We start from the raw sequence: 72,089 nt of genomic DNA, 5'->3' as shown, positions 1-72,089 counted from the left end.
TCCCAACCTCCTTCACCACTCCCTCAAATTTTTCTCCCGTCACCATCTTAATATCACCCCTTAACACCCCAACTTCTTTCACCACTTCACCCCTCAACACCTCTACTTCTTTCACCACTCCATCTATTTTCCTTCCACTACCCCCTTATGCCTCTCAAGTGTATCTTCGACTCTCTCGAGTTTCTCTACGACTCGATCAAGTTTCTCTTCGACTCTTGATTGTCTTTGCATGATTTCAAATTGGATTTTTTTGATATCAGCCAATTCAGACATCAAAATGTCGAAGTTACTATGTTTTCCCTCACCGTCGTCCCACTCACCGTCATCCCCCAATACAACCATCCCTCCTTTCTTCTCCTCTGCCTCCTCTACATCCTTGCCAATAACCTTCAAAATTAAATTACAATATTAAGACATTGATTATTCTTAATATTATTTAATTACATTATTACCATTTCTTGCTTCTTCCCTCTATCCAACTTCAACTTCACCATCACTCTAACCACCTCTTCCTTCCCCCATGCACGGATGTGTGCCACTCCGGTTCTTTCATAAGCCGGCACTGCCTCACAGCCCGACCAAATTGAACAGTGCAACCTGCATTTATAATAAAATTTTATTTTTATATAAAAACACAAAAAGTGATTCAACTCATTTACCTCTAAGATTGCTATGCACCCTTTGAGGTATCTCTGGCTGCCCTTTTTAAAGGTGATTATTGATTCAATCAATCTCGAATGGATATATTCAGCCCAATTGAATTCACCCTTCAAGCCTTCATCGCAAATGAGCTTCATATATTCCTTGTTCGTTGACGTATCACCCGTTGGACAAAGAAATATCCCGACAAGGTACAATAGAACTCGGGCCTTCAGCTCATCCCCCCAGTAAGATCCACTTTTGATATCCTCTTCAACTTCAGCATATGTCACCTTATGATTCAAACCATATTTGGAGGCAAGTGCTTTCCAGTTCTTACTCCTACAGACTTCTATAACACTTTTGCCTTTGTTTTGTACCCCCAAGACGGCTGCAGCAGTCGATACCCTCAGAGGGAATGAATAATCACCATACTTAGCCATACATTGACTGACGTCAAATTGTGCCATCAAGGATCGACACAATTCCCTCCGAATAGGTCGATCCCTTACTCCGATCAACGATCCAAAACCTATTTCTCCCAGCACATTCAACTGACCCTTCTCCTTAAGGTGTTTAATTAATAAATTCACCCTTTTAATGCTGCATATTGTCGACACTTCCTACATTTTTTAACAATATATAATGTTATAGTTCTTATATATTTTGTATCAACGTATTTACAAGTTTAATGAATACCTTATTTTCATGTGTTTTCCTCCGTTCTTTGTATTCTTTACTATCATTCCTTGACTGTGTGATGTAAGGTTCCTTTTCAGCATCACTCATTGAATTTCATTTGGACCTCACATCTTTTTTCACCTAATATTAAACATAAACGTTTCTTAATCAATACATTAACACTAAATACTAATACTACTCATGTCAATTTCATTTTACATACCGAACCGCTCTGTGTGCCATCTCCCTTCATCCTTTTGCATTCGGCCATACTGTTAACATTTAAAATTTGTAATCAATTTAAAGTTTATCGATACTTTAATCCAATTACCATTTCAACAATAATAACAAAAAGACATTGATACTTACTAGAAGTACATATATCCACCCTTTGGTTGCTTTCGAGTCTCGGCCTCAATTTCAAAGTCATCTGCTCCACCAACAATTTTCCAACCCATTGACTCCATTTTTTCCTTCATATATCAGTTTACGCAAATCAAATTATTTTGTTACATACACTTTATTCAATATACAAATATAGATAACTACTCTTGTGGTAAAACGGTTTTCTTCAAAAGAATTTGAATGGCCACACCAAAATGTGTCGGCACATTTATACAACCTATAATATCATTTTCTACCTATAATATTTAATAAAAGTATCGACATTTATATTTTTCCTTGAATATCTATTTCTACCTGCAATCGGTCTCAAATGCTTCCTTACTCCAAACCCCAAACAACACATAAAAAACCCTATCGCGATTACTGTAATAATAAAAAATTAGGGTTTCGAAAACATACTTTTCGATTCGACTGCAGCAACAAACAAACAAACTTCTCTTTAGAAACGCCTTCTGAAATGCAGCAACAATTACGCTTCGATTTCAAAAACTCGTCCGTTCTATCTTTTTTCAGAGGATATTAGCTATGGCCTTTATATTTTCATCGGATATGTTATTTATATTTAATCGATACAAATACAAAAGTGTTGATACTTTTATGTCAGGTGTTGATACTTTCGAAAGGATAATTACCTATTTCTTTGAAAGTGTCGATAATTTATTACACGTACTTACGAAAGTATCGACACTTTCAATATATCCGGTATCATTTTACCGGTTTTATCATTTTGATACCGGTTTTATCATATTTTTACCTGTTATATCGTTGTGGATCGATATTTTTTTTTAAAGTATCGACACATTATAGGCGCTATAACTGCTTCTCTTTTAAATTCACAAAGTGTCGATCCTTATATAAAGTATCGACACTTTTAATATATCCGGTAACGTTTTACTGGTTTTATCATTTTGTTACCGGTTTTATCATATTTTTACCTGGTATATCGTTTTGGATCGATACATTTTTAAAAGTATCGACACTTTATAGGATTTAAAACTGCTTCTCTTTTAAATTCACGAAGTGTCGATCCTTATATTAAAGTACCGACACTTTAAATGTATCCGGTAGCGCTTGACCGGTTTTATCATTTCTATACCGGTTTTGTCATAGTTTTACCTGTTATATCGTTTTGGATCGACACATTTTTAATTTGGATCGACACGAACCGGTAGCACAATTGTTTAATATTTCTTCATGACTTAGACATACTTTTATAAGTATGGACACTTTTATAAAAATGATATATATATTTTTTAAAGTTATGTAATTTATGTTTCAATTTTTTTAATAGTGTTTCATGTTTTCCACCTACAATATTAATTTAATAATTTAATTTACACAAAATATTATTTGATTGTTTTGATATTTTATAAAATATTATTTAGAATTTAAATTTAACAATATTAACCAAATAATAATAATATGTTTTCAACAGTGAAATAAGTATGGACACTTTTATAAAAATGATATATACTTTTTTGAAAGTTATGTAATTTATGTTTCAATTTTTTAATAGTGTTTCATGTTTTCCACCTACAATATTTAATAATTTCATTTACACAAAAATTATTTGATTGTTTTGATATTTTATAAAATATTATTTAGATTTTAAATTTAACAATATTAACTAAAGATAATAATAAATATATTTTCACAGTGAAATAAATATGGACACTTTTATAAAAAGGATAGATAATTTACAATATAACAGATAAAAATATGACAAAACCAGATTCATTATGACAAAACCGGTAAAATTTACTTGATATGTTAAAAGTATGGACACTTTTATAAAAAGGATAGATACTTACCGATAACCAAAGTTTACCGGTTACCAAATTTTTTAATAGTTTTTCATATTTTCTACCTAAAACATTATTAGTTGTCAACATAATAGGTACCGCTAAACCGAATTTATTAAATACATTTTAATGTATCCGGTAATGCTGTATATTAGCCGTATATTAACCCGCCTTTCCTGAGACATTCTCATAAAGTGATGCATATATACCTTACTCTTAAATAATGTGTGCGCCCTACTAATACACATTTTTATTTATTTTGTCTTATAAATGTTTTACATTTTCATACATTTATATCCATATTATATAATTAAAAATATAAAAGAGATTATTGATAGTTTCATTATATTAATAATTAAATGAAATTAACATCTCATTATCAATAATTCGAATTATATCTATTTTAATTATAAAAAATGCTAGGGAAGTAAAAAAATGTGTTACTTATACCTCGATTGAAACATCTTAATCTCACCTAATCGTAGGGGTGTGCAAAAAAATTCGATCCGACCGATCTGATCCGTTGATCCGATTCGAAAAATCTGATATCCGATCCGTTTTTCAATTTTCGGATAGTTCGGATCGAATATCTGAAATTTTTATTCGAATTATCGAATCGGATACGGATCGGTAAAAAATAATTTTCAGATTATCCGAAAATCCGATTTTTTTTGTATGGCTATTTTAGATAAAGAGCTATTGTGGTTTGGGAGGAGTTGTGGAGCTCTGTCAGTATTTGGAACCATTTGCAGGGTCTTTTCGTATCTATTCTTTAACATGTTGCAGAATTTCGTCTAGCAGTGAGTGTTTCTTCTCCATAAATAATTTATCTTTTTACCAAATCAAGCTAACTTTTCTAATTGAAACCAAACATGAATTTTCCTATTTGTACTCGCCACATAAGATGAAATATTAGATTTTCGACCTAAGGTGTTTGTATTCATTTTTTTTTCCACCAATGTCAATGTTTCGTTATGGTGCAGATATTTTTTTAAATGACCATGGTATTGTTTTTGCTAATATCAAGGGTACAGAGTAATAACAAGATTAGTAGCTCGAGTATGGTGCTTGATGGAGATTTGTTCGAAACCAGAGATAATAAGCATAATAACTGATCCAACTACTGAAACTGCAAAATTAGGTATATTGCTTTCATTTCTAAATCAAATAAGAAAGTCCCATCATATTATCTCCATTGCTCCCTCTCTTGTCCCAATGAAACCATCTTTCGTCATTTAAATTTCTTCTAATATTTTGAGCATTAAATGAGATCCCAATCTCTTTGATGTTGTGTATGATCGACTTACAACTATTTCTATTGTTGTGAGGTATGGAGGCTATATACAACTGTTGATAAGAAATCCATAGGTCATTCATGTCGAGTAAACTTGGGAAGGATTGGCGTGGAGGATTAAAATCGGATTCGGATCCGGATATTTAGATATCCGATCCGAAATTTCGGATATCCGAATTTTTAGATATTCAATTTTTTTCGGATCGGATACGGATCATTACTTTAGGTATCTGAAATTTTTGGATATCCGAAAATTTAGATCGAATAATATCCGATATCCGATAATGTACACCCCTAGTTTAAACTTGGTATTCATGGCTGCCAACATTCTGTATATTCCAAACTTAAACATTAATTTTCCTACTTTCGCTTTCATTACCTCTTCTTTTAGTTAGGGAGGGCAAAAAAACCCGAACCCGACGGAGAAAATCGAAAACCGAATTAAACGGATCGGGTTCGGGGATGATAAACGGGGACGGGAAAAACTCATTTATTTTAAACGGGGACGGGGATGGGGACGGGTTTGGTAATCCCCGCCCCGATTACCCGCCCCGATACCCGACCCCGATAAATATTAAAAATAATTATATATATATATATATATATAATATTAATAAATTTAATTTAAATAAAAAATATATATTTATATATTTAATTTAAATATATATATACACCCGGCCCGATTCCCGGCCCAATACCCGACCCAATACCCGGCCCAATACCCGTTTAAATAACCGTTTATGCTAAACGGGGATACCCGTTTCCCTGCGGTTTTCCCCGATTACCCGACGGGGATCCCCGATTATCCGACGGGGATCCCGTTTAAATTCCCACGGTTTTTTAAACGGGGACGGGTATCGGTTTTTTAAACGGGGACGGGGGGACCAATACCCGGCCCGAACCCGGCCCGTTGCCATCCCTACTTTTAGTTAATTCTTTGTTGCCTATTTTTAGATAGGGTAAACTACAAATGAATCCTCCTATTATAAGACGTAGTTTTATTAAGTCCTCAAATTATTAAAAGTTACAGAATATTCACCCGATTATAGGATATTGTTTTGTTGAGTCCTTCGATTATTAAAAGTTATAAAATGATAACTTTATTATTCATTATGTTCCAAACTCGTCATTTTCCTTTAAAAATTGACGTCAGTCTGAGTTGGATGTTAATATGTTGTATGAGATATGATAGTCGTTTGAGAATTTGGGGTCAGATTTTATCATATCTTAGACAACATATTAACATCCAACTCATATTGTTGTTTATTTTTAACAGAAAATGATGAATTTAGAATATCATGAATAGCTAGGTGATCATTTTATAACTTTTAATAGTCAGATGACTCAACAAAGTAATATTCTATAATCGGGTAATTATTTTGTTACTTTTGATAATCGAGATACTCAACAAAGCATCAGCCTATAGTCGAATGGCCATTTGTGTATTTTACCCTTTTAAATAATATCTATTTCGTGTCTTTAGCATTATGTCCCAAAATTAAAATTTATCTTCCTTTATTTTTCAACACTTCGAATTTTATTTTTCATTATATGATTTTATATTTTTCAATTAAATATTAATAGAATCATCATTAAATGGCACAATTTTTTAGATATCAATCACATGAAAATGCAATATGATATGAAGTAAATATCTATTCGAATGATATTGATAATTTAAAAAAATATTAGTTTAATCATAAAATAAGTGTTTAAATTATTATTTTTTATAAATAATATTTATTTTTTAAAATTTATTCAAGGGTTTGATGTTATAAATATTGTCATTTTAGATCTTTTGATCGTAACCGTTAAAATACTCTGTTAATTCAAGTTCTCGTAATTGTAAAATTTTTATTAAAAGAATTTAAAAGTAAATTATTATATTTAAAATATATTAAATAAAATCTCCAAACCAAACCCCCGTCGCCCCTCCCCTTCCCTGCAATTTTAGCACACTTCCTTTGCAAAGTCAAAGGATTCAAAGGTGATAAAAAGGACAAACAATTCATTTTCTCCGCCTCATTCACTGACTGGTTTAGATCAATTTTCATGAATGTCCCAATTTGTTTTCTTTAAAAACAAAAGCCTTTTCACCTCAATGTAAGCACACGCATAGCCAAACAAAACACTAGAGACTGATCAAAGAAAAGAGTATTCTCAGAAGAATTAAATATCAGAGAAAATGAAAATTTAAGCCCCAAGCAATTTTTTTTAAAACAAAAGAAGAAGAAGAAAGCCATGTCGAATGAAAAAGGGAGAAAAGGGGAAAGAGTGGTTAAATAATAATAAACAATTCGAAATATGATTCCTCTCTGTTCTTTGGAGGGAGAGGGAGGGAGAGGGGAACGAGAGGAAGAGGATTTTTTTAAATATATTTTAAATATAATAATTTATTTATGAGATTTATTTTAATAAAATTTTCATAATTATCAAATACGATATTCATCGATTAACATAGTTTTTTTTACGGTTGTTATAATTCGATCATTTAAAAGGTTAATATTTGTAATGTTGATATTTAGATATATCAAAAAATCTACACATCACTTTAAGTAAAATAATATAGCTCAAATATTTATTTTTTAATTAAACTTAAAGTATTTTAATATTTAAGACTAAATTTAAAATAAAGGTAGGAGGTTTTCTAGGCAAGTAACTATATAATAAACTTAAAACAATCATTTTATATACCTGTCGAAACCGTCTTTCGGTTGGGCCCTGGAATTGGGCTTCGACTTGGATTAAATGGATTGGAGTCGCCACCGACCATTTTAAAATGAATTTAGGTGGGTCGGACACCATCTTACCTGATCTGCGTTGTACCAGAAATGTGTCGGGTTCGGGAGTCGGTTACGATCAAGGAAGGATTAACACCCTTGAACCGCCCTTTCGGTACCAATTAATTTATCGGTTGTCTTTAATTGCGAAAAAAAAATTAAAATTAAACTTTAAAAAACCTGATTCAAATTACTTACCATCGATTGGTTAAAGAAATTCCCCTAAAAAAATAAAAAATATTGTTAGAATGTAAAATAAAAAATATGGAAAAAATATTAATATAATAGTGATAATAAAATAAACAGAATAGATAACAAAAAAATGAATAAATAAAATTTGTTAAAAGAAGAAAAATAATTAAAATTAATAAAATGAATGATGTAAGTTGCATGGTTCCTCCACGTGCATGGGGTTTCCAGCTTTGTATTTTACTATATTTCCCAGCAATTTGCTTTCCAGTTTTGGAACCACATGAACTCAGCAGCTCCACCATAAGAAATGGGTCCCTCATGAAGTGTAATTCTGGTTTATATACTGCTACGGTTCTAACTTTTTGCATTGTCCTTAAATCAACCACCACCACAGACGAACCGGCAGCAACATAAAGCAAGGCTTCGTCACATTTCATGGCCACGGGAGTACCAAGCATGGAAATAATTCCCACACAACAGGAATGACGAATAGTTGATGATGTAGTTGTATCCCAAACTCTCACTTGACACGTTGGAATCCTTTGACATGGTTACCAAAAGAGAAGGTTTGTACCCAGCAACTGACATCAATGAAACAGGTTTCTGATGCCCATAAAATGTAGCCTTTAAAGCTTGTTGACCACGTTTTTCGCTAGAGCGAAGGGACCAGAGACAAATAGTGCCATCTTTCCCACCACTTGCCAATGCTTCGACACCACCGTCACCAAAACATCTTCATCCCGTTGCATCTCACTTCGAACTAGAAAAGTTTCATCAAGCGGAAACAATATCATGCATGTAATTCTTGCATTATGATCTCTCATTCTAACAAAGCGAACCTCCACGCAAAGAGCTTTCAGTTTTCATCATTCTTATGGTAGAACCCTCGGCTGTGCATACGACCCATGGTGTTCCCTTAAGCTCTGCTGCCTCCACCGGTGTAGGGAGTGGAAGACGAAAGACGATGGTCAAAAGTAGAAAAGATAAGCAGCTGCCAGATTTGGAGATGCATCGTGTGGATGCGAAGGGTTTGAGAAAGGCATGACTTTGATGAGTCTTCTGAAGGAGAGGGGTGTATGGGTTGGTTAAGGGCGTTGCCGCCATAGATGTAGATTTTACCAGAGGAGGCTAACAGGTTGAGCAGTGGTGGAAGCTTTCGAATCCATGGTGAGTCAGAGAGAGAAGGCAAGAAGAGGGAGGAGAATGTGGAATCAGAGAGAGAGAGATTCCTTTTATATTTTAATGTGTCCACCCTTGTGTAATCGTGTGGGTATTTCGTGGGTGTAATCTCCCCCCCTTTTCTTTGCACAGGTCCCCCCTGCTCTGTTTCTGCCTCCCCCTATGTACAGTAGCCAAATCCCCATTTTAAATGAAAAAAATATGGGAAATGCGCACTGCTTTTTCGGCATTTGTTGTACGTGGAAGAGAGCCTTTGGAACGTGGGAAGTTAACCACCAAGTGATGTGGTGTTGTTGGGATAGTTGGGATTGAATATGGACCTGCAAAAAAAATAAAAAATATTATTAATAATAATAAATAAATTATATTAATAAAAATATAAAACCCGATCAAAAATGGGTGTCTACAGCTGCCCCTCTTTGCACATTCTTGTGTTAACAAGAATAGGGCAAAGATAAAAAAAAGACAACTAGTTTTTGTCCGGTCTTCTCAAATGTGATTGAGCTTCCTGGAATTGGGCCTTTGTCTTATTCTCGGTTTAAAGATTTCGGCTTGAAAATTCTTCCAGAAAGCAACTTATCGCTGTCATCGAGCTGAATGAAATCGAACTCGTCAGGTCTTTGGTTGGCAAATAGCCCTTCTTGCCTTGAGCTATGTTGCAAATGATGTACCTTGGAGCTGAGCGTAGTCGAACTCAAAGGTCTTTGGTTGGCAGATAACCCTTCTAGCCTTGAGTTATGCTGTAAATGATGTGCCCTCGAAGCTGAGTGTAATCGAACTCGGGGGTCTTTGGCAGATATCCTACTTGAGTTGGATATCCTTCGTCGTGAAGTTGAAATCCAATCTAAAGATGGATGATGCTTGTGTGCACGATTCCCTTCGTCGTGAAGTTGAAACCGCGGGTAAGTAGCATTGTTCCGAGTCCAATATCCTCCATCGTGAAGTTGAAAGTTGTTTATTGACAATCAGCGGTCCCTTCGTCGTGAAGTTGAACTTGCGTTGTCTTGAGTCCAATATCCTTCGCTGTGAAGTTGAAATTGACTCTGAAATTGGGAAATTGTTTATTGACAACCAGCGGTCCCTTCGTCGTGAAGTTGAACTTGCGTTGTCTGGAGTCCAATATCATTCGTTGTGAAGTTGAAATTGGCTCTGAAATTGAGAAGTTGTTTGTTGACAACCAGCGGTCCCTTCGTCGTGAAGTTGAACTTGCGTTGTCTGGAGTCTAATATCTTTCGTTGTGAAGTTGAAATTGGCTCTGAAATTGAGAAGTTGTTTGTTGACAACCAGCGGTCCCTTCGTCATGAAGTTGAACTTGCGTTGTCTAGAGTCCAATATCTTTCGCTGTGAAGTTGAAATTGGCTCTGAAATTGAGATGTTATTTGTTGACAACCAGCGGTCCCTTCGTCGTGAAGTTGAACATGCGTTGTCTGGAGTCCAATATCCTTCGCTGTGAAGTTGAAATTGGCTCTGAAATTGGGAAGTTATTTATTGACAACCAGCGGTCCCTTCGTCGTGAAGTTGAACTTGCGTTGTCTGGAGTCCAATATAGTTCGTTGTGAAGTTGAAATTGGATCTGAAATTGAGAAGTTGTTTGTTGACAACCAGCGGTCCCTTCGTCGTGAAGTTGAAGTTGTGTTGTCTGGAGTCCACTATCCTTCGCTGTGAAGTTGAAATTGGCTCTAGAAGTGGAAAATTGTTTATTGACAACCAGCGGTCCCTTCGTCGTGAAGTTGAACTTGCGTTGTCTGGAGTCCAATATCATTCGTTGTGAAGTTGAAATTGGCTCTGAAATTGAGAAGTTGTTTGTTGCCAACCAGCGGTCCCTTCGTCGTGAAGTTGAACTTGCGTTGTCTGGAGTCTAATATCTTTCGTTGTGAAGTTGAAATTGGCTCTGAAATTGAGAAGTTGTTTGTTGACAACCAGCGGTCCCTTCGTCATGAAGTTGAACTTGCGTTGTCTAGAGTCCAATATCCTTCGCTATGAAGTTGAAATTGGCTCTGAAATTGAGATGTTATTTGTTGACAACCAGCGGTCCCTTCGTCGTGAAGTTGAACATGCGTTGTCTGGAGTCCAATATCCTTCGCTGTGAAGTTGAAATTGGCTCTGAAATTGGGAAGTTATTTATTGACAACCAGCGGTCCCTTCGTCGTGAAGTTGAACTTGCGTTGTCTGGAGTCCAATATAGTTCGTTGTGAAGTTGAAATTGGATCTGAAATTGAGAAGTTGTTTGTTGACAACCAGCGGTCCCTTCGTCGTGAAGTTGAAGTTGTGTTGTCTGGAGTCCACTATCCTTCGCTGTGAAGTTGAAATTGGCTCTAGAAGTGGAAAATTGTTTATTGACAACCAGCGGTCCCTTCGTCGTGAAGTTGAACTTGCGTTGTCTGGAGTCCAATTTTCTTCGCTGCGAAGTTGAAATAGACTCTGAATGAAATTGGAAAGCTGTTTGTTGACAGACAACTTTTCTTGACTTAAGTTGTGCTGTAAATTTCCTTTAAATGAATGATGGCCCCTTTCGCCAAATTTTGTGAGCCGGATATCTTTCTTCGTGGAATTGAAATCTGGCTTGAAAGTGTTAACTGGAAACATACTGCTCATGGTTGAGTTTGTGTCGAACTGGATTTGTTTTGAACTGGTTCTCGAACCTATCTGAAATTGGTTCTAAGATGTCAAGTCGGTTGAGGTGTAGCTTCTTACTGCCGAGTTAATCAACCACCATCCTTCTTTGAAGGCACTTGAGAATCGAGTATCCTTCATCCTGAAGTCAAAACTTGACTCTAAAAGCTACAAAAACGTGTATGCTAAAATGATGAATGTGATGTACCTAAGTATGTTTAAGATGCATTCAATATGGATGAATTATGTGTTATCTTCTGGATGGGGTCTCGTGCTTTGTCTGTCAATCAGGTCCTTGGAATGGATCGTGCCCCATTTGCTTCCCGAGCTTTGGCTTTACAGACCTTTCATATCTGAGACTGTTCTGCTTGAAAATGTTTTTCTCCTTTTTCTTGTTTTAGGAGAGAGACATGATAAAAATGTTGTAAAATATTGTTCGCAATTAAATCAAATTGTAAATGTGAGTTCAAAAAATATCAAAGGAATCAAGAGCTCTTTTAATGCTTTCAGAGTTACAAATCTTAGACAAATGTTCAAATGGATGAGTTGACTTTAGGTTAGCCTCCTTTCTAAGGTTTTGGTAACCCAAAATGTCATTTTTTTTAAATATCGAAATATGCTTTGGCATTTCATTTGGGTGCGGACATAATGACGCAACTAGAATGACCAATTACTAGACATTTTATTTCGGTCCTTTGAAATCTTCCATTTGTTCAAGCTTTGTAGGATCCTCCAACAAAGGCAGTGTAAAAAATATCGGTTTAAAAATGAAATTCTTGAGTGCTCGTGTGTAGTCGACTGTAACAGGTGTTCCTTAACACCCTTAGTCCAACATTACCGAAAATTTCTTGCTTAGATAAATTTGATTTAATTTGTCGTTATCTGGCAAGCTGGATCCATAAAGCCGGGGCATTTAACCAATTGCTTTAGAGGGACCACTTATAATCAGTTTTATCAAGTTCACTGAAGGGTTCATTTCATCACAGAGTCTTCAGCCTGACAAGAGCAGTGGAGCAAACACTGAATTGCCAAGTGTCCGAGCAATGTCATGGTTTGAACGCAATCTACTCATAAGACCAGGGCTTTCAAGTTTCCTCTATAACCAATTGCCTTAGTGGAATAGCTCAGCTTTACGGATTTAATTTCTTAAGATTGTCAAGAATAACCTATTATAGCCTAGGTGTTTGTTGAAAGTCAAAAATTTCATCTTTAGAGTTCAATTTTCAAGCAATTGACCTAAACTAGATTCACCTACTCGACTCTTTAATTTGTAAAGATCATCATCGTCATTGAACATCTTAAATAAAAAACATAGTAATTGTCATATGCAAATGATGCCCCATGTTGTCCGTACTTCATGAAAGGAAAATGTTGTATTGGTTAATTGTAAGAGCAGGGTACGGTGTTTGAGTGTATATTCTGGGTAAAGTATAATTCCTTGTTTTAAATCATGTTACTTCGTCAAAGATATGTAACTTTGAACCATTTCAGAGTTTCTTAATTCAGATGATATTCAAAGAATTGCAGGTTTGCAAATGTGATTCATTGTTTAACATCTTTAAAGTAACATAAATTTATTTAAAAGTCCTTACAAAAACTTGAGAAAAAAATGAAAAACAAATTCAAACAAAATGACTCAAATGATGAAATGGTCTTCCTCACTTGGATGCCCCCAAGTTGTTGAAGTCGATCCGATTCTTGTTACGTATTTTATGTGTGATTCTCTTGATTGTGGAGTAATTCTCGATAGTGCGCCCTGGGACTCCGCTATGATTTTTGCAATGAGTGTTCTCATCATACTACCTGGGGTACGGGGCTACATGGATTTCTCTGGATATGGTGACACCACGTGTGCGTCAAACAACTGTTGGTAAAGCTCCTTATATGTCATAGGATCAAAATGTTCTCATTTTTTATGAGATATGTGAATGTAAAAAAAAGGAAAAATAATGCAAATGTAATGAAAAATAATAAAATGCACAATATGTCTGAATGCATGATGCATAAAATGTTCAAGGCATTGATCCAAAAAATGTACCTGTTATTATAAATAATCCTTATTGGGGCAAAAGTGTTACGTCTTAAGAGACAAAAATATTTTGAAGGCATAGACCCCGAATAGCTTCTGATAGGTTGACTAATCTTCTGCCTTCGTCTGTCACCGGTTGAATACCCTATCAAACCGTTCCGGCTCCTTTGGCTAAAATGTGCAAATAACGAGCTGCTTGCCCCCAAAAGGTTTCGAAGGACTGCATCGCCGGCTTTCACTCTATGTCGAGCTTGTTCCAAACAAAAGTGCCATCGGAGCCCTTCATCCAAAGTTTATCGACTTGTCTCTAGAATTTATCAATAATGATCTCCAGCTTAGCTAAGGTTTCGCCATCTTGATCTCGCAGTTTTCGAAAGGACTCTCCTGATCAGTAACATTTTCCTCGTCTTGCCCCTGCACCCTTTGCCTCCGAGTATTCTTTGACCACGGCTGGGCTTCTGAGCTTTTTATCTCTTTGTATTATAATACCTTTGTCCATTAATGCAGATTATTCATGTTTAACAAACACATTTTTGGTGGATCAACACCTCGTTTTAAATGATGCGAATGATGAAAACAAAATGAAATAGAACAAAAAATAAAAGGGGTTAGTGAGGTAAATCAAAATAAAAAAAATAAAAAATCCTACCCCACATGATAATCTACCCGAACATGTTTAATATTCCTACACATACATGATTTCTATCCCGCATGCTAATTTCAAACAAATCTTGACCGCATATTTGTCTAGTTCGCATGCTTTGAACAGAAAATAAAGCAGGAAACAAAGCAGCCTAGGGTTTGGAATGAGGTATTGGGGTGGGCTCTAATTCCTTATACTCTCCCGGTTTAGGTTCTAAAAAGGTACTCGAGTTCTCCTTGCTGGTGCCCCCTTGGGCTTACCAGACCCTTAGTCCTAAGCCTATCACAGGCTTGTGTAAACTAAGTTAAACTCGAGAGGACACATTCTCTTATGCCCGCACGGTGAATAAATCCACACGAAGACATAAGGTATATGAATCCCGAAGGCTACTTGCTAGGCTCGCACGGTGAATAAATTCACACAAAGGCGTCGCTTTCACCCCCACTTAAATAGGGTTTGGAGCTCGGGTATAGAGCCTGAGATGAAAACTTTGAAAAATCTAAAATCATTAAAACATGTTAGTACAACTATTTATTTGAAAAATAATCAAAGGTAAATAATTGGAATCGAATAAATAAATTTAAATTTAAATTTACCATTTTCGCATAAAAAGACAACCAAAAATTAATTTCGGCCTGGCTCACTTACCTGTCCCCAGCGGAGTCGCCAAGCTGTCGAAACCGTATTTCGGTTGGGCCCTGGAATTGGGCTTCGACTTGGATTAAATGGATTGGAGTCGCCACCGACCATTTTAAAATGAATTTAGGTGGGTCGGACACCATCTTACATGATCTGCGGTTTACCAGAAATGTATCGGGTTCGGGAGTCGGTTACGGTCAAGGAAGGATTAACACCCTTGAACCGCCCTTTCGGTACCAATTAATTTATCGGTTGTCTTTAATTGCGAAAAAAAATTAAAATTAAACTTTAAAAAACCTGATTCAAATTACTTACCATCGATTGGTTAAAGAAATTCCCCTAAAAAAATAAAAAATATTGTTAGAATGTAAAATAAAAAATATGGAAAACAATATTAATATAATAGTGATAATAAAATAAATAGAATAGATAACAAAAAAATGAATAAATAAAAGTTGTTAAAAGAAGAAAAATAATTAAAAATAATAAAATGAATGATGTAAGTTGCATGGTTCCTCCACGTGCATGGGGTTTCCAGCTTTGTATTTTACTCTATTTCCCACCAATTTGCTTTCCAGTTTTGGAACCTAATGAACTCAGCAGCTCCACCATAAGAAATGGGTCCCTCATTAAGTGTAATTTTGGTTTATATACTGCTACGGTTCTAACTTTTTGCATTGTCCTTAAATCAACCACCACCACAGACGAACCGGCAGCAACATAAAGCAAGGCTTCGTCACATTTCATGGCCACGGGAGTACCAAGCATGGAAATAATTCCCACACAACAGGAATGACGAATAGTTGATGATGTAGTCGTATCCCAAACTCTCACTTGACACGTTGGAATCCTTTGACATGGTTACCAAAAGAGAAGGTTTGTACCCAGCAACTGACATCAATGAAACAGGTTTCTGATGCCCATAAAATGTAGCCTTTAAAGCTTGTTGACCACGTTTTTCGCTAGAGCGAAGGGACCAGAGACAAATAGTGCCATCTTTCCCACCACTTGCCAATACTTCGACACCACCGTCACCAAAACATCTTCATCCCGTTGCATCTCACTTCGAACTAGAAAAGTTTCATCAAGCGGAAACAATATCATGCATGTAATTCTTGCATTATGATCTCTCATTCTAACAAAGCGAACCTCCACGCAAAGAGCTGTCGGTTTTCATCATTCTTATGGTAGAACCCTCGGCTGTGCATACGACCCATGGTGTTCCCTTAAGCTCTGCTGTCTCCACCGGTGTAGGGAGCGGAAGACGAAAGACGATGGTTAAAAGTAGAAAAGATAAGCAGCTGCCAGATTTGGAGATGCATCGTATGGGTGCGAAGGGTTTGAGAAAGGCACGACTTTGATGAGTCTTCTGAAGGAGAGGGGTGTATGGGTTGGTTAAGGGCGTTGCCGCCATAGATGTAGATTTTCCCAGAGGAGGCTAACAAGTTGAGCAGCGGTGGATGCTTTCGAATCCATGGTGGGTCAGAGAGAGAAGGCAAGAAGAGTGAGGAGAATGTGGAATCAGAGAGAGAGAGATTCCTTTTATATTTTTATGTGTCCACCCTTGTGTAATCGTGTGGGTATTTCGTAGGTGTAATCTTCCCCCCTTTTCTTTGCGCAGGTCCCCCCTGCTCTGTTTCTGCCTCCCCCTATGTGCAGTAGCCAAATCCCCATTTTAAATGAAAAAAATATGGGAAATGCGCACTGCTTTTTCGGCATTTGTTGTACGTGGAAGAGAGCCTTTGGAACGTGGGAAGTTAACCACCAGGTGATGTGGTTTTGTTGGGATAGTTGGGGTTGAATATGGACCTGCAAAAAAAATAAAAAATATTATTAATAATAATAAATAAATTATAATAATAAAAATAAAAATATAAAACCCGGTCAAAAACGGGTGTCTACAATACCAATAGTTAAATTAAAACAAAATGCACAAAAGAGATTAAGATCAAGGATAGCATTTTATCTCTACTTTACGAGTTTTAATCTTAGTAAGTAAGATTATTTTTTCATTTTAAAAATTTAAGTTTGGGTTCCTTTCTAAAGGTGAGGTTAAGTCTAAGGTAAAAGGAACTTGATATGAAATTACATCATAATTACTTCTTATTTATTTAAGAATAATTATAATAATATTTTTCTTTATATTATTTTTTCTAATTAGATTTTATTTTATCTAATAAAATGAATATATATATATATATATATATATATATGTTAGACTGAATATAAATTTTAACTTGAAAGATCGAATCAAGTTTCACATTAAATGAGACTCTTAAACTTTGACTCTAGTTAAATATGAGTGATTTTGAGCCATAATGGAGTGAGTAAAAAAATCGACCCAACCTCACTTATGACCATCTTTAATTAAGATATAATAATAATGTAAGACACATGGTATTCTAAAGAATAAACTATTCTATTCTAAATTCACTTATAGTGAATCAATCAAGTTGTCTCAATGATTAAAGGAAATATTATCCTCTCTTGAGCTATTGGGTTTGAATAAATACGTCTATAGTATAAGTACATATTGTTAATAGTTAAAAAATTATGAACGGATACAACATAGTAATCAGCTCATACTATTAAAAAATTAACAATAATTTTATATAAAGTATTAATTTATAAATTAAAATGATTAAATTAATATTTTAATTTAAGCTTCATATAAAAATAAGTGCCTACACTATACTCAATATTGACTTTTGGTGGTTAAAGAATTTTTTATTAAAAATTAGATGTCTAATGTTTTCTCCATTACACTTTTAAGTGTCTACCGTAAAAAACAGTTAAGTGACATGTGTCACGTTCAGAGTTTTTAATATTTTTAAATATTATTTTATTTAAAAAATTAAAAATATAAATGTGATATGTGTCACTTAACGAGTTTTTTAATGTTGAATACCTAAAAGTGTAATGGAAAAAATATTATGTTAGCTTTATCGATCAACCGAATGATGCCAAGAGGGGGTGAATTGGCCTTTTAAGAATTTTGGTGGAAGCAATCGAAAAATAAAATTTTTGTACACCAATTTAGAGTGGTTCAACTTTCTCAAAGTCTACATCCACTACCTTAGCATCCACACTAAAGATTTCTCAAATCTACTAGATTGGCTTACCTTTGAGGACAAGGTGTAACTTTACAACAACCCACAATGTTTATACCCAAAACCTTGTTTACACTATTTCCACGAGGGGAATTACAAATAAAACAAACAAAGAGAAAACCTTACAAGGAAAATGTGTTTGCACTAATTAAGCTCTCACCCAAATCAGACTTGAGCAAAATAAACAATGATACAAGTGGGTTTATAACAAGGAATTTGAAAAATTAAGCACAAAACAAAACTTTGATGTTGGTAGATTGGTTCATTATGTTTCTTATTGACCTTGGGAAGCTTTGACCTTCAATTTATACATTCTCCATTAATTCTAGCCATTTGGAGCCGTTGGGGATCATTATAGCCGTTACCTACAACCAAAAATAATATTTAATGCACAAGGGATCAATCATTTTCATCCATGGATTGATCCTTTTGGTGAAGGGATCAATCCTTTTACTCGAGGGATCGATCCTTTTTGTAAACGATCGATCCCAAACCTACTGGAATCCAATGGATCGATCCTTTTTCAAGGGGATCTTTCCATTGGTCAAAGTGATCAATTCTTTTTGTAAGAGATCGGTACTTTGAGCCAGAAAAGCTTGGAAACTTAACTTTAAAGCGCAAAAATGATCGAGTATGTTTTTGAAAAGGTTCGACTAAGTTAAAAAACATTTAAAACATATTTTTCAAGTAAATTTGGACTTTGAATTATTTTTTATAAAGTTTTGATCAATTCAATTAAGTCCAAAATCAGTTTTACAAATTATTGTTATATCAAATTTTAATTCAACAATCTCTCCCTTTTTTATATAACAAAACTCTTTGAAAAAATGTTTTTGAAAAATGCTCCCCTTAGAAAAATAATAAAAGGATTTATGAATTAAAAAAAAAACTTTAAGCTCCAATAAGGTCCAATTTTAAGTTAAAAAATTCATTTTACACATATTTCTCCCCCTTTTTGTTATATCAAAAATAATTCACAATATTAGAAACAATATAACAAGGAGATAAAGTAAAAAAAAAGCTAGAAACAATTTAACACATGGAGAATTATATATGAAGCATCAAAGTACTTTAACATAAATAGATAAATCCATACAAGACATAAAGTACCAAAGTCATAAAAATTCAAATGGCCAAATAAAACATTTAAGTACCAAATACCAAATAAACATCAAAGATCCAAATAACATAAAAGTAGAAAAGTCTAAAAAAATCCAATAATGAAATGATATGATATGCATGCATAAACTAAGATGATGATGGAAGGAAGGAAAATCTGTCAAGCTAACGTTGAATTGCTCGAACCTCCTCGAACCTCCTCGATCATACGAGCCTCAAGAGCATCCTGACGATGCTAAATCGTATTAAAACGAGAGTCGACATGGGCTCGAAGAGAATCAAAAGACTGAAGCATCCTCTCCTCAAATCCTTGAAAGAAATCTATGGCAGGTGTCGGGTCTACGTGAGCCGCTCTATCGGGTTCCTTGCCAACAACATTGTCATGAGCCTTATCTATGCGTTTATCTCCATCGTGCTCATCATCCATATGTTCGCTGTGACGACTACGGACCCAATGCCTGTATCCCTCAGGCTCCTCCGAGTAGTTGATATTCGCCATGGTGCCACTACCAATGGTCCTCTCATCGGAAGGAAAATGTCGGGCTCATAAGAAGTGTCGATGTCAAGAAGCTTGAACAAGTGGATAAGGTACATCCCATAGACAAGATTCGATCGAGCCATCGATTTGATGACAGTCACTATATCATTGAAGATCATGCTAGCGATATGAAACTTACGACTATGTTGGATACAAAATATCCACCAATAGTCGCTCTCACGAACGGTGGAGAACTTTGTGCCTCGAGCACGAATACAATTGGAGACAATGAGATAGAGAAAACGATCGTGAAGGGAGAAAATTGTGGCTTTATTTTTTATAAGGCATATCTCTGGAGGAAAAGGTCATTTTTCGTTATCATCATTAGTAAGAGGAAGGTCAAAAGACGAAATTGATAGTAATAGTCTGACCTATAAGATGTGAGACAATAGTCCAATAAATGGTGTCATCACAAGTAGTGGATGACACATGAGCATTTGAGTAAAAAGCTCAAACCAATGTAGGGAAAATCAAGCCATGAAAGTTAAGAAAAGTAAAAAAGCTTCATATCTTTCATATTTTGCTCGTAAGAAAAATCCAATTTTTCTAAAAATTTAAAGTCAATTTTTCAGGTTTCGTTGATCGGTCGGTATGCAAAGAACGAGTCAATGCGCTCATGAGATTTGGTGTTCCGAAAACATTGGTCAATCCAAGAATCAATTTGAATCAAGGATTCGCCCTTTGAAGCCACGATCTTTCTCTTAGTCATTTAAAAAAATTATGAAAATTGAGTTTGAGCCAATAGAGATGTTTGAAAGATATTAAAAGTGATTTTGGAAAAATTAAAAACAAATTTTTAGGTGAAAAATAGTGTATGGTTAAATGGTCTTGGTAGTGGTTTTTGGTTGGGACTTTTATCGAACACCTTGTGGGTGTAGAATAAAAAAATTGGATTTTGAAAGATTTGATCAATTGGTAATACTCCATGAAAGAAAACACAAATATTTGCAATAAAAACTTGTTCTCTAACCATCTAATTCAACCCAATTTTATCCAAATTATAAAAATTGAAAAGTTGATTTTTTGAAAAATCTTACCTAAATGTGTTGAATCCTTCAAGAATATGTTATGAAACGTTGAAGGGATGGAAGAAGGTTGATTTTTGCATAAAACCCACTTGAAATTTATTCGGATTGAAGGATTTTTTTATTAAAATTGAATTTTTGGGAGTTTAGGTTCAAAATATGGTGCTTGGAAAAAAGAGATGTGCGTGAAATAGCCTTTAAAGATCCCTAGATGATTTTGGCCTAAAGGGATCGATCCTTTTTTGCAAAGGGGCCGATCCTTTTTTTAGAAAATTGCATTTTTATTCCAATGACCAAAATTGATGATACAAGACTCGAATTTCATGCAACCTAAGTCATATTATTGATAGAAAATTAATTTTAATGACTTGGAGGATACTAAATGTGCATGAATGTCAACTTGAAACATCAAATTATGCAAATTTTTATTATAGGTGAATTTAGTCCATAATTTGCACAAATCAAGTCACATAAACATATAATGGCTCTAAAGATACTAAACATGCATATTTTCAATTTTTGCTACATTTAAACATCACATTCTCAAAATCAACATATATGATCAATACAAAGTATGGAGAATATGATTTCACATCAACGATCAAATAGCACAAACTTAAGGCTAAAATTATCATCACAAACATATAAGACCATAAGATTGCAACTCATGTAATAAAAGCTCCCTCTAACTAATTGTATTTAAGCACTATGTGGGGGACACTCAATCATGCATATACACATTTTAAATCATACAAAGCACAAAATTGCATGAAATTAAAAAATTTGTTACCACTTGAATTTAAGTTTATTTCTTAGGTCTCTCTTTCTTAAAGTGTCATTCATTAGTGTGTTTTAGAGCTTCCAAATACATTGGCATTGCTCACTATTGCTCCAACACACCTAAATGAGACATTTACTTGGTTTTTGGTACCCAAATTGCTTTGTGTCCTTGATTGTTAGTTTCAATGCCTCTAGCTCCCTTACAAACCCATACTTATCTTATTTTATAAAATTTTCTTTTCTTTATAAGACAAGTATTAGAATTATGACCATGATAATAGCAATGTGAACATTTTTTCATTATTGACTTTGATGAATTGTTAGAGATGATTTCTTTTTCTTTTATTAAGCATTCAAGCTTAACTTTTAAATCAAGATTTTCTTTTTCTAAATCATTGATTTTGAATTTTGAAACATCAAAATCATTTTTCAAAATTTCATTTTTTTTCAAAATCTATTTTTGCTTTCAAAAGAAAATCATTTGCAACTATAAATTTTGAAATTAATTTCTTATATTTGGAATTCATGATCTCAAATTCCAAATATAATTCATCATAGGTTTCTTGTAACTCTTTAAAAAATAATAATTTAAATCACAAAATTTATAAGATACCTTGGGCTCTTCAAGAGCCATTAAGTACACTAGTTTTGGATTTGAGAGGAGGTTTGAACTTGATATTTCTTCTTTCTTCACCATGAAGCTCTTCAAGCTTATCCCATAGGTCATTGGCATTTGAACATGAAAAAATTTCTTCATATACATCGGGACCAAATGCACAAAATAAAATGTGAATGACCATGACATTTTGTTGAAATTTCTTTCGTTCTGGTCACTCCACTCCTTCATCTTCTTCGTTTGAAAAGAATAATCATTCATGATCATCTCTCATGCTTCAAGACCAATAGATTGGATGAATAGATTCATTAAATTCTTCCAATGACCATAGTTATCTCCAATGAGGTATGAGGCCGTATTGATCGGTTGGGAGTCCTCTATGTAGAATGAGTCGGAAGTGGAAGCCATCTTTTCAGCTGAATAGGAAATCGATAAACTAGTTTTAGGATCTTCACAAGGTTGTTAAATAGTCAATTATAACCCGATCTGATACCAATTTTTATCTTTATTAATCAACTGAATGTTGCCAAGATGGGGCGATTTGACCTTTTAAGAATTTTGGCGAAATCAATCGGAAAAAAAAAATTTACGCATTGATTTAGAGTGGTTTGACTTTCTCAAAGTTTACATCCAATACCTTAGCATCCACACTAAGGATTTCTCAAATACACTAGATTTGCTTACCTTTGAGGACAAGGTGTAACCTTACAACAACCCACAAGGATTTTATTGAAAACATTTTGATATTTCTATATAACAAATTAAGATAAATGAATTTTAAGATTTTCCAAAAAGATTTTCTAAGTATATTCAATATAATTATTCGAATATCAAAATATTACTCCAAATCTTTCAAAAGTCATTTTTAATCCTTACTCAAGTGTAAAATTAAGTTTTAATCTTAAAATTATTTCAAAATAATTTTACAAAGTATTTCGAACCGTTTCAAAGCCAAAAATTCCAGAATGTCCAGAGGGAACCGATTTCCCCCAAGGAGGTACCGATTCCCCCCTGTTTAACAGTCGAAATATTTGAATTTTACACTTAGGGAACCGATTCCCTATGAGGGGAACCGATTCCCCATGAGGGGAACCGATTCCCCATGAGGGGTACCGATTCCCCCCACGCTCCAAGTTATTTTATTAAATGATTTCACACTAAAACGGCTCTATTGACTCCACTAATCATCCCCAACATTCAGAATCATTTGAAGGTGTATTTAAACAAGATTAGAAGTCATTGATAAAAAACAAGAAACAAGTATCAACAAGAATAAAGAGAGAATCAAAGAGAAAGCATCAAACCTCAAGTTTGAGCATTTTCAAGCCTATTTCATTCAATATTCATTTTTGCTTTCAAGAACACTTATTGTGCTCAATTGTATTATTCTTGAGTGTTCTTTCTTTTTTCTAGAATTGTACAAACATCTTGCCTTGTGAGGATTTTCTTGTAAGTTTGCAAAATTTGTATTGTTCTCTTTGGGAGAGAGTATTCTCAAGAATTTGGGGTATAATTCTTGAGGGATTTGTAAGGTTACTCTTTGTCCTTAAAAGAAAGACAAATTAGTGAATTTGTGGAAAATCCTAAGTGTGGATAGCTAAGGTAGTGGACGTAGACTTTGGTTGAGAAAGTCGAACCACTCTAAAATGCTGCGCAATTACTTTCAATTTTCTGCACAAGCTTCCACCGGAATTTTTATTTGCCAATTCACCCCCTCTTGTCCATATTAATAGATCGATTAACTCAATAATTGGCATCAGAGCTTGACTCATTTGAAGGTTTAACCGCCTCTTGAGTAGATCCGGGAAGAGTTACATCGATAATTAAAGTCATCAATGGCCTCTACTTCAAACGTCGACTCCGGTCTCGATTCGATGCCCGTCAACAAGCCTCATTTCTTCAATGGAGCTAACTATGCCTATTGGAAGAATAGGATGATGAATTTCATTCAAACCAGTAACATGGGAGCATGGAATGTTGTAGAAGACGGATATATCAAGCCTCTCACTCATCCAAGATTGTGGAGTGAAGGAGAGACAAGAATGTTCCAGCTCAACTCCAAAGCCATCCATATCATATTTTGTGCTCTTAGACCAGATGAATATGAAAGAGTTTCATCTTGTACAACCGCCAAAGAAATATGGGATAAACTACAAGTCACTCATGAAGGCACCTACGAGGTAAAAGAATCTAAAATTAGTCTTCTAACACATAGCTATGAAAATTTAAGGATGAAACCAAATGAAGATATCAAAGCTATGATGGATAGATTCTCAACGATTGTCAATGGTCTCAAATCATATGGAGAGATTATTCCAAACGAAAAGCTTGTGAGGAAGTTAGTTTACTCACTTCCAAAATTATGGCAATCCAAGAAGACTGCAATCATCGAGGCTAAGAACCTAAAGTCCTTAACTCTTGAAGAGCTAATCGGTTCCCTCCTCACTCATGAAATGATGCTTGAAGATGAGGTAAAACTCGATAAGATTGAAGAGACACCAAATGAGAAGGAGAAGAAGAAAAACATTGGAGTTGATCTCAAATCCACAAAAGAAGAGAGTGATTCGGATGAAGATGACGATGACGAGGAAATGGTATTTTTTGCCAAACGGTTTAGAAAAATGATGAGACCTTACCGAGGAAGAAAATTCAAACGAAATGAAGGCCTCAAAAATGAACCAAAAGAGAAGGACCCGATCATTTGCTATGAATATAAAAAGTCGGGGCATGTCAAATATGATTACCCACAATTGAAGAGAAAGGGTCAATCAAAGAATAAGCACAAGGATCATGTGGCTACATGGAGCGATGAAGAAGGTTCCGATGAAAAGGAACAAGAAGTAGCAAACTTGTGCTTAATGGCATTCGGGGAAGATTCTAAGGTAACCTCTAACTCATCTGAATTTGATGATTTATCTTATGATGAGCTATTAGAGGAATATAATGGGTTGGCTTCGAATTATGAGAAATTGTTTTTAAAATATAAAAATGATGTTTCAAAATTGAAAAATGAAAATAAACTCATATCCAAAACCAACAACGATCTTGAAAGTAAAATCAAATATTTGCAAATCAAACTAGAAGAGTTTGAAAAGAAAAATTCGGATTTGCAAAATTTAGTTTCAAATGTCAATGATAATCATCAAAAGAAAATTGATGATCTTAAAGCTTATTTTGATAAAGTTGGAACAAAACGTTTTGAAAAAGTAGAAAATTCAAAATCCAACTTTGTTAGAAAAAAGTTTTAAAAACTACAATCATAGAGGTCCCCGAATAACCTCTAATGAAAAAATCGTTAGAAGTATATGGGTTCCTAAAGGACTCATTACTACTAAAGATAAAGATATCCTACACAAATGGATACCTAAGGGGACTAGGATTTTGGAAACCCATGACTGGGGAAAAAAGCCGGTTTATTGAGCTTAAAGCCAAAAATAGAGGAGAAGTGACTTTTGGTGATAACTCAAAAGGTCACATTGAAGGTAGAGGCACTATAGGTAATACCTCTTCCATACAAATTAAGAATGTTTTATATGTGAATGGATTAAAGCATAATCTTTTGAGTATTAGTCAATTATGTGATAAAGGATTCAATGTCATGTTTGAAACCAATGGTTGTAAAGTTATTGGCATTGCATCTAATCGAATTATGCTTGTTGGTCATAGAATAGGAAACATATACATGGTGCATTTAGACTCTATTGATATGACTAATTTATGCCTAGTTGCTAAGGATGAGCATGATTGTTGGTTATGGAATAGGAGACTAGGACATGCTAGTATGAGTGTTTTGCAACGGTTAATTCAAGGAGACTTAGTAAGAGGGCTGCCTAAACTGAAATTTGATAATGATAAAATATGTGATGCTTGTGCTAAAGGAAAACAAAAGCGAGTTTCTTTTAAATCCATTAATGATGTATCAACTAGTAGAGTATTGCAATTGATCCATTTAGATCTTTTTGGGCCATCTAGAACTACTAGCTTGGGTGGAAAATAATATGCATTTGTCTTGGTAGATGACTATTCTAGATATACTTGTGTTCTATTCTTAAGTACTAAAGATGAAGCATTAGAAAAATTCATCACGTTTTCAAAAGTAATCCAAAATGAAAAAGGTTACTCTATAACTAGTGTTGGGAGTGATCATGGAACTGAATTTGAAAATCTTGGATTTACTGAATTTTGTAATTATAATGGTATTAGTCATAATTTTTCACCACCAAGAACCCCTCAACAAAATGGAGTTGTTGAAAGGAAAAATCGAACTTTAGAAGAAATGGCTAGAACCATGCTTTGTGAAAACAATTTGCCAAAATATTTTTGGGCGGAAGCCACAAATACTGCTTGTTATGTTATTAATCGAGTAATGATTATGCCTATTTTGAAGAAAACTCCATATGAACTTTTTAAAAATAAAAAGCCTAACATTAGTTATTTTCATCCTTTTGGATGTAAATGTTTTGTTTTAAACAACGGTAAAGACAATCTTGGCAAATTTGATGCTAAAAGTGATTAAGGAATTTTTCTAGGTTATTCCTTAAATTTTAAAGCTTATCGAGTATTTAATAAAAGAACTTTAGTTGTAGAAGAGTCTATACATGTTGTTTTTGACGATAACCTCCTTCTAAGGAAGGATTCTTGTGTGAATGATGATGTAAGTGTTATAAATACAAATGACGTTAGACATGACATTGGAGAACCATCATCAAAGGAAAAAACTAAAAATGAGGAAACTCATGATCTTCTCTAGAATCCAACCATTGAAGAAAGGGAAGTCTCTTACCCAAGGGAATACAACTATGTCAAGGATGGTGAGATTATAGGTGATCCATCCAAAGGGGTAACAACTCGATCCTCTCTTAGAAATATTTGTAATTATGTGGCATTTATCTTATGCATAGAGCCTAAGAATATTAAATAAGCATTAAATGATGAACATTGGATCATGGCTATGCAAGAAGAGTTAAATCAATTTGAGAGAAGTAAAGTTTGGACATTAGTTGAAAGGCCTAGTAATAAATCTACTGTAAGTACTAGATGGGTATTTAGGAATAAGCTTGATGAGAGTGGTAATATAGTGAGAAACAAGGCTAGACTTATTACTCAAGGGTATACTCAAGAAAATGGCATAGACTATGATGAAACATACGCTCCCGTAGCTAGGATGGAAGCAATTAGAATGTTATTAGCATTTGCATGTTTTCATGAATTTAAATTATATCAAATGGATGTTAAAAGTGCATTTTTAAATGGTTTTATTAAAGAAGAAGTGTATGTGGAATAACCTCTAGGTTTTGAAGATTCAAAATTTTCGGATCATGTTCTTAAATTGACAAAAGTACTTTATGGTTTAAAACAAGATCCTAGAGCTTGGTATGAAAGATTGGCAAACTTTTTAATTGAAAAAGGTTTTTCAAAAGGGAAGGTTGACACTATATTGTTTTTAAAGCATAAAGGTAAATATTTATTAGTAGTTCAAATTTATGTTGATGATATAATATTTTGTTCTACTAATGATGTTCTTTGCCAAGAATTTTCTAAGCTAATGCAAAGCGAATTCGAGATGAGCATGATGGGGGAGCTCTCATTTTTCTTGGGACTCCAAATCAAGCAAAGAAAAGATGACATCTTCATCAATCAAGCTAAATGCGTCAAAGATATACTCAAAAAGTTTGGACTGGAAAATGGGAAACCTCATGACACTCCAATGAGCTCTTCTACAAAGCTTGACTTGGATGAATGAGGTAAATTTGTGGATGTTAAATTATATAGGTCAATGATTGGTTCTTTGCTCTATCTAACTACAAGTAGACCGGACATTATGTTTAGTGTTTGCTTGTGTTCTAGATTTTAATCATGCCCTAAGGAATCACATTTACTAGCTGTTAAGAGAATCTTTAGATACCTTAAGGACACTCCTAGTTTAGGACTTTGGTATCCTAGAGATTCTAGCTTTAGCTTGCATGCCTTTTCTGATGCGGATTATGGAGGATACGAATTAGATAGGAAAAGCACCTTCGGTACTTTGGAAATATGTTGATTTCTTGGTTTTCAAAGAAACAAAATTGTGTTGCATTATCTACCACTAAAGCCGAATACATTTCAGCTGGTAGTTGTTGTGCACAAGTTTTATGGATGAAACAACAACTTTTTGATTATGGAATTGAAGTAGGTACCATTCCTATCAAGTGTGACAATACTAGTGCTATTTGTCTCACTAAAAATCCCATCCAACACTCTAGAACTAAGCACATTGAAATAAGACATCATTTCATTAGAGACCATATCACTAAGGAAGATGTAGTTCTAGAATTTGTTGATACTTTGCATCAATTAGCAGATATCTTTACAAAGCCTTTAGACAAGGAACGTTTTTTGGACACTTAGGAGAGAATTAGGTTTAACTAACCTATCTTCACTTAGTGCTTAAAATAATTTTAGCACTTTTAAGAATAAATGAAAACTGCATATAATAGTAATTTTTTGATTGCATTCATTACTTTTAGTTAGGGGGAGTTTATGATTTTTGGTGAAAATTAACTTTATGTTCAAATACTTTTTAATGATAAATTTGATTGATTGAACATGATTAATTTTCAATATATGAGTTGCCAATACCACTAGAGAAAATTAATTTAGCATTTTGAGTGTTTAAAAATCAGATTTTAGCATTTTAGTGCAGAGGGAATCGATACCCCCTTGAAGGGGAACCGATTCCCCCTGTAGGGGAATCGATACCCCCCTGAGGTTCTGGTTTTAACACGGGTAGAACACCCCAAAAACTAAAACCCTCTCTTCTTCTCTTCACATCGTTTCTCCTCTCTACTCTCTCACTATCTCTATATTTCATCAAAACAACATTTTTAATCGGAATTCTCTTCAAATATCATCTCCTAAACCTGTTGGAATCATAAAAAAGCGTGCAAACTTCATCTAATCTCACTCAAATCCGAAATTCTTCAAGATATTTTTCTAAAACTTCTATTTCATCAATTTTTTTATTTTAGAACTAGTTTTAATTAGTTCTAGGTTGAACTTTAGATCGGGCATTGATTGTTTAGTGATTAGAAACTCGATTATATAACTAATTTCATCAAAAATACAAGAATTTTCAAAGATTTTGAAAATTTTCAAAATTTAAAAAAAAATTATATTTTCAAATTGTTTTGTTTTTAATTATGTTGTTATTATGAAAACTATATATATTGATTCTCAAAACCTTATTTTTCAATAGTTTTCAAAAACTTTGCCCATTAGGAGTGGTATAAAGAACCTTGAAATATTGAGGACTCAATTGAGTTTTGAGATTGATTATTTTGCATACATATGTTTTTAAAATTGCAGGTTATCTTTCTATTCCGATTATCTTAAATCATGTCTCATAAACGTTCTAGGGCTTCCTCTAGTCGTTCTAGCCAACCTCCAAACTCAACTCCAAATCCTCCACCTATCCCACAAATTCCTATTCCTAATTCCGATGATCCAAACATGACCATTCGCAATTCTTGTTTCAATGAACCCGGTCGTAAACAAAATCTCTACTTTAGGTTTTGTCAATACTTTGAGTCCTACAAAATCCGGGAAGAACGTATCCCATCTCTTCAAGCCATGTTAGACATCAATTTTCGTCATCTTCCTACTCTTCATGGGTGAAAATTTGACAAACTCTTCAAGCTTGAACCAATTGTCTACCATCAACTTGTTCGTATCTTCTACTATAATGTCGTTTGCATTAAAAACCGAGAGAAAACCTTAACCATAGGAATCCGATCCTATCTTCTAAGACGATTCTTTCATCTTGACTCAGAATCCATTGCCAAAGCATTAGGATTAGATAATGAAGGGTTAGATAATGAAAAACTTACGGTAGGATCTCAGTATAAGCGAAGGGATAGTGCAAGTGTTCTAGACCTTCATGACCATTTTTTTCACCTAATGATCTCTTGGTGGTTTCGACCATCCGGAGGCCGTTACTCTACTCTTCGAGCCTTAGATCTATTTTGGCTTCATTGTGTACAAAATAATCTCAAAATTAACCTTCCACAGATTATTTTGTTGAACTTGTTGAAACCGTAAATCTTGTTCCCAATAAGAAATTATGTTCTTCTTTAGTTTACGGTTGTATTCTTAGTAATGTGTTTAAGAAGGCTGGGCTTAGAGTTGGTCTTGATGCTTCCTTTCCCCTCAAAAACCAAATCAATCTATTTTCTTTAACTAAATCGGGATGGAAGATCAATGAAGAAACTGGTCTTTGGGTTCATACAGGTGAGCAACCTCCGAAAGAAAACGACTCCGATAATGAGCCATAGCAGCGCGATGAACAAGCACCTCCAGAGGAACAACCTAGTCCAGAGTATCAAATGTCTCCATACTTTTGATCTTTTATGGAGAACATTGATTTGAGGCTTGCATCTATCGATTCAAATCTGACTGCTACAACCGAAACGATGAATCGTCGTTTTGATTCGTTGGACGAAAGGGTCGATGCACTTTCACGTGATGTGACCAATATTTGGTCACATTTATCTCCTCCTGATGCACCGATGGACGATTAGGCCCTGTTATTGCTTATCTTTAATGGATCAAAACTTCAAACTTTTTGTTTTAACATTTTGGATATTTTGGAATGTTTGAATTTGTGGATTGTTTGACTTTGAATTTGTTTGAATTTATGGATGTTTGAACTTATATTTCTATATATTTGGTTTGGTTAAATTTATTCATTATTGCATCATTTACATCTAGATATATGCCCAATTTTGCCATGTCACATTGTTTATGAATATTGATTATGAAACTAATGGCTAACGTTTCTCTTGATTGTGATCTTAGCATCTTAAGCTATATATATATTTATAATCAATTGATTAAATGATTTCAAAACCTTGTTTAAAATCTTTTAAAAGTCTTTTTGATTTAACAAAAAGGGGGAGAAATGTTAAAGTGTTTTAAAGGGGAGAAGTGTTAGAGTAAGGGGGAGTAATTTCAAAACTTGATTTCAAAATCTTAAAATTACTAAAATGTTTTGTTATATCAAAAAGAGGGAGATTGTTGAAAATATTTTGATATTTCGATATAACAAATTAAGATAAATGAATTTTAAGATTTTCCAAAAAGATTTTCTAAGTATATTCGATATAATTATTCAAATATCAAAATATTACTCCAAAACTTTCAAAAGTCATTTTTAATCATTACTCAAGTGTAAAATTAAGTTTTAATCTTAAAATTATTTCAAAACAATTTTACAAAGTATTTCGAACCGTTTCAAAGCCAAAAATTTCAGAATGTCCAGAGGGAACCGATTCCCCCCAAGGGGGTACCGATTCCCCCTGAATGGTTTGGCTCTGAGAAAAATAGAATGCTCAGAGGGAACCAATTCCCCCAAGGGGGTACCGATTCCCCCCAAGGGGGTACCGATTCCCCCCTGTTTAACGGTCAAAATATTTGAATTTTACACTTAGGGAACCGATTCCCCATGAGGGGGTACCGATTCCCCCCCACACTCCAAGCTGTTTTATTAATTGATTTCACACTAAAACGGCTCTATTGACTCCACTAATCATCCCCAACGTTCAGAATCATTTGAAGGTGTATTTAAACAAGCTTAGAAGCCATTGATCAAAAACAAGAAACAAGTATCAACAAGAATCAAGAGAGAATCAAAGAGAAAGCATCAAACCTCAAGTTTGAGCATTTTCAAGCCTATTTCATTCAATATTCATTTTTGCTTTCAAGAACACTTATTGTGCTCAATTGTATTATTCTTGAGTGTTCTTTCTTTGTTCTAGAATTGTGTAAACATCTTGCCTTGTGAGGATTTTCTTGTAAGTTTGCAAAATTTGTATTGTTCTCTTTGGGAGAGAGTATTCTCAAGAATTTGGGGTATAATTCTTGAGGGATTTGTAAGGTTACTCTTTGTCCTCAAAAGAAAGACAAATAAGTGAATTTGCGGAAAATCCTTAGTGTGGATAGCTAAGGTAGTGGACGTAGACTTTGGTTGAGAAAGTTGAACCACTCTAAATTGCTGCGCAATTACTTTCAATTTTCTGCACAAACTTCCACCGGAATTTTTATTTGCCAATTCACCCCCCTCTTGGTCATATTCATAGATCGATTAACTCAATAGTTTTATACCCCAAAACCTTATTTACACTCTTTCCAAAAAAGGAATTACAAATAAAGGAAACAAAGAGAAAATCTCACAAGACAATTGTGTTTGCACTAATTAAGCTCTCACCCAAATCACACTTGAGAAAAATAAACAATGAAACTCAAAAGTGTGTTTACAACAAGGAATTTAATAAATTAAGCACACACAAAAACTTTGATGTTGGTAGATTGGTTCAATATGTTTCTTATTAACCTTGGAAAGCTTTGACCTTCAATTTATACATTCTTCATTAATTGTAGTTGTTTGGAGCCTTTGGGGATCATTATAATTGTTTCTTACAACCAAAAACAATATTTAATGCACAAGGGATTGATCCTTTTGTGAAAGTGAACGATCCTTTTGGTGAAGGGATCAATCATTTTACTCGAGGGATAGATCTTTTTGTAAAGGGATCGATCCCAAACCTATTGGAATCTATGGGATCAATCATTTTTCAAGGAGATCGATCCATTGGTCAAAGGGATCGATCATTTTTGTAAAGGGATCGATCCCAAACCTACTAGAATCCAAGAGATCGATCCTTTTTTCAAGGGGATCTATTCATTAGTCAAAGGGATCGATTCTTTTTTGTAAGGGATCAATCCTTTGAGCCAGAAAAGCTTGGAAACTTAACTTTAAAACGCGAAAATAATTGAGTATTTTTTTTGAAAAGGTTCACTAAGTTGAAAAACATTTAAAACATATTTTTCAAGTAAATTTAGACTTTGAGTTTTTTTCAATAAAGTTCTAATCAATTCAATTAAGTCCAAAATCAATTTTACAAATTATTGTTATATCAAAATCTTAATTCAACACATTAGATACACATGTTTTACAAAAGAAAATATACACTATAAGTTTATTTTGAGTATAACTTAGATATTTATTTTTACATTAAGGCCCTGTTTGGCGTAGCTTTTTAGACGCACTTTTAGTTGAAAAATCTATTTTGACCACAAAATCAATGTCAAACGGGTAAAAATGAAGAAAAAAAATTACGGTGGAAACAGTGGTTTCAAACCAACCGCAAAAGCTAAGATTTGTATCTTTTCATTTTCAAATTTGCGTTTGGGAGCAAATTATAATTTTAACCTTATTAATGCACGGGCTCCACTCAATTATGTATTTACATTTTATTTTAATAATTTAATATGAACATCTTTAAAAAATAATTTATTTCAATTATTTCGGGTTTTAATTTTATTTGGGTTTATAGTAATTCGGGTATCAGGTCGGGTCAATATCGGATCAGTTGATTTCAGATCGGTTGATTTTCATGTCAGATCAATATTCGATCTGTTATTTTTTATTTGAGTCAACTTTAGATCTTCAGGTCATTTTGGTTTAAGTTGGATATAAGTCAAATCAAGTATATATATAGAATTATTGATATATTTTTGTAAAAAAAAAATTCTTTTAAATCTTATCATTTGTGTTCACTTTCATTCAAATTCAATTTATCATTTACTAATTATAGTTTAATTCAAACTCGACCTATAAGATATGTTAGAGTTTGTGATATTTTTTATTGATCCAGACTGAAAAGTTTATGGTACTATCTATTTGATTAAAAAACAAAATTCTTAATTATAAATTTTATTATCTATTAAAATTTTAAATTAGATACTTGATGTTTAATTATAAATATTATGTTTGAATAAATATTATTCTAAATATATCTATAAATGATATTATATTATTATATCATTGATAATGTTTTAATTTTAAATTATAAAAAATGGATAGATTAATATTATAAAAATAAGTTATTTGTGTAGTATTAAATAAGTTATATTTATATTAAATTTAAATAACTATATTTTTTTGTATGCAAAAGATGAAATTCCTTGTAGTTAGTCTGGAAAGTTATTTTAGTAGTTCAAAGTAAAATATAATAATCTATTTAAACCATAGTTTAATCTATTTTTTTCAAACATATAGTAGTTTAACTTGTTTAATGATTTTATTAATAAGAGATGTAATTAGTATATACGTATAATTTAGGATAAAATTAAAATATTCAAAAAAAAAAAATTGGGACCAATTTAGGATGAAAATCATAGGTTGTGGATGAAAATGAAAGTTTGAGGACTAATTTAGAATAATAGTCATGGTTTAAGGATGAAATTGAAATATTTAAATGCTTAGGGACTAATTTGAAATGAGGGTGATAGATTGAGGACATATGATGCAATTAACTCATTAATATTCATAATTTGATTTAAATAAATTGAAAAGGAATTTAATAAGTTATTTTACTATTTTATACATTTTAATTTAATTATCAAGTTAAAATCGGGTCAATGTTTGATTCAAATCAGGTTTAGATAAATTAAATTTGAGTTAGTTTTAGTTTGGTTAAAATTCAGGTCGGTTTTGACTCGATTCAGTTTTTTGAGTTTCGAGTCAAATTTAGGTCATCTTGTTTGGGTCTCAGTTCAGGTAAATCAATTCAGATAATCGAGTTCAAGCCAAATTTACGAGGTCTAAGTATTAATAAGTGTAAATATAATTAAAATTTTATATTTTAATTTATAACCTAATAGTTATGATAAATATTTTATCTTTTCAAACTTATTTTTAACAACAATCCTAAAAATTTTAAAAATTTTAAATTATACTTTAAATAACACTTTAAAAAATATTTTTTTACAATACTTTTAAAATTACTTTTTAAAAGTATTGCCAACCTGACCCTCTAATTTGTGGCGATTATGTTAGGAAAGACGTAGGTTATCATGTTAGAAAGTAAAAGAGTAGCGGTGTATTCGAAGGCCACCGCGACGACGTCATTTTATCTCTTGGCATTCTTCTAAAACTCCCGTTTTCCCTCATAACTGTTAAAACCCAATTCAGTCTGTGTTGTGAAAGATCATGTGGGCTTCCACTCCAAACTCTTCTCAACCTTCAAACAAGGTACTTCTCGCTTCTTCTTATTTGTTTTTAGCTCTTTATATTTTATTTGTACTAATCGATAGTACTTGTGCGATATCAGAAGCTGCAGAAGCGGAAAAATGAAATATTAGGAGTGAGTTTCAAACCCGAAAACTTTATTCCGGGCCTTGTTATCGGTTTCATACTTGGGTTATTTTGGGATTTGTCTAAACCCACTAAAACCCTTTCCAAGAAGAAGAATTTCCTACCTGGAAAGCTTCAAGAACATGACCTTGTTTCCTCAAATGCTGACCAAGAACTTAAATTGGTATGTTTTTCCCCTTCCTTTTGTATTGTCACTTCTTAGAATTTTATTAATAATTTTCACTGATAACAAATGCTCTGGAATTTTAGTGTATTTAGGCTGCTTTGATGACTGAATTCCTTTTAGTGTAAAGGGAATTGCTTTGTTGGTTTACTTGTTTGGTGTACTCATTCCTAGAAGCTAATTTTTCTTCTCTTCCTCCGAATGCTTAACTTGATTGTATAATTCCATGCGCTTTCCTGAATTTGTTGACTTAAATTTGTCTTCATGATTAGTAAATTAGGCATTACCCAAAAGTAATGACTAATGGTATTCATGAACTCTAAACTTTTGAGTCTTGAACTGCTTATGGCAGGTTTTAGTGGTTAGACAAGACCTTAAGATGAAATCAGGGAAGATTGCATCTCAATGCGCCCGTAAGATTCCTTTGTTACTCTTAAAATCTGAAATTTTGCTTTCGATTTTAAAATCTATGACTTTTTGGCTTTACTAACATTATCTCCTCAGCCACACACACCCACTCCCCTCCCACTGTCACGATTCCATATAGCCTAACCTTCAATTGTTTGACTGAATCTTTCCTGCCCAAATATACAGATGCTGCCACTGGCATGTATGCAGAATTGATGCATAGGTACGTTTCTCTTGATAACAAGTCAGTTTCTTAATTTGATATTCACTTTGTGACCTTGCTTTATTGGAAGATCCTCTTATCCGTGATAGTTACTTGTGCAAGTGGAATTATTTGATCAACAGTCAATCATGTAAAAATATTGCAGTGATCGATCCCTTCTAAGGCAATGGGAGGATTGCGGGCAACCCAAAATTGTTGTCACATGCAGGAATCAACAAGAAATGTAAGCGGGTGATTTTGTTAGGAATTTGGTTGTTGGGGGGGGGGGGGTTCTCACCGTCTATATCAACTTAGGTCAATAGTTGTGTAAGTGTACTTTCATTTTCTTGTCAGGAATAAGCTAAGGGAAGCAGCTGAGAATATTGGCCTTCCCACTTTTGTTGTTGCTGACGCTGGAAGAACACAGGTATTTTTCTGAATCAATTCGTGTAATCTCACAATTAGTTTACCTGAATGTAATGGCAACTTATAAGTCTAAAGGCATATCTGAACCAATAGACTCGTTATCCTGATGTAATGGCAACTTTTAGTTGTTTGAGGTTCTATTAGTGTAAGGACTCTAAGCGGTTTTTCAGTTTTTTCTACAGCATCATTGTGTATGATTGTTTAATTTCTTGAATTCGATATTTGAGTAGTAATTTCATAGTGCTTATTATTTGGAAGAAAAATTTGGGGCCAAGGTCTCATAACAGCTTTATTGAACAGGTTTCAGCAGGGTCAAAGACAGTTCTTGCCATTGGACCTGGTTTGTTTCTTTTATATTTTCTTCTAAAATTGATGTCGTATTTTCTTTTCCTTGATAGATACTTCACTATATTCCATGATGAGTCCATTGCATAGTAGATTAAAATGGCATGAGAAATGATAAAAAATGCAGCTTCCACACCTATGTATGTTGCAATTCACTTTCACTTTTTTGTCATACATCCTTTTTTGTGATTGTGCAGGATCGAAAGTGGCAGTTGATTCAGTGACAGGAAAGTTGAACTTACTCTGATGTTCATGAAGAAATAAATCCCTGTATTGCTGCCCATCCACATTCCTCTGTCACGAGTCTAACTGCTTCACGACTAGTATTTTTCGGCGGAGGACTATCCTTTAATGAATTGTGGAACAAGCAATACAACAAATCAAAGCAGTTGGTAGATGAGGATATCTAACCATTCATTGGTAGGAGTTGGAAATACCAATTGGAATTGTTGTTAGAACACCAGTTTGCTCATTTCTTATATGATTATTATGTACCCTAACCATTGATGGGGCTGCTTTTCCTACAATAAGTTTATTAGGTATGATTTAGTTTTATTTAATGGGAATTCAAAAGGAAATAATGTTATTTATTATTATTTAAAAATTTAAAAAAATTGTTCTTATAAAGTTGGTGATTCAACTAAGCAGTTTTTGCATTTTGTTTCGATAAAAATATTTTTATCTATCAAATGATAATTCTCGTCGAGTTTTTTAACAAAATGCCAAAATTTATTAAATAGGTTATTGAATTATAATTAGGTTCGGTAATAACTTAGAGGGAGAGTGAGTTTTAGTAATTAATGTCCTTTGCAATCACCTTTTGGTAATTTCCTTCGACGAAACCTATACTGCTAAAACCCGACAAAAGCCCTCAACTTCCTCCCAAGTCCTAACCCTTTCACTGCTGCTTTATCGTTCTTCAAAAAATGGCGACTCGCTTCAGATCTCTCTCAAAACCAACCTTCTCTATCGTCAAATCCACCATTAACAGACCAACCCTTAAACCCAAACCTCCTTCTCCTCTACTTCCTGCTCGCTCCTCTACCACATTCTCAAGGTAAGCCCTTTAAGAATCTCATCTTTAAGTATAGGCTCCTTCATTTCTCCAAATTTATTAATTTCAACCCTTTAATTTATCCTCTGTGTTTCCTTTAAATTACCTAGCTTTGCTTCTAAATTTTCAAGCTTTAATTTTTTCAGGTCTGTTTCTCAATTGGGTTGTCTTCAATCTCTGTTACCTCTCCACTCAGCTGTGTCTTCAGCTCGGTTAACGTCGTGTCTGGGAATCGATTCGAGGAGCTCTAGGTCATTGTCTCAGGGTATGCTTTGCAGTGCAAACCCAGGAGTTTGATTATCTCCAAAAATGTTTGTAATTTTGTTTCCCTAAGCAACTTTTTAAACTCTAAAGTTAATTCGTAAAGCAGTGTTGTTTGTTTAGGTTGTCTAATCTCGTGATCATGATGTTCGTGTCCCATTAAGTGTCACTGAAAGCTAGCAATTTTGAGACCATTTGTCCGTTCTTTTTTTTTGCTGCATCTCTTTTGTAGTTCTTATCTTAATGTATAAGTTTTCCCTTTCTTAACTGTTTTTTTATAGTCTGAACCAAGTGAAAGTGAAGACATTAAGGTCTCTATTGTTCTTGTGTTCAGTTAGATAACAATTAAACAAATAGGGCAGACAAAGTCTGCTGTGCTTGGTTTCAACTGTATATTGGAATGAAGTTAATCTAATAGAGATTAGTAAAAAAGGGGGGAGGGGGTTGTCCAATAAAAAGAGCTAGACAACTTAGGGAAGACTAAATTATTCTATCAAGTGAGTGAGATGTGCATGTATGGTGATTTCATAAGTTGAGTGTATTGGAACAGGGGTAGATACAAACAAAGACACACCTTGAGTCGGGGTGTTCACATCGTATGAGTGGATTGTGTATGATTTATAGCTTTTTACACTATACACTTACTTTCTTTCCTTTTTTTTTAGTTCTTGCTTTATCAATCGAAGTTAAAGATTGTTTTATACTCTAATATGATTGGGAATATAGACTCTAGTTATGTTGACCATTTACTTTCTGCATATACTGTAATCTAATAGACTCCCTATATGATACAGATAACATATACGTATAAGTGAATAGGTGTCAATTTTGTTTCGTTTTGTGCTTGTTTTTCTTTTCAACATGATCTATAACCTTGTGTGATTCTTGTCTGTCAATGAAGAATGTTTTACAACTTAGGCCCTTTTCTGTCCTCATTGTCATTTGATACTAAATTTAAATGGAGCTGTCAATGCAAAACTTTACTTTTCTCCTGTTGAAATAAATAATTAAATGTACTTATAATTGTGAGATAGAGTTTTGTATTTGTCAGACCATTACTTGGACAGTATAAACTTATCAAGAAACCCTGTTTTGTTAAGGAGAAGAATTTAATCTTTAAAATTTTAGTTGCAGGAAATCAATGTGAAACATTCCTTTATAGGAAATGTAGGGTCATACAAATCGTTCTAACTGCTTTCATTTCTTGCACTCTAGTTATCTGTATTTATCAAGTCTTATTGCCAGTTTTGGTTGCTCCTGTGACAAGTTATCTCTTATCTATTGTTTTATGCGTCGTAAGTGTAATTGCTCATCATGCTATTTGGTAGCAGCTGCTTTAACTCTCAAGTGCCACCATACCTTGAAATAGTTTTAGTATATACGGGATTGTTTCTGGACCCTATTGATGTTTACATAATAATGTAGTTTTATTCACAATTGACTCAAAGAAACCTCTTCTTTTACTTTCTTTCCTATATTGCTTGCTAATGCTACTTGTTTTTATAATTTTGTACAGAACTAGGTCTCAGTGTGCCTCGATAACATAGCAAAACTGGAAGTACCACATGATGGATCAGAGTCGTCTCTTTCCATCTTATGATGATGTCCATTTGGAGATTTATTATATTTCATAAGTATTTCCTGTTCAATATTAGTCAAAGTTAATTTTCGAGTCTTGGATGCTGGATATAAGTTTATACTGCAACAGGTCTATTCACAGTTGCACAACTTTGGAAATTCTTTAGATTTCAGTTTTGGCAGTTGATTGAATTAGGTTTCTTTAAATTATAGAATTGTTTTTTGCAGGTACCTCATTTCTCTCGTGACTTTTAAATTATAGAATTGCTTTTAAGTCATGGTGGATGTAATGGAAAATGAAAGTAATGAATTGATGCTTAATTTCTTTCTCTATTCTCATCCTACTACCAGTAAAAACTTGCTAGTTGCCTCCAAATATACTTGACAATCCGTGTATCAGTGCCGTTTTCTTGCGTCGTAATCATATTTAATGTATTATCTTAAAGAAACCTATGATTGCTATATTATATTTCCTATGGTGTGCAGGTGAGAAAGTAGAAAGCGAAGAGATGGGGTGTTGTCCCCATGTCTTGCCTTGCCAAGTCTCCGCCATTAACACAACATTTGGCAGTGTTTATGGGGCCTCTCCCTCTCCCTCTCCCTCTCCATCCCCCTCAAACAACTTGCTTCCATTTGTATATTTCCTTTTTTAGTTTGGGGGAAGAAAAGAAGCATGTGCTTCCATGCATTTTCAAACACAAGGAAGAAATGGTTATAGACAGGATAATGTTTGCAATTTGCATGATCGAACCCTCCCTGTCTGCTTATCCTGTTTTATCTAGATCAAAGAATCCATCAGTCCATGTTCTTTTTTAAGTTATATGAAGTTACATTTTTCTTTACTTCATTGCGCTTGTACTGATCATGTTCAATACCCTGCTACTCAATCAAAGTAAAAAACATAAACATTAGGTTTATGCATTATCTGGGGAAAAAAACCTAATAAGGAGATTGACTTCCAAAAATTCCCCAGAAAAGATATAGTCTATGAAAAGAAAATGTTTCCGTAATAAGTATGATAATATTTAGTAACAAGAGCATGTTAAGAAGTTGGTTTAAATGATAGCTTCCAACTTCCCATGTTAGTGCCACTTTATGCCAAAGAAAAGAGAGCTGAAAGTGAAACTTGCAGGTTGTCCAAATGCAAAGACATTGACAGCAAAACTGGTCGCCAAAAGCAGACAGTCTTTACTATTCGAAATGGAAATATTACCACTCTGCATGGATGCCCATGTTTTCATAACAACACTATTATTTATTCCCATATCTCAATATTTCTAATAACAATGAATTTGGTATCCTTCTCTCGTACAGGAGCATTCAAGTTTCCTGATCATATCAAAGTAGAGTAGAGAGAGCTTTAATTAGAAATAATAATCCAAGCTAACCAAACTCTGCTCATATTGAGACATAACGTTCTAAAATCATAATTTTTTCTCCAAAGTAAAATAAATATTACATTTCTTGAGTACCGAGGGATTTCAAAAAAAAAAATATTAACTGCATGCGGAGGGAAGAGACTAGAGAGTAGGAGAAGGCATGTGACAACGCAAACTTTGCTTCCTTTTTCAGTTTTCACACAAAATTAATTGATTATATAAATACGTCTGCGAAAACATATATACATATTAACAACTGACCTACTACAAGAATAACCTCTGTTATTTCGTTGATTTTATCAAACAAGACAAAGGAAATGAGGAAATGGTTAATGTGTTGAGAATATTGTATTTATACGATTAATTAAAAACTGATTTGGCAGGCCTATGGGATTAGCATTACCTAGGATCGTGCATAGACAGTAGCATCGGTAACGAATATTGTAGCTCATGACTGATCAGGTTTCATATATTTTCTTTTCTTTTTAAAATCTCTCTGCTGGATCCCAATCCTTATTCGCATCACATGCTGCATGGTTTACTATATTTATGCTTTTTTGTCATGGAATAAGTTCTATTTTGAAAATCAACCACATCTTGAAAACCTAATTCCTATATATTATATTCATCAAAACCTGAATTTCCATATATGTTTCGACAAAAACTTTTCCTTTTTTTCTTTCATAATCATGGAAGTTCATTCTTGAAGTTGTTGTGCAAAACAAAGGGAAGAAGGGGAAATGGTATTCGCAGAAAACGAGGCTAACAGTTATGGTATCGGCATTGATTTCATAAACATTCTCTGTATATATTAGTTGACCCTTATTCCCCTATGTAATGGGGTAAGGATTCTCTGTATATATGTGAAACTTAAAAACTACTTCATCATCAGCGTTTCATTTCACTGAAATTCATGTTGATAATTGGGTATAGTAATATTCACTTAAAATAATCAGATGTATCTGCCGCCTGATTCTCTTGTTCCCATAATAGTCCGTGTATCGCTTGCTTGCACATTAACCTTCTAAACATTCAAAATTTTGGCTAAGCATTGACCTTATCCCCTTGTAACTAGGATTTTTAATCCTATACAAATAGAGCCCTTGAAAAATGTACGCTTTTACAATAATCTGCAGGTGGGGATGAACCCCGAAGACTACGTTTCGTGTGTCTTCAGTCAATTCAGAAAAACAAAAACTCCATGTGAGGTGTACCAATTCATGCAAACTAAATTAATTAATTAATTAACAATAGGAAGATTAAAGGTTGGAAAGCTATAAAGAAAAAAATTAAAATTTTCTTCCTATTGTTGCGCTTGATAAGAAGAATGAAAAAATCGAACATTTTCTTTATTAAAATTGTTTTGAGTGATATCAAATCACATTTCCACTAGCTTGGGGAGGTATTGATGTATTCATGCATAAAGTTAAGTAAGCTTAGAAATTTCAATATTAGTTATATATAAGATTCGAACTTTTAAAAACTTAGACTATGCAGCTCAAATCCAGATCAAGGGAGAACAAAATTTCTTAACCATTGGGACCACTTTGAAGGTTCAAGATTCGAACTTTTAAAATTAATTGTAGTAGTTCCAATCTAATGGTTAGCAATTGATTAATATTGGGGTACATAAGGACATCTAGGTAATATATATTTATATGCATCTTGGAACATATATTATATTATGTATATATACTGGAGCTTAAAGGTCACACTAATGGTGGAAGTCAAAAGAAGAATAAAAATTGAAAAAGAAAAGGATTAAATTCAATAGCCTCAAGTAAGAAAATTGGGTTTATAGAGTTTGCCAAATTAGGCCGGAAAAAGTCCAACTCAAGAGACGATTAGTCTACGAAATTATCAAAAAAAATAAAACAACTAGATTTCAGTGACTAAATTAGTTCTGGGGGGAAAATTCAAGGACTCAAATTTAATTGAAGTTGTCTACTCTAGAATGAGCTGCCTGAAATCAGAGCCAACGTGTTGGTGGATCAAGTAATCATCACCGTTGGATACATCAAAAACCATGTTCTGATGATGGTGCTGCATGAATTGTTATTGATGTTGCTGTTGAGACCTTAACATTTCCTTCTGCCGCCTAAGCTCAAGCACCTTACGGTGAGAATTTGAATGTTTAGTGAGAACAAACGTCGGGCTCGAAGCGGGTCGGTAGTCTGGCACAAGTCGCCCCGATTTGTATCTCACCCCACACGCATTGCATAGTGTTTTGGGACCCATGGGACCAGTCCTCCACTGCGGCGTCTTATCCGTAGCGCAGTGCAGGCACTTCCGCTCATCCGAAATGGCCACACCACCATCTTTCTTCTTCGACGACGTCGTTTTGACGGGCTTTTTGCCGGGTTGGTTTGACGGAGGCATTTGCAACGGGACGACGATGTCAGGCTCGGAATATGAAGGTGATGAGCCGAGAAGAATGAGACGGGAGGCCCAATTGCATGGCGCTGCCCGAGAGCGTTTGCTTCTGGCCTTGGCGGGAACCGACATATCCCGATTGAAAATTGGGTTGTCGGTATTGTTACCGTGGTTGTTTTCGCCGTTATCAATGGTGTCATTAATTTGGGTGGGCACAACGGTATGGAATCCTAGGGTCTGTAATGCGTCGTCGGGTCGAATGTTCATTCCTGATAATAGCTGCTGCTTTTGTTGGTTATCACTTGAAAACGATTCCTCAACGAAATTTGACAGCCACTCAAGCTCAGTTAAATTGTCGCACTGTACATGAAAGAATAAAAAATTACTCCTTATTAACACAAGTATTTCGTCTTCACATGCAGTTTTTTTCCGTAAAGCTATTCACGCACCTTTAACCAATTTGCGCTTGCCATGCACATGCCTTTTTATCTTTGTTTGGGTGTAAGGAAAATTATCAAAAAGTAGAAAATACGTAAATTATTTACTTGCAACCGTATCTTTAAAATTCGAACCAAAATCACGAAGAAATATAGTTCCAAATTAATTTATTGCATGTACACGGGGAGGGGGATGAAATTACCGGCACATAAAGTGAGCCGAGGAGTGACCATCAGTAAAACCACGGCAAGCAATACCGCCAACTAAAATGAGTTCGCAACCGGAAAACGATGACGAATTGCAGCTGTCGACGACGGTAACGGTGTAAGAATCCGTGGAATGGCCAGCAGCTGAGGAATCGAACGTTTGTTCAGTTATGACAGCATCCTCGTTGGAAAAATGGAGCAAGTCTTCCACGATGAAATGGTCAGCGATGGACGCTGGTTTTTCAGGCGCTAATTGAGAAGAACAGCTGCTTGCTTGAAAGAATTCTGGCGCGTCCATAACTGTTTCTTTTTTTAAAGTTTGCTTTATTTGGGAAGGAAGTGTAGAGCGTAGAGAGAAAAGAGAAAGGGAGAGAGAAGCGTGGGAGTTGTGGTTTTGGAGAGAGAGGGTTTATTTGGGTTTGAAGGGGGCAGGCAGACAGCTAAAATGGTGCATTTTGATGACGTTAAATTTTATTTTTTTAATAATTAATACCAACAAAATTAAAAATCATGAAACTTTGAAATTTAAATATATAAATAAGCTTTAATTGGGCTAAAGGAAAATCAGTATGAAGTTACTTTAGTGACCTTTTCTATTTTTTGGGTTTTGGGTAAGGTCATAAATCAATCCCAAATTTCAACCATCGTGCATTTATGCGCTCATTTATTTTAATTTCTTAGAATGCGTGTCAATACATATTGTGATATGAAAATATAATTATAAATAGAATATTAATTATATCAATGCAAGACATATGTAACATTTCAATTTTTAAGAACGAAAATTATATAAAATAAGAAATTGAATTGCGATACATACAGATAAATGAAAATATAGTCATAAGTCAATACATGATATGAAAAATTCCCTGAACTGAATCACAACAATAAATCATTTAAAATATGACACAAAATAATATAAAATAATTAAAACAAGATAAAAAATTATATTAACATGATATAAATATTCAAACACGTAAAATAAAATAACTAATAATTATTATTGATTAATATGCAAAAGGAAATGTAATTTATAATAATTATTTATTATTTAATTAATTTAAAATTAATTTTTTTATTAATCTGAGATAAATATAACACAATATATATTCAAATACTACTCTTAATAATTTGATATTAAATATTTACACCTTAATATCTATTATGCTCGAACTTAAATCTTCATACTATAACAATAATTCCGAAGGTGACTTGGTTAACTTTTAGTATTTTGTTTTTAAGATGGGGATATGACTAAGAAATAACAAAACTAGGGTCACCGGGCCCCGCAAGTTAGCTTTGGTTTGATGATAAAAGCACGACTAGTCGTTGATAGTTGATGATGGCAGTGAGTGGTGATGATCACCCAAGTGTACAACAATTATACACCACGTATTGCACACAATCATTACTTGATTGCTTACAACTCCGGTTTTCTCGCAAGTCACATAGGGCAATAACGGCAATTTAAATAAAAATATGTACACTTTTAGTAGGAACAAATTAAGGATAATTTACCGAGTATAATTGGGTGAAGGAAGTAATTAACAAATTAATCTATCAATGATTAGGGAGGAGGGAAAAATTTTAAATTGTGCTCAAATCAAATCTCTAGTAACCGATCTTTTAAGCTTGTCGCCAAGGCTTAAAGTTATTAATTATTACCTTGAAATATAGTATTTCTTCAAGTTATTTATAATTAATTTATTTTTAATTCACAGAAAATATTGTATCTATTATTAACAAAATGCTCTAAATAATTCGCGAGTGTTTAATATTTTTTTCGAAATGAGATTGCATTGTGCAATTATAATGTGCAACAAACTGTTTGGGCGCAGTTGGAATTAGCACATGGCAAGCATGAAGGACAGAAACCAGAGAAAGTGAATCCCCTGCTGAAGACTCCAATCTCGAAGCAAGTGTATACCGAAGAGCAGATAAGGTTTTAATTTATTGCTGTAGAGATATTTGTTCTCTTATTTATTTATTTTATTTTAATATTAATATTAATATTAATAATTGTTTTAGGTTTTAAGACCTTTTCCCCTTTAGCTTGAATTAAAAGAAGTGCTGAAAATGGTGAAAGTACAGAAGGTATTGCTTGGCGTAGAGGTCTCCGTTTAACAGACTTTCTTCATCTTTTTTCACTCACTTAAATTTCTTTAATTGTAAAAAATTGGGATTTGCATGAATGGGTCCAATATGTACGTTGGAGACACTCGTTTTTGTTCAGGTCTTATTTAATTATTATTATTATTATTATTATTATTATTATTATTATTATTATTATTATTATTATTATTTACATATTTTTCATTTTTGCAAGCCCAATATATAACAACTCGAAGCCCAACAGAAACTGAACCGATTATATCAAAACCGGCCTAGGATCCGACCTTGTTCAACTAACCCGACCCGATTCACCTGGGGTTTCATCATAACCCTAAGTTGTTGCTGTTGTCGCCGTTATTGATTGCTCTTGTCATCGATTAAGGTTTCTTACACCGTCGCTTTACCTACATTGACAGACAAGTCAATCAATCAAAAAGAAATCTATTAAAATGGATTAAATCTCGAAAATCGAGATTTTTGTCCCTTCAACGCAGAGAAAGTCACAATACTTTCAAGGGGATTTAATAATTATCATCAGACAAGAAGCTATAAGAAATCACACATGCTATCAAATAAAAGCAGAGGAAAACAGAGAAGAAAAATGGAGCATTCGGGGGGAGAGAACAAAAAAGAAAACCAAAAACAAACAAGAAAAAAAACAGAGAGGCATATTCGAACTAAAAAAAGGAAAAAAAGAGTGAAAATCAGTTTCCAGATTCGCAACGCGATTCTGACTTTCGCATTGCGATTTTCCAAATTCGCGTTGCGATTTTTCGAATTCGCAATGCGAATATGTAAATCGCAATGCGATTATGACTATCGCAATGCGATTCTGACTATTGCAACGCGATTTTGATTATCGCAACGAGATTCTGACTATCGCAACGCGATTCTGACTGTCGAACCACTGAATTTCAAATTCGCAACAGGTTTTAGTTTCGCAACACAAATGTTTTGGGTATATAACTACGCAGCAGAAGCAACTCATAACCTAAATCCCTAAATCGCAACTCATTCCATCTCCATCTATCACTCTCTCCGGCGACATCCGTTCCTATATCCAACGACATCCTTCCCCATCCGGCAACATGTTTTAGTTTCGCAACTCGTTTGTTTAGTAAATTAATTTACAATAATGAAATCATCTAATGTTGATTTTTCAAGTGAACTACGTGAAAAGATGTCGGCATAATTGTATATCGCGTATTTTTTTTATTTTTCTTCAATTTCCTTATTATTAGAAGACGTGACACCCATGCATCAATATGCTGTTTTACAAAAAAAGACATATATTAGTGAATTACATAGATTTAAAAAATATTAATCAAAATGATATATAAGAAGAAATATAAGACTTACCCCCCCATCGAAATAACCATTGTCTTCAACCCCTAATAACACACCCCACCAAGACCGTTCAATCAACAAATGCATATCATCGTTGAGTTTGTATATGTCAGCGTAAAACCCTTGGCTCCGCTCATGTAGATAAAAATCAACTGCGGTCTTAGCCCAAAGGGTATTATCCAGAATTGTTGCTGGTAGTTGTTTCCTCTCCACTTCATCTGCCGGAATGGTGCTGGCTGGTAACTTATACGAAAGCCAACTGTCATCCATCATGTCCGGCACGTGAGGGGGTTTCTCAATAATTCGATATATTACGCCGTGTGAATCGGGCTCTAGAATATTGGGAGAGACCTCTTCAACGATGACAGTGGCCTCTTGAACGGTGGGAGGGGACTCTTGAGGGATGATAGGGGCCTCTTGAACGATAGGGGAGGCCTCTTGAACGATGACAGGTGAGTCGAGCTTTTTCTTACGGATTCTTTGCACTATTGGGGTGAACGGATACGTAATGACACGTGCACGACGTCTGATGCGTTAACTCCGTCTTGCAAGAAAAACCCGACGTTGAGCATCCACCTTAGCGGGCCGCTAAAAATAAATTAACACATAAATCAGTAAATAAACAGACATCATATTAAACAGTGAAAACAAAGACAAATATATTTCAAACTTGCATGGTATTCACCCAAGTCATTATTCTATAATTGTTCAAAAAATACATCAGATAACATTCCAGAAGTAATCACTTATATAAACATTTAAAAGGACAACATATATGTTTAGTGCAGGTTCAATGACAACATAAAGAGTAGTAGTTTATTCTTGAAACTTAAATTTTCAACACTATGAAGTTAGTATTTGTCTTTTGGTTGAAGTAATGTAATTCATTCAAGTTTCAATTTGCAGAAGAAGAATAAAATCTGAAACTTAAAATCGCAACACGAATGACTATCGCAACGCGAAAATGACTATCGCAACGCGAATTTGACTATCGCAACGAGACAATCGCAATGTGATTTTCATTTCGCATTGCGATTCTTTCGTTGCGATAGTCAAATTCGCGTTGTGATACTCATTTTCGCGTTGCGATAGTCATTTTCGCGTTATGAAAGTAAACTATTCTTCTTCTGCAAATTGAAACTTGAATGGATTGCATTACTTCAACCAAAAGACAACCAAAAACAAATACTAACTTCACAGGGTTAAAGAATAAACAGTTTAGCAGTATTGGCAGCAACCGAATGAATTTACTAAGCAATCTAAGTGAAATGGTTAATCTAAGTGAAATGGCTAATCTAAGTGAAATTACGAGTAAATTTATCATCAAGTTAAATATGAAAAATATTAAACTTACCTCGTTGCGTAGAGTATGAACCTCATTCTACAACGATGCTACCATCTCACAATACTTTCAAGGGGGTTTAATAATTATCATCAGACAAGAAGCTATAAGAAATCACACATGCTATCAAATAAAAGCAGAGGAAAACAGAGAAGAAAAATGGAGCATTCGGGGGGAGAACAAAAAAGAAAGCCAAAAACAAACAAGAAAAAAAATAAAGAGGCAGATTCGAACTAAACAAAAAAAAGAGAAGGAAAAAAGAGTGAAAATAAGTGGAGGAAAGACTTATCTTGTAAGTTAAACGCCGAGAATACCAAGGGTCGCCAGAGCCAAAGAAACTGAAGCGTTTCTTTGTAGATCTATTGCGTTTGAGTCATTTCCAATCTAAAAGAAGCTCGGATCCGTGACTAGGGTGAAGAGGCGCTACGAACTGTATTTTCTTCCCTCTTCCCCGACGTCAATCAGTTGCGGCTAACACAGTAGCGACTAACACAGTGGTAGCTCGTCGAATTCTGGAAACATAAGAACTCCGATTGAAGCTCTCAAGAATCCTCTCTATCTCTCTCCCCTTTGGGCCAAGAAGAATTGAAACAAATGGAGAAGGGGTTTATTTTGGCCGTAGGTTCTCATATATGTATATATATATATATATATATAACACCAAACATCGTCATTCTAAAGGGAGGGTTTCCAAATTTCATGCATGGGGTAATATCAATTCTAGTCTTTATGGTTCTGTAATATTCCCTTTTGGTCATTACCTTAAGTATTGTATTATTTTGTTTTGAACTCTTATCTTTCTGTTTTTGTATATAAGTCATCATTTTATACGTTATGATATTTTTGTTAATGTTTGACTCTAGTCATGATGTCTGTAAATGTTTCATTTTAGTCCCATATAGCTGTTATTATACTCGTTTAAGTGTTTATATTTTTGACTGACGATTTTGTGTACTATTCGTTTTGGTCCCCTGTATTATTCAATATCTAAAATAGGGTAATTATGCTTTAAAGCCTTATGTTCAGTTTTGCATTCACTTTAGTCATTATCTTCAGTACTTTAGTGTTTGGGGTTTATTGTTCATTGGACCCTTGTTGTTCTGTTTTTTGGTTTCTATCCCCTGAAATTATTATAAAATATTTTTTATTTTACTTTCATGTATTTAGTAAATTTTACATATTTATGCTTTATATTATTATTATCTATATATATATAGACGGTGTACGCATGAATGATTGGTATGATAATTGTTTTCATATTTGTTTTATTTGTTCTTAGTAGTTGATTTTTTTGATGCGCGTATACATATATTTTTACCTATATTTCAACTTATTTTTATTATATTTTATATTCCTCTATTTATTAATGAACATGTTTCCAATTACATTTGTTTCCATTGTATTTCTTTATCTGTTAATATTATCCGATTAGTTTCAAGAACATCAATTTGCAGAATGGGCGTGGAAAACATTGCTTGGTCAAAGTAGTGCGATTTGATACGACGTTCTAACGAAATATGAACTTGAAACAAACTGAGTTTATTTTGCTAATTAATTCATTTTTTATTTTAAGTCGAATAATACAATGTATGTTTCTCTAAACAATAATTTATTTTATTTTATGCAAAATATCGATATACAATTTACATTCGATTTGCATTTTTATATATTCGAAAATAGAATATTCTTTTACGAATGAGAAATAATTGAAATAACTTTCCAAATGAAAGATTACAAATTTCAAGATTTCTCATTAAGTTAAATGATTTTCTTTAAATACTTAATTCGAAGTAAATTAATTAAATTTTAATAAATGGATTTTACTTTAAATATCGATGCAAATTTTTTATTTTCGTCATTTACGATAACGTGTAAGCGATTTTTAGGAGCTGTGGGGTTGTTTATCATTCTCTACGCGTAATCGACTCATTGATCCAAAAACTGAATCTTTGATAATGCAGACCAATTTTTTTCTTAAAAATAATTTTTTTAAATTATTTTAAAAGACATTTTTATGTATTCGACCTACCTAATCTAAAGATCGATGATAACTTTTTTTTTTCATTTAATTCAAAATCAACAAATTTTCAAATCAAAGTCATAATTATTTTTTTAAATGATATTTAATGTTTAAAAAAAATGGTTATGAGACATTTGATAGAGGGAGGGAGGGAGGGAGAGTGGTGGTGTCAGCTACCCATGTGAGAGCTTTGGCTCGTGTTAAAGGCCAGATCTGCCCGTGATCAATGCCACGTGGCTGTATCCTCTGTGTATCTTCAGTTTTCCGGATGTTTCCAATTCGACCAGATGAGATTAATATTATTGTGCTTCTTTTAGCATACAGTTCTGCGGTAACGTGAGGGCACGTGCCGGATTGTCACGTGAGTTGTGGTGAAGACGCACGTGTTCATCTGGACATCTCGCGTGTGTCGGGTCTTTTTCGTTTTGCTCTCGGATGGTTTCTTGTCACTATACCTATTTTGCCAAAACGCTGAATCACCGACCCTCTCTTTTTTTTTTTTCCTTCTGTTCATTCACCCAACCACTCTTACTATAGTTTTAAAAATGATAAATAATGTATTAAATTTAATAAAAATAATGCATTTGAGTTCAGATACATAATTTTATAAATATAATTCCAACAGTAATTAGTGCATTTAAAATTATTTAATACCACGTTAAAATTTTACCAATATAGTTTGATTCAAATAACAATTAATTATATTTTTAAAAAACAACTCAACAATAAAAGGAATTAGAGTGGTAAATTATTCAAAATCTCATCTAAAAGCCCAACTTAGCCCAGTAGTTTCAAGCCTCCTCCTTTGCAAAAAAGAGAAGAAAAGATCAATTTAGGTAGCCCGTAAATAAATCGGCTGAACACGAAGGAAATAATGTTGATGGTCGTTTGTTTAATTTTAACCGATCAAGCAAATGAATATAAACAATTAAATGAACGAAATTTTTTGTTTGTGTTCGTTCATTAAGGAATATAGTTAGTTCATGTTGTTTTATGTTCGTTTATTAAAATGATGAACAAACACAAATGAACGAATGTAAACGAATACAAATGGACAAATAAAAAATTAATTCGGTTTGTATTTGAGAATATTTTTTATTTCTAAATAATTTTATAGTTTATATTCCTTTAATTGATTAGAATATTTTTATTTAGTTTTAAAATTAATTAGATTTTAAAATATTAAATCATTTAACGTTAAAGTTTATTAGGCTATAATGTTTTAAATAAGTTTGAAGATTGATCTGAAAAATAAATAAACGAACGTAAATAAATATAAACGAACAAATATAAATAAACACAATAGATATATTATCAAATGTTTACAAATATAAATGAACAAATGAAATATTCGTTAGTATTCGTTTATTAATTAAAAAATATACAATTTTATTTATATTCATCTATTTAATAAATAAATGAACATAAACGAATTGGACGGTTTATTGAACTATCGGTTGGTTTGCAAGCCTAAAATTACGGCTTGAGTCCATGTTCAAAAATCAAGCCATGAAGTCCAAGGGTTTTCTTCTTCAGTCGTTTGCTATCGGGGTTTGAAGTTCCTTGGCAGAAAGCGTCACATACGTTAGAGCGATGGAAAAAAACAGTTTTTTCATTCAACTTTGACGAAAACAAAAATGGTGGAACATATGCTAGAAAATCGAAGCTCTTAACCCGAGTCAGATCCAATTACTTAAAAAGCAAGAAGAGTGCAAAAAGAAAATGAAGAATCAAAGCAATCTAATGGAGTGGTTGAATCAAGTGGTGGGAGAGCCGTATTATTTCTTCCATTTCCTAGCTTTCTTATCTTATTTCATCGTTCGGAGCTCTGCTGCTAATATCCTTTCCCCTCAAATCACTCAACATCTCTTTCATAGGGTAATTTCTCGTTCTCCCCTCCCTTCCTCAATCTTCCTTTCACCAAGTAAACCCCATTTTTCTAACCTTAACAGATCGCTAATTTTCTTATTTCGGATTTAGGAAATTCAAGCGATTTTGGCCTTTCTGATGCTGGCAGCGTACAAGGTAATCGAAGCAACTTAGGAAACTAATTTCTTTGAATGTGTGATGTACTGTTTATTTTTTCTCTGCTTTTCATACAGATGGTAAGAGAAGAAACATGGGAGGGTTTTATTGCTGATGCTTTGTTTTTTGGAAAGGTTAGATTGCCCATTTATTTGATTGTTTGTTTCATTTTAATGGATACGATTTGCAACTAAAATTTCCCATTTTTCTCTCTCTTTTTTTTAGATCTTTCTTATTGCCCTTACTCTAATAATGGACTATCACTTGACTTTGTGGTATATAGTGCTATTTTCAGGTATAATTGTTGCTTATCTTGCTATGGTAATTTTATAAGTATCATGGTTTATGCACTAATTGTTAGATCTTTAAAAATTGCAGATTTATGATGACATTGTTTTTTTTTCAGTGATATATGTTATAGCACAACAACCCCCTTTCGAAAAACTTGGTACTAATGGATTTTGAATCCTTTCTTACTTAAAAAGGACTAGCATGCCATTTTGATAAGAACGCTGTTTCTTCTGTTTATGAATTGAATTTTCTAGGTTCTTCAAGTAAGCTAACACCATTGCAATTGGAAGCTTTGCTAACCGAAGGGAACACACCAAGATTTTGGCTGGTTGGTTCCAGTTTTCTTTTCCTTTGATATTAATGTTCAATAACGTATAGGATGATCTCTTCTTAAAATTGCATGCTCTTGGGACTTATGGAATAGTTGTTATAACCTGCATTTAAGTGGTACCAAAGCAACATCATGTCTTACTCATTAGTTAGTGGTAATTCTTGAACAATATAAGGGAACATTGGTATTATTTATGAAGACGGTTAAAGCACTGGTATTGCTCGTTTATGCTTAAAGTAGTTACATACTGAGAAATTCAACTTAAAGAAGTAAACTTGCAAACTAAGTTCCTTTTGTGCTACAAAAGTCGACATTCAATTACAAAATTTAATTTTATTATCTTTTATTGAACTTGATGCCCCCATGTTTTCATGGATGACAACCATGCTTTGGCAGGTAGAATTCCGTGCTTCGTTTTCATCAGGTTGCAGACGTGCCAGTCGGTGTTTTCCTGAGCTGTCAATCACGTACGTTGGTTTCCAAAATTATCTACTTTGCTCGTTTATTGTCATTAATAAGTTTCCAATAGTACTCAATGTTGACCTTGTTCAGATACTCGAACAAAAATCTATCATTTGGAATAGTTGATCTTGGACTTTTCCCAAATGCTGCAGAAAAATTCGGAATCTCTCCTGGAGGTGAGTAACATATATTAATTATAAAGAGAGAGCTCAGTAAGTTTTAGATCTCGTATTACTTATTGTGAATGTTGGTAATTGTAATGAATTTACGTGGAAATCTTGTACTCACAGGAAGCATGGGACAGCTTCCCACATATATACTATTTGAGAATGATACAGAGGTTTCACGCTTTCCCGAGTTCAATTTTGAAGCAACACCTACACCTCCTATAACTACGGTAATGTACATGTTAGTGCATATATACATGCTTATGTTTTTCAGTTGGCACTTGACGTTGCATGTTCAGCACTCATGTATTTTTACTCTAGGTAATTGTATAATTTGTTTTTGGATATTGTTTATTTGTGTTGCAGCGGCTTCTTGCTCGCCATTTTGAGCTCGACCGGCTTCTCCTTGAATATGTAAATGGAAAATAGCTGATTCATCTAAGGCTATACCTGGCAATTAAGCTATAAACTTTGATTCTCGATTCCCACTTGTTGGATGGACACCTAAAGAGAAGCAGAGATTAAACCGAGCTTCCCGCATAATTACGAAGTGCGGTTAACTTTCTTGTTTTCTTGTGCATTTGATTGGTGGATTTTGTTTTTGGCAGTTTGACATTTTTTGACAGACACAAAGTGGAATATGAAAATATCTTAATGTTTTTGGAATACATGTAATATGATAATTAACTAGTCTATGAAACGTTCTTCATAGTCATACTGAATGTAGTACTGATACAACGAGTCTGAAATAAAAATTATTTGGCTAAATTATACTTTTAGTGTCTAAATTATTAGTTTTAGTCTGCTTTAATACCTTAACTTTCAATTTTTTTAAAAAATTATAGTTAACGTTTAGTTTTTGTTTCATTTTAATAATTCATTGTTAAAATCTTAACACATTTAATATTTAATTATTATTAGTTTTTGTTTGTTTTAGTACTTAAACTTCAAAAAACAAATTCAAAACTTAACATTAAAATTTTAATTAAATGAAACAAAAATTAAATGTTATGTACGATTTTGAAAAAAAAATTAAAAATTAAAATATTAAAATTGATTAAAATCGATAGTTTGGATATTAAATATATAAATTATTTTGTATGAGAGTAATTTTGGGCTTTGGAATGTGGCATGTTCTCATGGGCTCATAAATTGAAGTACGTCTATGTCACTGCCCTTACGTAGTAGTTTACTCCACTATTGATCATGTCACAGCCAGGGGCTTTCTAAAATAGATAACGAGATTTGCTTGCTACTCATAAAGTGGTTCCGCCGAGTTTTCTGGGTTTTAAAAAAAAAATTAGGGTTGAAAAAGGCAAAAAAACATGGAAGGTAATTGAGAGTAGGGAATGATTAAGAAGCGGAAGAGTGAGCCAAAATCCTCTATTTCCGCGCCGTTGAGTGGGCACTGCCACTGCCATTTGATTGTCGGCCGTCCACTCTCTGTCCACTTTATTTCTCACTCACTCCTCCCCCCGTTCACTTTGAACATTTTATTATCCCTTCATTCTTCTGCCACTGCCATCTGCAATTTATGACATCAGATTCTATTACAACCTCTCTTCATTTGTAATGCCACCCAAATGATCTACATCCTTAAACTCTTCACTTTTGACACGTTTATTTGTAATATATATACTACGAATATACGTATATATTCACAAATAACCATTGATACTCTTTTTATGATAATGAAATTAAATACTTATAAGATTAACATCACAATGGAGTTACAGCTAAGGAAGAAGCTAAGGAAGAATGGAAGATGGGTGAGTAACGAATCAATATACGAATAAATTTGATTGTATCAACACATAAATTATAATATTAAGGGTAAAGTATAGTAATGGTCACTGAACATTTCTGAAGCTTGTATTTAGGTCCCCTAACTTTTAAAACTTGCAATACAGTCCCCCAACATTTATTCCATTTGCAATATGGTCCCCCAACTTAAATCACTGTTAGAAAATTAGGGTAAAATATATAAACGGTCATTGAACTTTTCAGGCACTTGAATTTAGGTCCCCAACTTTTAAAATTTGTAAAACAGTCCCCCAATAATTTTATTTTCTTATTAAATATAGATGTATAGAAAATATAAATGATTCAATTTATATTTAAATGTATGAATCATTTATATTTTGATATATTTTATTTTTCTTGTATAAACTAGTATTTAAATATGTTTATATTTTAATCAAATATTTCAATATATGAATAAAATATATTTATATAAATGTATATTTATATTTAGATGTATAAATAAAAAATATATTCATATATTAATGTATGAATCATTTATATTTTTTGAATATTTTATTTTTAATAAGAAATTAAAATTATTAATTATATTAGAAATACTCAACTTAAGATTATATATATAATCATGAATTATAAATATGAAAAATATAATTATTAAATTTAGTTTAAAAATATATAAATATTAAATTTATTCTTTTAAAATATTGTATCAACTAATATTTAAAAAATATATTAAATCTATCAAACAATTTATCAAATATAATATTTTTTATTCTAAAAAAATATAATATTTTCCCATCATTTATTGCTTTCAAATTTTTTGCCGAAGTTCAAATCTCATTATTTCCATTTTCCATTATATTCTTTTTTTCTGGCATTGGTCATACTATTAGTATATGTATTATTGTATATCTCTTAACACAAACGATGGTGTTAGCTTAGTGGCTCCACCCTGTATCTTTCATTTGCGTGACTCAGGTTTGAGTTTGCCCAAGACCCAAATTTACTTCTTTGTAACTTAATTTTCTTCTAATTAGGTGGTGACATGTGTCACCAATAACATATATCATGATCATGTGTTAACACATGTCAGATCCTGGTTAAATGATTAATTTATTAAATTTTATTTAATTTAGGACCAAATTGATAGCATATATAAATAATTAGATGGTGACATGTGTCACCAATGACACGTGTCATGATCATGTGCTAACACATGTCAGATCCTAATTAAATGATTAATTTATTAAATTCTATTTAATTTAGGACCAAATTGATTATATAAATAATAAAGACTGAATGTATAATAATGTCCATTCCTTTTAACTGCCACTTCATCATTTGTATCAATTGGTAACGACTAGTGGCTTAGTTGAAACAGTTAAATAATTATGTTGTATGATTGATAAATTTAAAAGATCGATGACAAAAGTAAAATGGGCTAGATAGTTAAGTTGTCAACCTAGTAGTTTACACTTTTATTTATACGTCAAAATAACATTTTATAAATTTAAAATTCGAATTATTTTCAACCTCTTCTATATCCTAACTACTTTTTTTAATTAAAAAATTTCTTCAACAGATAAGAATTATACTATTATATTTATATAAAAAATACGTATCACATGAAATAAGATGAAATTAAATAATAATAAATCTGACATAATTGAATTTAATTGAATTATTTTGGAATTTAGGGTTTAGAATGAAATTGAATTACTTTGGAAATTGGGGTTTATAATGAAATTGAGGACTTTTTTGCAAGTTTTAAAAGTTGGGGGACCTAAATTCAAGTGTCTGAAAAGTTCAATAACCTTTTATATAATTTTCCCTAATTTCTAACGGTGGTTTAAGTTGGGGGACCATATTGCAAACGGAATAAATGTTGGGAGACTGTATTGCAAGTTTTAAAAGTTGGGGTACCTAAATGTAAGCTTCAGAAATGTTCAGTGACCATTACTATACTTTACCTTAATATTAAATTAAACTATTGAAAGATCACTAATAATCATAAATTGGGTTCCATTTTCGTAAGCAAATTATCTCTGAACGTAAACTATATATTCAAATATAATTCAAAAGTTCAAATTAGAGAATACAAAAAATGATAACAAATAAAATATCATATTTATGAGTCGATGCAACTATGAGAAAATTAAACAATTAATAAAAATTGAAAACATATCAAAAAATAAAGCAAAACATGACATAAAAATAAAATTATTATAAACTAAAAAGAAAAAAAATAAAAATAAAAATACAATCGGATAAAGTAGAAAAAAAGGAAAAATATTCAGTCTGCGATCAGTATTAAACTAATACTACCATCAACCAAACAAAGATAAGAAAAAAAGAGACGAGTGACGCAAAACTAAAAAATAATTTTTATAAATAATTTAGAATAAATAAAAGATAATATATATTTAAAAATTTTAAATTATTTTGATAATAAACACTCATAATCCCTAACAGATCAAAATATGAAAGGTTATCGATAATCACTCAAGCTAAAATGAACTTTGTTTTACAGTTGCATGTATAATAACATAAACTAGTACGTTTTCTCACTTTATTAGTAGATCGAATTTGCTCTTTATAAAGCATACAGATTTGATAGTTAAAAAAGATTTATTCCTTTGCTTTAACATTTAAATCGGCAATACATATATTAAATATAAATCTTTATCAACTTATTATTTGATAATTACTCGTAATTTTATTTTATTGTTTACCGCGCGTGAAAGTGCTCAAATATTTTTATTAAAAAGGTTATTTAATTTAAAATTTAATAGTATAAATGTGATTAAGTGAAATACTTGGTTTACAAAATATACACAGACTCAAACCATTTAAGTGTATGGAAGTAAAGACGCGTATTTTGGGCTAACGGATTAAAGTCTAATTAAGGATGGTAGTAGTCAAATCCACTTAGGTTGGTCAGCCATTGCTTGATTTATAGCCATTTGCTTAAAGAAATTCAATTTCCGCATAGCACATTTTATGTGAATCAACGTTTATACGCCAGACTTGAATCGACGTTTATAGTACTGATATTGATATATGAACCAAATGAGTTACATATTAATAGATTACAATCATCCATCTATTTTAGTTATTTATTTGATTGAAGTAATAAGATTTCATATTAAGATTTATTTTATAAATTAGGTGTGTTATGTCTTAATTGTTTTTATTTAAATTTTATATAAATTATTTTTGCTTTATATTTATAATTATCAAAAAAAATTTTGTAGTGATACAATTATATTGTGTTTGTAATTTTTAATAAAATTATTGAATTTATAACAACTTTAAAAAATAAAATATAACTAAAGTTTTAAAATATTCTTTATAAAAATTTATATATTGATAATAAAATTATTTTCTAAAATTTAATTTATATATGTATATTTTATTTTTTTGGATAAGTAAATTATATTTCATCCAAAAGAATGCAGACTAGCTACGACAAACAAACAAATTCACCTCACTAGGACAATCCCCAGTTTCTGTACAAATGCCTATTTACATCATCATGCCTAAACATGCCATATCTACACAACTTGGTTCTCACAACCACTTTTATACTATTTACAATTACTTCAATCGAACGGGTCGAGCCCCTGAAGTGTATATGGTTGCGCTCCTCCCAAATAGAGTACAACAAACCAATCCAAGCAAGTTTCAGAATACGAACTCTAAGGGATTTGCCCTTCAAGTTCGCAATCAACCAATTAAAAAACTCATTCCAAGTATGCAACTCATATCGAACTTCACAGGAAGTTAGGACAATACTTCACACTTCCTTAGCAAAGGAGCATTCAACAAAGAGATGATCACGAGTTTCAATGACAGAGCCACACATCCCAAAAACATTGTCAATAGCCAAACCAAAACGAACAAGCCTATCTTTAGTAGGCAACCTATCGAGAATGACCATCCACGAGATTAAAGAGAATTTAGGTATGTGAGCAGGGAACCAGATCAGCCTATGCCAATTTACCTTTTCCTTGCAGTCTCATATGTTATCCCAAATCCACTTTCCTTTAATAAGATTCCAGCTAGCACAAGGATAAAACAATCTTCTAGCCTCCTCTGGCATATTCAGAAGCTTGGTAAGGATCCAACTGAAATAGGGTTTGCATTCTACATCCCAATAGCTAACTGTTTTGAAGCAATACTCTTTGATCCAGGAAATCCAGAGCGAGCCCTCATTAGCCAGGATGTTTTTTTTTACTAATAACAGGCAACATGCTCTACTCCATACCACAAGGTTTCTAAGACCCAACCACCCTCGGATTTCAAGGAGCAAATATAATTTCAACCACACGAGCTCCCCTAGCTGGGGCGTCACTGCTTTTCCAGAAGAAACGTATACAAAGGCGTTCAATATCCCTGATGATCCCCTTAGGAAGAATAAATTTCCTACTCCAGTAGTTAAATATGCTAAACAATACAGTTTTTACCAATTGGAGCCTACCCCCAAAACTTAAATTCTTGTTAGACCTTTGGCTGAGTTTATCTCTAATCCTTGTGTTGAAAACATTTTTAATGTTTCGATATAACAAATTAAGTATAAATAAATTTTAAGATTTTACAATCTTTTCAAAGTATATTCGATTCAATTATTCGAATATCAAAATACTACTCCAAGATTTTCAAAGATCAATTTCAATCCTTACTAAAGTGTAAAATTGTGTTTTAAACTTAAAATATTTTTGAAACAATTTTACAAAGTATTTCGAACCAAAATCGAGCCAAAAATTAATTTTCCAAAGGGATGTACCGATGCACTCCATGATGCATCGATGCACACCCATTTCGAATGCATTTTGAGTACCGATGCATAAGCCATGCATCGATGCACTCTTGAATATTTTGAAACATCGAATGCATTTTGTGTACCGATGCACAGACCATGCATTGATGCACTTCTGGCTCTTTTGAAACATCAAATGTAATTAATGTACCGATGCACCCCTAGTGTACCGATGCACTAGGTCTTATAACGGTCGAAATATTTTAATTTTACACATAGTGTACCGATGCACCTTGAGTATGCATCGATGCACATACGTTCCCAACTGTTTTATTTAATTGTTTTCACACAATAACGACTCTATTGACTTTATCAATGATCCCCAATATTCAAAAGTGATTCAAGGTGTATTTAAACAAGCTTAGGAGTCATTGATCAACAACAATTGTGAGAGAAACAAAGAGAAAACTTTAAACCTCAAGTTTAAGCATTTCAAGCCAAATTTTCATTCAATATTCATTTTTCTTTCAAGAACACTTATTGTGCTAAATTGTATTCATTTTTTAGTGTTCTTTCTTTGTTCTAGAATTGTACAAACATCTTACCTTGTGAGGTTTTTCTGCAAGTTTGCAAATTTGTGTATTTCTCTTTGGGAGAGGGTGTTCTCAAGAATTTGGGGTATAATTCTTGAGGGAGTTGTAAGGTTACTCTTTGTCCTCAAAAGAAAGAAAAAATTAGTGAATTTGTTGGAAAATCCTTAGTGTGGATAGCTAAGGTAGTGGATATAGACTTTGGTTGAGAAAGTCGAACCACTCTAAATCGCTGTGCAAATATTTTCAATTTTCTGCAAAATCTTCCACCAAAAATTTTATTGCCAATTCACCCCCTCTTGGCTATTTCGTTGATCATTTAACTCAATAATTGGTGTCAAAGCCTCACTCATTTGAAGGTTTAATTGCCTCTTGAGTCGATTCGGGAAGAGTTATATCGATATTCAAGTCATCAATGACATATACTTCAAATTTCGACCTTGGTCTTGATTCAATGCCTGTCAACAAGCCTCTTTTCTTCAATGGAGCTAATTATGCTTATTGGAAGAATAGAATGAGGTAATTCATTCAAGTAAGTGACATGGGAGCATGGAATGTCATATAAGAGGGATACTTCATTCCTTCCACTCATTCAAGATTGTGGCGTGAAGCAGAGACAAGAATGTTCAAGCTCAACTCAAAGGCTATCCATAGTGGAGAGAGTCTATGGTAATACCAATCTATAAGAATAAAAGAGATCCCCAACGTTGTGGTAACTACAAAGGTATTAAACTACTCAGTCATACCATGAAGCTATGAGAAAGGGTGATAAAGGCTAGGTTGAGATAGATTACTAGGGTTTCAGAAAACCAATTTGGCTTTATGCCAGACAGGTCTACTACGGAGGCAATTCATCTACTTTGACGGCTTATGGAGAAATTTAGGGGAAAAATAGAGATCTTCACAAGGCGTTCATTGACCTTGAGAAGGTGTATGATAGCGTTCCCCACGATACGATCTGGAAGACCTTGGAAACGAGACATATCCTAACTCCTTATATCCGGGCGATTCGTGATATGTATTGTAAATCTACTACATACGTCAGGACTATAGTTGGCGACACCGAGGCTTTCCCGGTGGAAATCGAACTCCACCAGGGGTCGACTCTTAGCCCTTACATCTTCGCCTTGATTATGGATAACATCTATTATGCGACACCAGACGATGTTCCATGATGTATGCTTTTCGCTGACGACATTGTCCTAGTTGCTGAAATAAAAACTGAGCTGAATAGTAGACTGACTACCTGGAAGACTGCTTTGGAAGAAAAAGGTCTAAGGATCAATATTGAAAAGACAGAGTATTTATGTTCAAACTTCAGTGGGAACCAAAACGATGAAGATGTAGATGTATGCATCGAAGGACACGTTTCCCCTCAAAAGATTGTTTCAAGTACGTAAGGTCTATAATATATAAAGATGGGGGTGTAGATGATGACGTTACACACCGTATAAAGGCGGGATGGCTAAAGTGGAGGGCTGCTACTGGAGTTTTGTGTGACAAGAAGGTGCCTCTAAAACTTAAGGGAAAATTTTATAGAATGGCAATAAGACCAGCATTGATGTATGGATCAGAATGTTGGGCAATCAAGAAGGGTCACGTAATGAGGATGGAGGTCGCAGAAATGAGAATGCTTTGATGGGCATGCGGTAGGACTCTGTGGGATATGGCACCAAACTCTGCAATTAGGATGTCCTTGGGGATGGTGCATGTATCCAAAAAATTGAGAGAGGGAAGACTACGGTGGTTTGGGCATATCCTTAGGCGAGAACCGTCGGATGCGGTCAGGAGGGTCGAGTCGATTACAGTCAACGGTGCCAGAAGGAGAGGACGACCAAGGAGGAAGTAGGTAGACTGCTTGAGATCTGATTTGAAGGATTTAGCACTTACCGAGGACAAGAGATTTGATAGGAAAGTATGAAGAATTAAGACCAGGGTAGTCGAGTAGTGTGGGTCATAGCCATAGGGTGTAACATCTCTGTCTTCTTTTTAATGCCTTTATAGTAATTTACAATGACTTCTACTTTTTATACGTTTCTATCATTGGAAATTATGAAGGCTTAGAACTAGGGTAGCGGAGTAATGTTGCCTTAGTTTATGTTTTAACTCATTTGACTTTATTCCTTCTCGTAGCTTGCTATCGCTGACTTCTGTGCATCATTCTCTTCATGTTTTCTCTTTCTAAATATACTCGGGACTTACGTTTCTATCTATATGCAGAGATTTTTATGCAGAGACTACTTACCCTTATAAACGCGCATGTGAAGACTGCATATGATTACTGTTTAACTATGTATTTATTTATTTATTTATTTATACATGCATTGCATTTTATCTTTATTTTTAATTTTTTGACTATCAGAGGTCTTCCACGAAAGCTGCTATCAACCTGGCGTTGGGGGCAGCCTACTACCCTACCTCCCCCTTACCCCATTGTATATGGTAATAGGGTTTTATTGTTGTTGTTGTTGTATTCCAAACGAAAAGCTTGTGAGGAAGTTAGTTTACTCTCTTTCAAAATCTTGACAATCAAAGAAGATCATCAAGGCTAAAAACTTAAAGTCTTTAACTCTCGAATAGTTAATTGGTTCTCTCCCCACTCATGAAATGATGCTTTAAGATGAGGTAGACCTAGATAAGATTGACGAGACAAAGAAGGAAAAGGAGAAAAGAAGAACGTGAGAGTTGCTCTCAAATCCACAAAAGATGAGAGTGATTTAGATAAAGATGACGATGACAATGACAAGGAAATGACATTATTTTCCAAATGGTTCAGAAAATTGATGAAGCCCAATCGAGGAAGAAAATTCAAATGAAATGAAGGCTTCAAAAATGAACCAAATGAGAAAGACCCTATTATTTTCTACGAGTGCAAAAAGTCAGGTCATGTCAAATACGATTGCCCATAATTGAAGAAGAAGGGTCGATCGAAGAAAAAACACAAGGCTCACGTGACTACATGGAGCGATTATGAAGGTTCCGATGAAGATGAACAAGAAGTAGCAAACTTGTGCTTGATGGCCATCGGAGAAAACTCTTAGGTAACCTCTAGCTCATTTAATTTTGAATATTATTCTTTTGAAGAGCTGTTAGAGGAATATACTGGTTGGCTTCTTATTATGAGAAATTATTTTTAAAATACAAAATGATATTTCAAAATTGAAAAACAAAAATAATCTCATATCCAAGACCAACATTGATCTTGAAAGTAAGATCAAAGAATTGCAAATCAAATTATATGAATTTGAAAAGAAAAATACTGATTTGTATAACCTACTTTCAAGAGTGAATGATGACCATCAAAAGAAAATTGATGATCTTAAAGCATTTTTTGATAAAGTTGGAACAAAACGTTTTGAAAATGGAGAAAGTTCAAAATCCAACTTTGTTAGAATTTTTTTTAAAAACTACAATCATAGAGGTTCCTGAAGAACATCTAATGGAAAAATCATTAGAAGTATATGGGTTCCTAAAGAACTCATTACTACTAAAGATAAGGATATCCTACATAAATAGATATCAATAGGGACTAGAATTTTGTAGACTAATGAATATGGACCCAAAAGAAATTGGGTACCAAAATCAAAAATTAATCTATGTTTGTAGGAAAAGGAGCATTGCTACAAGGCACATGAAACAAATTCAAACTCATGGTACCTTGATAGTGGATGCTCAAGACACATGACCGGAGACAAGAGTCGGTTCATAGAGCTTAATGACAAAAAATGGAGGAGAGGTTACTTTTGGTGATAATTCAAAAGGTCACATTAAAGGTATAGGTACAATAGGTAATACCTCTTCCATACAAATTAAAAATATTTTATATGTGAATGGGTTAAAGCATAATCTATTGAGTATTAGTCAATTATGTGTTAAGGGATACAATGTCATGTTTGAAACTAATGGTTGTAAAGTCATTGACATTGCATCTAATCATATTATGCTTGTTGGTCATAGAATTGGAAACATTTACATGGTGCATTTAAATTCAATAAATATGACTAACTTGTGCCTAGTTGCTAAGGATGAACATAATAGTTGGTTATGACATAGGATACTAGGTCATACTATCATGAGTGTTTTACAACGACTGATTTAAGGAGATTTAGTAAGAAGGTTGCCAAAGCTAAAATTTGATAAAGATAAAATCTGTGATGCTTGTGCTAAAGGAAAACTTCAAAGAGCTTCCTTTAAGTCCATTAATGATGTATCAACTAGTAGAGTATTACAGTTCATCCATGTAGATCTTTTTGGGCCAATTAGGACTGTTAGCTTGGGTGGAAAACAATATTGCTTTGTATTGGTAGATGACTATTCTAGATATACTTGGGTTCTATTTTTAAGTACTAAAGATGAATCATTAGAAAAATTCATCACATTTTCAAAAGTAATCCAAAACGAAAAAGGTTACTCCATAACTAGTGTTAGGAGTGATCATGGTACTGAATTTGAAAATCTTGGATTTACTATTTTTTGTAATTCTAATGGTATTAGCCATAATTTTCAACACCAAGAACCCCTCAACAAAATGGAGTTGTTGAGAGGAAAAATCGAACTTTAGAAGAAATAGTTAGAACTATGCTTTGTGAAAATAATTTGCCAAAATATTTTTGGGCAGAAGCCACAAATACCGCTTGTTATGTTATTAATCGAGTAATGATTAGGCCAATTTAAAAGAAAACTCCATATGAACTTTTCAAAAATAAAAAGCCTAACATTAGTTATTTTCATCCTTTTGGATGTAAATGTTTTGATTTAAACAATGGTAAAGAAAATCTTGGCAAATTTGATGCTAAAAGTGATGAAAGAATTTTTCTGTGTTATTCTTTAAATTCAAAAGCTTATCGGGTATTTAATAAAAGAACTTTAGTGGTAGAAGAGTCTATACATGTTGTTTTCGATGATAATCCCCTTCCGAGGAAAGATTCTTGTGTGAATGATGATGTAGGCATTGTAAACACAAATGATGTTAGACATGACGTTGGAGAACCATCATCAAAGGAAGAAACAAAATATGAAAATCATGTTGTTCTCTAAAATCCAACCATTGAAGAAAGGGAAGTCTCTTACCCAAGAGAATACAACTATGTCAAGGATGGTGAGATAATAGGTGACCCATCCAAAGGGGTAACAACTCGATCTTCTATTAGAAATATATGTATTTATGTTGCATTTATCTTATGCATAGAGCCTAAGAATATTAAAGAAGCATTAAATTATGAACATTGGATTATGGCTATGCAAGAAGAGTTAAATCAATTTGAGAGAAGTAAAGTATGAACATTAGTTGAAATGCCTAGTAATAAATCTACTGTAGGTACTAGATGGTTATTTAGGAATAAGCTTGATGAAAGTGGTAATATAGTGAGAAACAAGGCTAGACTTGTTGCTCAAGGCTATACTCAAGAAAAGGGCATATATTATGATGAAACATACGCTCCCGTAGCTAGGATGGAAGAAATTAGAATGTTATTAGCATTTCCATGTTTCAATGAATTTAAATTATATCAAATGGATGTTAAAAGTGCATTTCAAAATGGTTTTATAAAAGAAGAAGTGTATGTGGAACAACCTCTTGGTTTTGAAGGTTCAAAATTTCCAGATCATGTTTTAAAATTGACAAAAGCGCTTTATGGTTTAAAACAAGCTCCTAGAGCTTGGTATGAAAGATTGTCAAACTTTTTAATTGAAAAAGGTTTTTCAAAAGGGAAGGTTGACACTACATTGTTTTTAAAGCATAAAGGTAAAGATTTATTAGTAGTTCAAATTTATGTTAATGATATAATATTTGATTCTACTAATGATGTTATTTGCCAAGAATTTTCTAAGCTAATGCAGAGTGAATTTGAGATGAGCATGATGGGGGAGCTCTCATTTTTCTTTGGACTCTAAATCAAGCAAAGGAAAGATGGCATCTTCATCAATCAAGAAAAATACGTCAAGGATATGCTTAAGAAATTTGGATTGGAAAATGGGAAACCTTATGCCGCTCCAATGAGCTCATCTACAAAGCTTGACAAATATATAGGAGGTAAATGTATGGATGTTAAATTATATAGGTCAATGATTCGCTATTTGCTTTATCTAACTGCAAGTAGACCATACATTATGTTTAGTGTTTGTCTATGTGCTAGATTTCAATCATGTCGTAAGGAATCACATTTACTAGCTGTTAAAAGGATATTTAGATACCTTAAGGACACTCCTAGTTGAGGACTTTGGTATCCTATAGACTCTAGCTTTAACTTACATGCCTTCTCTGATGCGAATTATAAAGGATACAAAATACATAGGAAAAGCACCTCTGGTTCTTGTCAATTCCTAGGAAATATGATGATTTCATGGTTTTCAAAGAAACAAAATTGTGTTGCATTATCTAACACTGAAGCGGAATACATTTCAGCCGGTAGCTGTTGTGCACAAGTTTTTTGGATGAAACAATAACTTTTAGATTATGGAATTGAAGAAGGTACCATACCTATCAAGTGTGACAATACTAGTGCTATTTGTCTCCCTAAAAATCCCATCCAACACTCTAGAACTAAGCACATTGAAATTAGACATCATTTCATTAGAGATCATGTCACTAAAGAAGATGTAGTTCTAGAATTTGTTGATAATTTGCATTAATTATTAGATATTTTTACAAAACCTTTAGATAAAGAAAGATTTTGGACACTTAGGAGAGAATTATGTTTAACTGACCTATCTTCACTTAGTGTTTAAAATATTTTTAGCATTTATTTATGAAAAATGCTTATAAAAATAACACTTTTGATTGCATTCTTTGCTAATAGTTAGGGGGAGTTTATGATCTTTAGTGAAAATTAATTATATGTTCAAATAATGTTTAAGGATAGATTTTATTTGATTGAAAATTGTTACTTTTTGATCTATGAGTTGCCAATACCACTAGAGCTAATTAATTTAGCATTTTAAGTGTTTAAAATGGATTTTTGACATTTTTGTGCAACATGCATCGATACACTAAAGAGTGTACCGATGTATCCCTTGAATGTGCATTGATACACCATGAAAGTGCACCAATGCATTCCTTGAATGTGCATTGATGCACTATGCTATGCATCGATACACCCATCGAGTTTTAGGCTTAAATCCCGAAAAATCTCTTATTTCCTCAAAACCCAAAATATAACACTATTGCTGCTAATCTATTCTCTCTCAACCCCAAATCTCTATTTGCTCAAAACCTTCAATTTTTAATAGGAATTCAATAGTTCTTCAACTTCTAAACCTGTTGGAATCATCAAACTCGTGCAAAAATCATCACATTCTCACAAAATCTGATTTTTTCAAGGTAATATTTCAACCCCTATTTTATTGATTTTTGAACTTAGGACTAGTTTTGATTAGTTCTAGGTTGAACTAAGTATCGGGCATTGATTGTTTAATGTTTATAAACTAGTTTTATAATCAATTTTATCAAAAACATACAATTTTCAAGAATATTTTGAATTTTCGAAATAATTTTTTCTCTCTCGAAAATCATTGATTTAATTTTAAAATTTGATGTTTTTGATTTAATTATATTGTTTTGAAAATTACATATTATTATTGAAACATTATTTTCAAAATAATTTTCAAACATTGCCCATTAGGATTCGTTTAGAGAACCTTGAATATTGCGGACTCAATTGAGTTTTAGGATTGATTATATTGCATACATATGTTTTAAATTGTATTATTCTATTCCGAATTCTTGAACCATGTCTAATCCTAAACGCCTATGTCGTCATCGAGTCGTTCGAGTCAAAACCGACCTCCATTCCTCCTCCACCTTAAAATCCAGACCCCAACGAACCCGAAATAACCATTCTCAATTCTTGCTTCAACCAACATGGTCGTCGTCGAGAAGAACTATATCATAGGTTCGTTAACTCTTTCCAATCATACAAATCCAGGAAGAACGTATTCCCTCTATTCAAACAATGGTCGATATAACTTCAAATATCTTCCTATCATCCGTTCCTGGAAGTTTGATAAAATGTGTCAAATTCAGCTCATAGTTTATCACCAATTAGTCCGTATTTCTACTCCAATGCGGTCTATGTCTAAACGAACGTCAAATAGAAACTGTAGGAATTCGATCATATCTTTTAGGTGAATTCATTTATATCGACTCGGACATCGTTAATGCCTTTGGTTTAGCCAATGATGGTCTAATAATGAAAAAATATTGTGGCTACACCCTATAAATCTAAGGATAGTAAGTACTTTAAGAACTCATCATGAGCGATTCCTTCATTTAATGATCTCTTGGTGGTTTAGACCACCCGGAGGTAGGTACTCATCTCTTAGGGTCATAGATTTATGGTGGATACATTGTATCAACATAACAAGAAATAATTTGCCACATATTATTTTGGTGAGCTAGTAGATACCGTAAAAGTTGTCCCATAAAAAATGTAGAAACTTTAGTTTACGACTGTCTCCTCAGTAATCTGTTTATCAAACTCGGCTTAAGGTTTCGGTTGATATTCCCTCCTCTCCAGAACCAAATAAATCTCACATCCTTAAGAAATCGGATGGAAAAAGATGGAACCAATGGGTTCGAACCTCTGAGAAAACACTGGAGCTAGCTCTTCACAAGCTCCTCCAGCACCGGTAGCGGACAATGATCCAGAGCTTTAACAACTTATGCAAGATATCAACAATATTGACGATGAAGCACCCAGGACGAGCTGGTACATCAAGATAGTTCAATGCCTCCATACTTTAGCTCATTCATGGAGATATTGGATATGAGGTTTACATCATTAGAGTCCTACTGACTGCTAAGGGGACTCAACATTTGGAGAATCAAAAAGAGATTCGAGCTACTCATGAAACAATGAATAATCGTTCAATGCTATAGACGATAACTCGATGCCCTTACACGAGATGGCTAATATGGGCACATCTATCTCCTCCCGATCCTACGGATGCTTGAACTTGCTTGCTTTGTTTTCTTGGATAACTTACCTATTGTTAAAACATTTTAAATGTTTTTGGATTTATATTTTGGATGATTGTAGATTGATGTTTTGGATTGTTTTATATTGGATGTTTAAATTTGTTTGGATGTTTGAACTTAAATACTTATATATTTGGTTTGGTTGAATTTATATTGGTTTATTCATTTTTGCATCATTTAGAATATGACCAATTTACCATTACACATTGTTCTGAATATTGGATTATGGAACTAATGACTAACCTTTCTCTTGATTGTGATTTAGCAGCTTAAGCTATCTTTATTTCAAATCAATTGGCTAAATTCAAAGTCTTGTTTTGAACAAAAAGTTTTATAGATTTTTGATTTAACAAAAGGGGAGAACATAGTAAGGGGGAGTAATTTATACAAATTGGTTTCAAAAATAGTTTTTCAATGAAAATCTTAAAATTACTCAAATGTTTTGTTATATCAAAAGGGGGAGATTATTGAAAACATTTTTAATGTTTCGATATAACAAATTAAGTATAAATAAATTTTAAGATTTTACAATCTTTTCAAAGTATATTCGATTCTATTATTCGAATACAAAATATTACTCCAAGATTTCAAAGATCAATTTCAATCCTTACTAAAGTAAAATTGTGTTTTAAACTTAAAATATTTTTGAAACAATTTTACAAAGTATTTCGAACCAAAATCGAGCTAAAAATTAATTTTCCAAAGGGATGCACCGATGCACTCCATGATGCATCGATGCACACCCATTTCAAATGCATTTTGTGTACCGATGCACAAGCCATGCATCGATGCACTCTTGAATATTTTGAAACATCGAATGCCTTTTGTGTACCGATGCACATACTATGCATCGATGCACTCTTGGCTCTTTTGAAACATCGAATGTAATTAGTGTATCGATGCAACCCTTGTAACATCCGCAATACCGGGTTAGTGACTAAATTGTAAAGTTTTAGAATTTGGTGACTAAAATAGAAGAATGAAATATTCAATGATTTAGAAATATGATGAAGGTTATTAGTAATTATTGAATGAATTAAAGGGTAAAATGGTCAATTGACAAGTAAGATTTTTATATTCCTTTTACAAGATAAGGAACCACGCGGGAAAGGAGAGAATTATCCAGAGTTTTCTTTATTCTTCTTCCTCCTCCCGTATCTCCAAGCTCATAGGTGAGTTTCTTTGTTTATAGATTAATTGTTGATTTTAAGATTGTGTTTTGATTATTAGATGATAACTAAGCTTAAGGAAAGCTTACGTTATCTTAAAATCAAAGTATGATGGAGTTAGGAGGGATTAAAGATTAGAGGTTCTTGGATGAAATCTTAGAATAGAGTTCTTAACTAGAATTGAAAGTTAAATTTGACTTGTCATCAATCTAATAAGAGTATGAAGTAATAAAATTTGATTTAGAACAAGTAGAATTTAGTATGATTCTTGGATTTCATATGGAAGATAGAATTTTGAGTTTAAAGAAGTGATTATGGAGTAGAAATGAGTTTAACTATGTATATGAAAGTTAGGAATATTAAAGGAGGTGAAAGATGAAGAGTTAAGCTGAAAGAGAGTGGATTTCGTGCTTAAAATGTAAATTCTAGGTTGTGTGCATCGATGCATCTTGAATGTGTATCGATGCACTCTCAAATATTGAAAATCGAATTCCAATAGTGCATCGATGCATAAGGCATGCACACCCATTTAAAATACAAACATCGAATGTGATTTGTACCGATGCACAGGTAGTGCATCGATGCACCCGTTAAGGAATGTATCGATACACTGTAGAGTGCATCGATGCA

The 72,089-nt window shown here is 33.3% G+C and overlaps 3 protein-coding genes, 1 long non-coding RNA gene and 1 pseudogene across 9 annotated transcripts; 3 read left to right on the top strand and 2 right to left on the bottom strand.

Annotated features, from left to right (window-relative positions):
- Positions 1-12,928: 12,928 nt before the first annotated feature.
- Positions 12,929-35,158, bottom strand: LOC120206381. Its single transcript, XR_005524107.1, has 3 exons — positions 35,076-35,158; positions 28,868-28,874; positions 12,929-12,938 (listed from the first exon to the last, which is right to left on the bottom strand). It is a non-coding gene; the product is annotated as an uncharacterized LOC120206381 (long non-coding RNA).
- Positions 34,981-54,874, top strand: LOC120206377 (thioredoxin-related transmembrane protein 2-like). Of its 4 annotated transcripts, none has more exons than XM_039206048.1 (11): positions 34,981-34,993; positions 52,639-52,808; positions 52,911-52,955; positions 53,033-53,089; positions 53,181-53,250; positions 53,362-53,403; positions 53,501-53,574; positions 53,974-54,044; positions 54,130-54,215; positions 54,330-54,436; positions 54,573-54,874. In XM_039206048.1, exons 2-11 carry the CDS (start codon positions 52,653-52,655, stop codon positions 54,633-54,635), a joined length of 771 nt encoding a protein of 256 aa, XP_039061979.1. In that variant the 5' UTR covers positions 34,981-34,993; positions 52,639-52,652; the 3' UTR covers positions 54,636-54,874. The 4 variants fall into 4 exon arrangements, with proteins under 4 accessions (XP_039061979.1, XP_039061978.1, XP_039061977.1 ...); XM_039206047.1 differs by having other exon boundaries at positions 52,636-52,808; XM_039206046.1 differs by lacking the exon at positions 34,981-34,993 and having other exon boundaries at positions 52,532-52,808.
- On the top strand, positions 35,023-37,452 carry LOC120206379 (peptidyl-tRNA hydrolase 2, mitochondrial-like). The gene is made up of 8 exons (XM_039206050.1): positions 35,023-35,153; positions 35,233-35,439; positions 35,792-35,852; positions 36,034-36,070; positions 36,216-36,293; positions 36,404-36,476; positions 36,776-36,815; positions 37,018-37,452. The coding sequence occupies exons 1-8, from the start codon at positions 35,112-35,114 to the stop codon at positions 37,065-37,067; spliced, it is 588 nt and encodes a 195-aa protein (XP_039061981.1). The 5' UTR covers positions 35,023-35,111; the 3' UTR covers positions 37,068-37,452.
- Positions 37,730-39,962, top strand: LOC120206380 (protein NONRESPONDING TO OXYLIPINS 2, mitochondrial-like). Of its 3 annotated transcripts, none has more exons than XM_039206054.1 (3): positions 37,730-37,877; positions 38,021-38,139; positions 39,652-39,962. In XM_039206054.1, exons 1-3 carry the CDS (start codon positions 37,747-37,749, stop codon positions 39,675-39,677), a joined length of 276 nt encoding a protein of 91 aa, XP_039061985.1. In that variant the 5' UTR covers positions 37,730-37,746; the 3' UTR covers positions 39,678-39,962. The 3 variants fall into 3 exon arrangements, with proteins under 3 accessions (XP_039061985.1, XP_039061984.1, XP_039061983.1); XM_039206053.1 differs by having other exon boundaries at positions 38,021-38,185; positions 39,658-39,962; XM_039206052.1 differs by having other exon boundaries at positions 38,021-38,203.
- Positions 42,970-44,407, bottom strand: LOC120206376 (annotated as a pseudogene).
- Positions 54,875-72,089: the final 17,215 nt, after the last annotated feature.

Source organism: Hibiscus syriacus, unplaced genomic scaffold (assembly GCF_006381635.1).
Source record: "Hibiscus syriacus cultivar Baekdansim isolate YM2019G1 unplaced genomic scaffold, ASM638163v2 tig00013738_pilon, whole genome shotgun sequence".
Classification (NCBI taxonomy): domain Eukaryota; kingdom Viridiplantae; phylum Streptophyta; class Magnoliopsida; order Malvales; family Malvaceae; genus Hibiscus; species Hibiscus syriacus.
This window is presented reverse-complemented; position numbering and strand designations above follow the sequence as displayed.

What these genes read in the sequence shown, in the direction of transcription:
- LOC120206380 (XM_039206053.1), top strand. Translation starts at nt 37,747, where the DNA reads ATGGCGACTCGCTTCAGATCTCTCTCAAAACCAACCTTCTCTATCGTC. An exon ending in TCCTCTACCACATTCTCAAG is followed by an intron (nt 37,878 to 38,020) that starts GTAAGCCCTTTA and finishes TAATTTTTTCAG; the next exon opens with GTCTGTTTCTCAATTGGGTT.
- LOC120206377 (XM_039206048.1), top strand. Translation starts at nt 52,653, where the DNA reads ATGAAGAATCAAAGCAATCTAATGGAGTGGTTGAATCAAGTGGTGGGA. An exon ending in GTATATAGTGCTATTTTCAG is followed by an intron (nt 53,251 to 53,361) that starts GTATAATTGTTG and finishes TTTTTTTTTCAG; the next exon opens with TGATATATGTTATAGCACAA. An exon ending in TTTCCTGAGCTGTCAATCAC is followed by an intron (nt 54,045 to 54,129) that starts GTACGTTGGTTT and finishes GACCTTGTTCAG; the next exon opens with ATACTCGAACAAAAATCTAT.
- LOC120206379 (XM_039206050.1), top strand. Translation starts at nt 35,112, where the DNA reads ATGTGGGCTTCCACTCCAAACTCTTCTCAACCTTCAAACAAG. An exon ending in CTTCTCAACCTTCAAACAAG is followed by an intron (nt 35,154 to 35,232) that starts GTACTTCTCGCT and finishes GTGCGATATCAG; the next exon opens with AAGCTGCAGAAGCGGAAAAA. An exon ending in GATTGCATCTCAATGCGCCC is followed by an intron (nt 35,853 to 36,033) that starts GTAAGATTCCTT and finishes CCAAATATACAG; the next exon opens with ATGCTGCCACTGGCATGTAT.